Genomic DNA, 72089 nt, shown 5'->3' with positions numbered 1-72089 from the left:
CAGATTGGCATTTCTTATCTTCTGAAGTTGATCATACATTGAAAGATTTGAGAGTGAGTTCACATTATGAGTTTGGTAAGAGATGTATTGTATATGCAAAGAGCTTAAACTAGATGCAGTCTCCAAAGCCCTTTTTTGTAGATCTAACATTCTGCATTTTGGAACAGTTATGTGGCACAGTAGATAGAGAGTGCTGGGCTTGGGATCAGGAATACATGAGTTCAAATCTTGCTTCACACATGCCATTCTAAGAATACTCACTTGGAGGCCTGAAATTCTTTGTTCTAAGATTACTTCCAACTTTAATATTTATGGTCAGAGACTCTTCCCAAGTCTAACATTTTATGCTCTGTGTCCTAACATTGTATATTCTAATACTCTCTGCCCTCCCATCATTCCCTCTCGTGTCCCTGTCTCAGCTTTAATAATCAGTCTGTGTTGTGTGGGTCCTTCCAGTTTGGGCATCTTTTATTCTTTTTTTATTTTAATTTTTCAATTTTTCCATGGCTACGTGATTCTTATTGTCTCCCTTCCCTCTTCCTTCCCCCTTCCCAGAGCTGACAAGCAATTCTACTGAGTTATACATATATTATCACTCAAAATCCATTTCCATATTATTCATTTTTGTAATAGAGTAATCATTTAAAACCCAAACTCCAAATCATATACCCATATAAACAAGTGATAAATCATATGTTTTCTTCTGGATTTCTATTCCTACATTTCTTTTTCTAGATGCAGATAGCATTCTTTTTCATAAGTTCCTCAGAATTGTCCTGGATCATTGCATAGCTTTTAGTAGCAAAGACAATTACGTTTGAGCATCCCACAATGTTTCAGTTACTGTGTATAATGTTCTCCTGGTTCTGCTCATTTCACTCTGCTTCGGTTCATGGAGGTCTTCCCAGTGTTTATAGAAATCAATCATCATTTCTTAGAGCATGATAGTATTCCATTACCACCATATGTCACAATTTGTTCACCTATTCCCCAATTGAGGGACACCCTCTTATTTTTCAATTTTTGGCTACCACAAAAAATGCAGCTATAAATATTTTTGTACAAACATCCTTTCCCATTTTTTTTATTTCTTTGGGATACAAACCTAGTAATGGTATTGCTGGATCGAAAGGCATGCATTATTTTAAAACCCTTTGGGCATAATTCCAAGTTGAACATCCTACATTCTAATGCCATCTAATCTCACAAACATTTATTAACCATCCTATGTGTGAGGTACTGGGAACACAAAGACAAAACAAAAACTCTTTCCCACCCTCAAGAAGTTTAAAATATTTTCCAGTTCAGAATTCTATAGTTTCTTTCTTAATGTCTCTTTGGTAGAGAGACTAAGGTGTACAGAATCACAGAATCTCAGATTTGGAAGGACTCAGTTAATATATATTAAGTTCTATACAAATGTTAATTATTTTAATATTTTTAGCTTGCTTTGATTAGTCAGCTCAGATTTCCTTTAGTTTCCTTTATTCAAAAGACATTAAAAAAAAACTAAACAAGAATCCTTACCTTCTGTCTTGGAATCAATACTGTGTATTGGTTCCAAGGCAAAAGGGTGGTAAGGCCTAGGCAATAGGGGTTAAGTGACTTGCCCAGGGTCACACAGCTAGGAAGTGTCTGAGGCCAGATTTGAACCTAGGATCTTCCATCTCTGGGTCTGACTCTTAATCTACTGAGCCACCTAGTTGCCCCCCAAAAGACATTTTTAAGAGTAAATATTTTACATGAAATGGTTACCTCCTTGAAATTTTCTCTGACTTTTAGCAGTTTCTTTTTCCTTAGAGGAGGTAGCATTGAATAAAGGAATGGGTACTAATCTTGTAGCCAGGGTAACCTAGGTTTAATGCTTGACTTTGCAATTTATTAGCTATGTGACCTTGGGAAAGTCATTCCCACTCTTTGTGTCTCAGTTTCTCTATCTGTAAAATGAAGGGGTCAGTCTTTTCTTTGTCCAAATCCTCTTATTTGATGCACGTCTATAGTTCTTGCTGACTATATTCGTCATTTGGCATGTAACATGACTTGAATTGTGTTTTTTCAACTTTTATGTATGTGTTCTCAACTTTCTTGTGAGCTCCTTGAATGGAAGGATCCTAATATATATTTGTTTCTCTCTGCCTTTTGCCTCCTGGCTTTCCCCACAACACTGAGCACAGCACTCTGCCCATAATAGTTGTTTTGTGGAAATTGATGGTAACCTATATTTTTCATTTAAGCAAATGGCCTTACACATAGTGCATAGCTGGACTACTGCAGGGAAATTGTGATTATGTGACTCCCTTAGTTTGGGCATCATTAGACTTATTTGTGAATTCCAGGTTTTTGTGATAGACTGAGAAACTTAGATCTATATTCTTAAAAGAAGCAATGGATGCTCAAAATCATATTGCCACTAAAAATTCCTGCAGTAACTTTGAGGATGTTAATCCTCAAATCTGAGAAAGCAGACTCTTTAAAAGGTTTGTGGATGGAGCAGTAAGTTGGTGAGTGTGCTGGCAAGGGACTGAAAAATCTTAAGTGAATTTCTGATGATTCAGAGATATTAAAAAATTCCTTTACCAGTGGGGAAATGTTTATGTAATTCCCAAGGACCCAAGAAAAATATATTGGTCTATAGAACCCTTTTGAAAAAGACAAAAAGCAAAAAGCTTCTTTCAGAGTCATTAATTCAAAAAATGTTTATATAAGCTAAGAAATGGAAAAATTCCAAATATGTAGGGTTAAATGCAAGGGTATTATGCTTTGAGAAAGCCCACTGACCATAAACCTTTGATTAGAGCTCTTCACCAACCAGAATTTTCCTGCCTTATTCTTTTTCTTTAATAGACTGACTGAATTATTTTCTTTAATAGACAAGCCACATTTTCAAAGTCCTTTAAGACTGGCAATAAGATAAGCCTTCAAAGAAAGCAGGGAAGTATAATAATACATTAAGGACCTGTGATTTCATCAATGTCAGTAATCACTCCACTTAGCTTGGTCATCTACCCCTTTAACTGTCACTGGAAAATTCACCACTTTTCAGTCAACCTCTTCTAATATGTTCTTTTGGGTCTCAGGCAATATATATTGCAATTAATCTTTATAAAATTAATCCAAAAAGGTTCTTTACTACTCAGCCAGTCAATAAACATTTATTAAGCACCTACTCTATACCAGGTACCTTGCTAAGAGCAGAGGATATATTGAAAGACAAAATACAATCCCTGTTCTCAAAAAATTCACAATTTCATGGGAGAGACAACACACAGACAACCATGTAACAAAAAAAGCTTTCTACAGGATAAATAAGAAATAATTAAGAGAGGGAAGGCCATAGAATTAGCAGGGATCAGGAAAGTCTTTCTATAGAAGATGGGATTTTACCTGAGACCTGAAGGAAGCCGGGGAAGTCAGTAAGCAGAAATAAAAACATTCTAGATGTTGGGGGCACAGCCAAAGAAAATGCTAAAGACAAAATGAGGTATCTTGTGTGTGTGTGTGTGTGTGTGTGTGTGTGTGTGTGTGTGGTTATGAAGGGTTTTGATACTAAATAGAGGATTTTATATTTGATTCCAGAGATAATAGGGAGCCATTGGAGTCCGTTGTATAGGAGGTGACATGGTCAGACTTGTTCACTGTGAAAGGAAAAGGAGTCTAGTGAATTTTTTTAAACAAGTATTGGAGACTTCTTAGGTATATGAAATTCCTGTGTACTTATGCAAATAGACAACCATTTTGTAATTTATAGATTTAGAGAGATACCTGGGACATTGGAAGGTTCAAGGACTTGCTAGGGGTAACAGACTCAGTATGAATCTGAGACAGGACTTGAGCTCAGAGCTCTCTGACCTCAAGGATACTTGGATAATGAAGATGGATATACCAAAAAATATCCATGAGTCACATACAATTCTCATTTCTCCAAATATGACTTATACTGGGCTTAGATCAAACATAAGAATTATTCTTAACTCTAAGTAAAGCAGAAATTTTAATAAACTAATTCAAAAGAATCCATCATAGAACATTCTGATTACACAAGGTCCAGATGAACATATGGATATTTGAGCACACAAAACTGATGCATAAGGAGAGAATAACTCATGTTATAAAAGAAGAATCTACTTTGCAAAAGTGTGAACCACAGAGTTTCTTTAAAATAGCATGCTACCCTGGAGCTTTTAAAATATTATTTCAAATTACAATCATTTTATTTATACCCAACAGTATGCAAATCCCACTTTAAGGCCTGGTGTATTTTCTAACACTGTAGCAGAATGTTTCCTGACTATTACAGCCCACAGAGATTTCATTTTATTCTGTTGGATTTAGATTGAGAAAAGACTTTAAAGATAATCTAATCTAATCCCTTCACTTACAGACATGTAAATTACAAATCATAGATTTAAATGAGTTATTTGAACCAAGAGGGAAGTTTAATATTGATGTGCTTTTAAAAATTCCAAATTTATTTCTGAAATTAATAAGCACAAAATAAAATAACATTTATATATAAGCAGAATAGAAAAAGAAGATTATACATGAAATAGTGAATTTCTGTTATGCATAGTTTGCTTTTCCTTTTAAGTGTGCCACAGATATAATACCTATTTCTTTTTTAAAAATTTAATTTAATTTAATTTTCAAGTTTGCCTTCCCTTCCTCATATTTCCCCCCACTATTCCCACTGAGAAAGAAAAAAATACAAATATTTTGCAAACATATATAGTCAAATAAAACAAAGTTAAAAAAAAGATGCCTAAGCATGCATTCTGAATCTATCAGCTCTCTACCTGGAAGTAGATAACATGTTTCATCATGAGCCATCTAGAATTGTGGATGGTTATTGTGTTGACCAGAGTTTCCAAGTTTTTCAGAGTTATTTGTCTTTATAATATTGTTTCTATTAAATTGTTCTCCTAGTACTACTAACTTCATTTTGCATCAGTTCATAAAAGTCTTTCTTTCCAGTTTTCTCTGAAACCATTCCATTCATCATTTCTTATAGCACAGTAGTACTTCGTAAAATTCACGTAACATAGCTTTCAAAACTATTCTGCTTGATTGTTTCTTTCTACTCTTGCCTGTGTATTCTTTAAAAATACTTCCATGACTCTCTTTTATTTCTTTTTTCTTTCTTTCCTTCCTCCTTTTTTGATAACACTTTAGCTACCTCTCTTTTATTCTATTCCTTCTCCCAAAATTAGAGGAAGAAGAAAAATAAAACCTTTGAAAAAATTGTGATTGGGTACAGGACTCATGAGAAAGGGACATAAACCACTTCAATTATAGATAATGAATATCAAGCAAACTCCTTCTATCCCTTTCTTTTCCTTCTTTGTAAAGGAGGGGGTTGGGGACAAAGAAAGGAAAAAGCATAAAAGGATGGATGGACAAACATACCTAGTCAGAAATTAAAACTTGAAGGTGAATGGAATGAAATCACTCCTAAAATGGAAGAGGATAAAAACATGTATTGGATTTGTAGATTCCAACAATATATTAATTACAAGAGACATACTTTGGAGGTGGAGTCAAGTTGGCAGAGTAGAAGGAAGCAATACAGTTGAGCTCCCATCTACAACTCCTCTACACAGACCTATAGAATGTAGCAGATTGAATCCTTATGGAAAAATGCAGAAAATGTCATAATGAGTCCTTTGGCTCAGGTTGGCATAAGGAGGCAGAGATCTGAAGATACTAATGACAGAGTAGAGGAGAAGCACACAATGTGTGGAGCCCCCCACTGCCCAGGAAGATGTTGTACATTAGCACAAAAGGAGTGCCCACATATGGGACATTGAAATGTGGAAAGGTACCAACTGACAGCTTTGTTGCCCATTACCCAATACTGCGTCATGGTTCTAGGGCAAAAGATAAAATTTAGTAGCTTCTGTTGATTTTCCAGGTAGAAGTCCCTAGGTGGTATACCAAGAAAGGAAAAAGTTCGGATGCCAGCACCATTGGTGGTATGACTCAGACCTCAAGCACAGAGAAGGGTCTCATTTTGAGCACCTAGCCAAAACTATAGATGTATAACTAAGGCAGGAAATGTAGACCAAAGGGAAGCCAATAATTCTGCTACTTTCAACTAACAGAGCTTTCCAGTTGGCTATTAGGGGCAAAGCCTAGCAGCAGTTTACTCTTGCACAGTCCCAAACCCCAGGTTAGAAACCTGGAGAGCTTAGACCAGGGGCCAGCAATCAGACTTTGCCCCAAATTAGACCCTTTTGGGAGTACTAAAAGCTTGCAAAATCCCAGCCTATTCCTGAAATCCTGGTATAACACAATACTTAATACCTCAAGAAAGCAGCAACAATAGAAGCCTAGACCTTCCCTCCAGAGCTAGCTCTAAGATAAGGATATAGGCTGGAAGAATGGTTAAATTAAAAAAAAATCAGAATAATGAGCTATTATGATGGCAGGAATGTATAAGATATAAATGCAGATGAAATAAAGAACTTGAAAAGCAACACCTCAGAGAAAGACAACAGCTTGGATACAAACTAAACTAGAATTTCTGAAAGAAATGAATCAAAAGTTTACAAAATGAGTTATTGAAGGAGAATAATTGAGGAAAAATTTAGGAAAAGAAATGAGAGCTTTAGAAGAAAGAATTAGAAAGAGAATTAATTGCTTGACACAAGAGGTATGAAACTTTGTCCAAACAACAAACTCCTTGAAAACACAAACTAAATAGAAACCAAGGATTTTATGAGCAACAAGAAGTAAGAAAACAGTCAAAAGGCTGAAAAAGAAGGAAGGAAGTGTAAAATATCCATAGCAAAAATAACTGACCTCAAAAACAGACCAAAGGGAAAAAAAACTTTTAAGAATCACTGGACTATTTGAACACCATGTCCAAAAAAAGGACAGCCTTAACATCCTATTTTAAGGAATCCTAAAAGTAAACTGCCCAGATTTCTTAGAACCAGAAAGCAGTGAAAATAGAAAGAATCCACTGTTATCTTCTAAGAAATTCAAAAATGAAAACTCTCAGAAAATATATTCAAAATGCAGAGCTTTTAAGTAAAACCAAATATTGTTAGTAACCAGTAAGAAAACATTCAAGTACCTAGGAGCCATGATTTAGCAGACCCCACTATAAGGTAGCACAGAGTACTTGCAATACAATGTTACAGAAGGCAAAGGATATGTGCTTGCAGCCACAAATAACTTACCCAGAAAAATGGGATATAATATGGCAAAAATGGATCTTTAAGGAAACAAAAAATATCCAACTATTCCTGATAAAAAGATCAAAGTCAAAGAGAAACTTACATTCAACAGAAAAGTGAAGAGAAGCATAAAAAGGTAAACATGAATGAACAATGATAAAGGACACATGCAGTTGGATACAAAAATCCTTTTCACTCAATAGGGAAGTAGAAGGGAAAGGAGAGAAAGGGGTTGTGGAGGAAGAGGGAATTATAAGGATAATAGATTAAAGGGAGGACTGGTCTAAAGCAAAATAAACTCCAAGTATGTGTAAACATATTTATAGCTACTTTTGTGATGATGAAAATGATGATTTGAGGGAATGCCCATAAATGGGGAAGTGACTGAACAAGTTTTCACATATATGGAATATAAATGTGATGGAACACTAATATGCAAAACTCTTATCAGTATAATGGATAAAGTAATTAGGGTTTCAAATGAGACATGTTACCCGCCTAGTGAAAGATTCAGAATGTAGAATGAGTCAAAAAATTTAATAATGATAATGGAAAAACATATAAAAACTTTTGTGATGCAGACAATGTAGTCATAATGAGAAAATTTATACCTCTAAACATAGTTATTAACAGAAGGGAAAAAGAAAAGAAGATTTAAATATGTATAGAAGTAAAATAACTAGAAAAGCAACAAAGAAAGAACATAGCTAAGCACTAAAATATAAATGCTGAAATTAAAGAAGGGATTAATAAAATAATTGAAATACACTCTATCAAATGAAAAATAAAAGTAGGAGTTTGTTCTCTGAAGAAAAAATCCCTAATAATATAGATAAACAACTAGTATGATTTTATGGGTTAATAGCTAGGTGACACAATGGATAGAGCACTGGGCTTAGAATCAGAAAGATTCATTTTAATGAGTTTAAATCTGGCCTCAGACACTAGGTATGAGATCCTGGGAAAGTCACTTAACTCTGCTTCCCTCAATTGCTCATTTGTAAAATGAGCTGAAGAAGGAAATGGCAAACCACATCTTTGCCAAGAAAACCCCAAATCAGGTCATGGAGAGTTGGACACAACTGAACAACAACAAAATTATTTTTAAAAGTGAGAGAAAAACAAAATTGCATCAAAACTGAAAAAATGTAAAATTCCAATAGTTGAAAATGAAATAAAGGAATCTATAATAAATTATTTTGCCCAAGTATATAACAAAATTGATGTTAGACAAAATAGATATTTTCATATTAAGACAAAAAAACTAGCTGTGTGATCCTGGGCAAGCCACTTAACTCCCCATTGCCTAGTCCTTACCATTCTTCTGCCTTGGAACCAATACATAGTATTGGTTCCAAGGCAGAAGGTAAGGGTTTAAAAAAAAAGGCAAAAAGAATTTAAATATTTCAATCTTAATAAAAGAAATGAAAAACAAAACAATACACAAATGAACCTCTAAGACCTCTGGATTAATTTGTAAGTGCATTAAGTGCATTCTATGAAATATTCAAAGAACAGTTAGCTCTAGTATTACATAAATGCTGTTTGCAAAAACAGGAAAAGATGAGACTCTTCTAACCTCTTTCTTTGGTACAGATATTGTTTTCATACCTAAACCACAGAAACAAAACAGAGAAAGAAAGTGTAGACCTTAATGGCAATCAGCATAAACTTATTTAATGAAGTATTAATGAAGAGGTTACAATGACACAAAAATATTATGTATTTTATTTAGATTAGATTTATATCAGGAATGTAGAGTCATAACCTTATGAAAAAAATCATAACATAATAGACTACATCAATAAAAAGATTTTTAAAACATATGGTTATAATAATAGATACTGAAAAACCTTTGATAAAATATAATACTCATTTCTGTAAGCATACTAGAAATCATAAGAATAAGTGGGAATGAATAGAAGCCTGTCCTGTAAGGTTAGAGGCAAAGTAAGGATGTCTCTTATCAACACTATTTTTTAAATATAGTTCCAGAAAGTTAACTATAGCAACACTACAGGAAAAAAACAAGTTGAGGGAATAATCCTAGGAAAAGGATAAATGAAACTATTACTTTTTGACATTATAGTGTATCTAAAGAACCCAAAACATACAGAAGGAAGGAAACATAGTAGCATAGTTTTCAATAAGCTCAAAGATCACTGGGATGAGGAATCACTACGTGATAAAACTCCTGAAAAAACTAAAGCAATCTGGTGGAAATTAGGTATTGACTATTAGGTATCTTAACCTATATACCAAAAATAAGCTCTAATTTGTTACATGACAGATAGAAGAAGGATCACATAAACAAAGGAAAGGAGCAAGGATAGAAAGACCTTTCAAATAAGTTCATGATCAAACAAGTGATAGGATCATAGAAGATAAAACGAACCTTTTAAATACATAAAATGAATAATTTTTGTATAAACATAACCAATGCAATTATATAGCCAGAAAAAACCTATGAAACAAATTTCTTTGATAAAGATTTCATATCCAAAATATATAGAAACTGGTTCAAATTTATAAGAAGAAAAGCTATACCTCAATAGAGTATCAAATGACATGTAGAGGCAGTTTTCAAAAGAAGAATCCAAGCTACTAAAAATACTTCTGGGGCAGCTAATTGGCTCAGTGAATAAAATGGGATATATATATATATATATATATATATATATAGAGAGAGAGAGAGAGAGAGAGAGAGAGAGAGTAAATCTGGCCTAGACACTTCCTTGCTGTATGACTCTGGGCAAATTACTTAACCCCAATTGCTTTGCCTTTATTGCTCTTTTGCCTTGGAACTGATACTTAATGATTCTAAGACAGAAGTTAAGGGTTTAAAAAAATTTATCCAAATCACTACTAATTAGAGAAATACAAATTAAAGCAATGCTGAGGGCCCATTTCACACATATCAGATTTACAAACAAGGAAAATGATAGTGTTGAAAGGACTGAGGGAAAACAGGCTCTTTAATGCTGGTGGAACTCTAAACTGATATAGCCCTTCTGGAAAACAATTTGAAAGTATGGCCCCAAAGATACAAAACTGTGCACCCACNAGAGAGAGAGAGAGAGAGAGAGAGAGAGAGAGAGAGAGAGAGTAAATCTGGCCTAGACACTTCCTTGCTGTATGACTCTGGGCAAATTACTTAACCCCAATTGCTTTGCCTTTATTGCTCTTTTGCCTTGGAACTGATACTTAATGATTCTAAGACAGAAGTTAAGGGTTTAAAAAAATTTATCCAAATCACTACTAATTAGAGAAATACAAATTAAAGCAATGCTGAGGGCCCATTTCACACATATCAGATTTACAAACAAGGAAAATGATAGTGTTGAAAGGACTGAGGGAAAACAGGCTCTTTAATGCTGGTGGAACTCTAAACTGATATAGCCCTTCTGGAAAACAATTTGAAAGTATGGCCCCAAAGATACAAAACTGTGCACCCACTTTTATCTAGGCATACCACTACTAGGTCTATGCCCCAAAGAGTTCAAAGAAAGAGGAAAAGGACCCATGTGTGTGAACATATTTATAGCAGCTATTTTTGTAGTGGCAAAGAACAGGAAACCAAAGGGGAGGGGTATCATCAATTGGGGAACAGATTGTAGTATATGAATGTTGTAGAATATTATTGCACTATAAAAATGATAACAGGGCAGTTTTAAGCAAACTTAGTAATACTTGCTTGCTATGATGAAGGGAAGAGTAAGCAGAATGAGGAAAACAATTTATATAGTATGAGATTTCTTTGAGGAGACTAGTGGACTTTTTCTATTTTCACTTTGTATTTGGGATTCAGACAGTTAATGATTTCTTGAAATAAGGTATCCTGGCCTTTTTTTTTGCTATAATTTCCAAGTTTTCTAATCATTCCTAGATTATTTTTCTTTGGCCTGTTTTCCAGGTTGTTTTTAATTATATAGATATATATATATGCGTATACATGTATGTATGTATTTTCTTAGTATAAAATTTGTATTAAACTTAAATATCTTTTTGGACAATTGTGTTTCTTTGTGATAGAGGCAGACACACACAGAGTACTTCTGGTTTTCCTCAGTTTGTTCAGGACTCTTCACTTTTTAAAAATTAAACTGTTTTTGGCGAAAAAAAAATACATATATATATATATACACACACGCCTTACGTTTTCTTCTTTTTTTTAAATCTTTCTATTTGGTTTTAAATATTTTGCGTTTTCTTATGATCATGTTGCTTTCTGTTTGGTACATTCTAGTTTTCAGGGAGAGCAATTCTTTAAGAAGATTTGCTCTCTTCTGTTCTAAGCTATTAATTCTCCTTGTCATTCTTACTTCCTTAGTTGTCTTTTCATTGATCTTGGTATTCTCTATCTTTTGGTCTATTTCTTCTAATACTCTGATACTCATGGACAGGATTCTTCGTTCCTTTGAGGTTTTATTTGGATCTGTTGTAAAAAGTTACTCTTAGCCGTTTTTACTTCTTGTGTTTTTCTGGATCCGTAGAATTTCTTTATTGTGTTAATTTTCTTCTATTTGCTCAAATCTGTCTCAGACTCTGCATTGGGGATTTATGCTTGGGTCAAATGCTGCTCTTTTCTGTATTCACAGAATAGATGGGGTGGGCACTGCTTGGTTCTGTGTGCAGTTGCTTACCTGGTGGCTCAGTTTAGATTTTGGCCTTGACCCCTTCTCAATTTTCTCTCTGCACAGTGCCAAATCTCTTAATATAACTCTGGAAGGCCTTCGTGGTAACTGTATGCAGTTTATTGCTTTGGCAGTGGGTCTCCTATAAGACTTTGGATGCTGTGTTTATAGGTGTTGCCCTAGTTCACCCGGCACCTCCTCATAGGGACCAGTCCTAGGTTACCTGGGTTCTGCTGTGCTCAGCCATTGGTCTGGCCTTTCCCAGCCCTCCCATAGGTGACACTGTCTACACCCAGTACAGTGTGTTGGTTTGGCCCCACGTCCACCTGTGGCTCAACAGGGCAACCTAGACCCTGTGCTGCTCTGTTACTGTCTGATGTGACTCAGGAGGGCACAAGCTTCCTAGATACTTGGTATTATGTATCTTGCCTTCTACCTTACTTGGCTTATATTTGCTCAGAGCCTCCAAAGGATTCTGGCAGTCTTTTTGTTCAATCCTGGACTGGATGGAGACTTACAATGACTTCTCTTTGATTTTCATTATCATTGTTCCTGATGGTGTATTTTGTGAACTTTATGGAAGTTTGTGGGGATTCTGGGTTCCTCTAGGTCCTAATGCTCTGCCATCTTCCTGTGACTTCCCACTGAGATGTATTTTTAAATCTTTCTGGATAAAAGAGAATTGTTTATGGGTAAAATGGTTCTAATTCTTTTTGGATTCATTGTATGTAACCCATGATGAATAATTTCTTCTATGTTGTCCAATTATCCATACTGCACAAATTATTGCTTTTTAGAATTCTACTTATTAAAGTGTATATGTATACATGTATATGTATATATGGCTGTACAATTTCAGGGGAGTCACTTAATCTCTGTTTGCCTCAATTTCCTCAGCTGTAAAACAGAAATAATAAACTGTACCTACTTCCCAATGTGGTTGTGAAGATCAAATGAGATAATAATTGTAAAGCACTTACACAGAGTGCTTGGCACCTACTAGGTACTTAATAAATGCTTATTCCCTTCCTTCCCCCCTCTTTGTCTCCCTTTAATTAGACTGTCAGCATATTGTGCACAGGAACCACCGCTATCCTTTTGTTGTGTGAAACACCATTCAACATGGTAGGCAGAGCTTTCCACCTAAGGATCTGTGATTTAATCATTTTTATTTTTATTTTTTTAATACTTTCCCATATTTACATGTTTCATGTTCTTTCCCTCTCCCAAATCTCCTACCCCCTTGATCTGTGATTTAATCAGCATGGTGGTCCTCTCTCTTCTGATGCAGAGTTCATCTCCTCCAATTGCATGGCCAGCCTGGTTCTTGGGAGACAGATAATGCCCATTGCTGACCTGCATTACACAATGTACCTGAGGAAAATCTCCCTACAATTAGGCATCTTATCTGTATCTGAAGATGCTGTGTTGTTGAACTCACTGCCTTATGAGGACAGTCTATCGCATTTGGACATCTCTAATTGTAAGGACTTATTTCTTTATGTAGAACTAAAAATGCCTCAGGGCAAATGTTACTGATCACTCCTAGTTTTGTCCTCAGGGACCAGGCAGAATATATCTACCCACTCTTCCACATAACAGCCCTTTGAGTAGTTGAAGAATATGATGGTATTTCCATCTCTTTTCTCTTTTCTACCCTGAACAATCCTTATTCTTTCAACTGAGCCAGCTAGGTGCACAATGGACAGAGCATTGGACCTGGAGTCTGGCTTCAGATATTTCCTAGCCGTATGACACTGGCCAAACCACTTATTTTTGCTTCAGTTTCTTCAACTGTAAAATGGAGATAATAACAGCACCTCCCTTGTAGGGTTGTGAGGAATGAGGAAGATTAAGATTCTCTTTGTAAAAACAGTACTTGGCACATAGTAGTTGCTAGACAAACATGTGTTCCCTTCTCTTTCCCTGACCCTTAGATGACATGGTCTCTAAACATCCTGGTCATCCTCCTCTCTCTACCCTTGAATTTGTCAACATCTTTATATAACATTTCATTCATAGTCTAAGCACAGAATATTATGCGACCATCACCTTCCTTGTTCTGGATACTGTCAATTAATGGAGTCTTAGCTTTTGGAGGAGGTTTGTTTCCTTGTTGGCTGGCGATGAGCTTGTAGCACTCCCTTCTCCAATCTCTGCTCCCAATGCCCCCTACTTCCCCCAGTTTCACAAGGGCACAGTAATAGCCATGCTTTTCTTATTCTGCATCCATGAAGTTGATTTTGTAAGCCCAAGACATTAGTAATAAATGAATTCTGTCTTACTAGATTGAGCTTGTCTGTTGAAATCTTGCTTAGAATTGATGCTTGCTCAATGTGTTAGCTAACTTTCTCAGGTTTTTATTGTCTGACAATTGGATATGCACACTAATTACTAATTCAGGTCTATGCAGCTCTGAAGGGCCTGCCAGAGCTTGTAATCTCCTGGCTTAGATTTTGAATATTTGAAAATCTTGGATCTCTGTAATGGCAGGATAGGGCATCCAGAGTTCAATTTTTGGTGCAGATGTTAGGCTTGCAGTAAGTACTTAATAAATATACCTAACTGAATTTGTAGTTGGACTCATAGTCCTAGAATAGCAGAATTGGAATGAAGCCAAGATCTTATTTAGTCTGACTCCCTTATTTTACATATAGTAAAAATGATGCCCAGAAAGGGACTGGCTCAAGCAATTTGTTCAAGCATAAGTAGGGGAGATGCTGGCAGATCAGATATCGTCTAATCTGATCTCATACGTCACCCAGGACAGGAATTCTTTTTATGGTGGAGGAATAATTACTTTGATCACTGTTTCAAATGCCCTTTCTTCCTCATCTCTGAGGATTGAAAATCTTGCTTATCTTAAGGCCCTGTTCAAATTCCTCCTCCATGAAATTGAAAACTAATCCTCACCTATCTAGGTAATTTACTTATATTTTCGTAGGGGCTTTCCAGGTCTTTAAACCCAAAAGAATGACTCAAATTTTTGAGATTATAAACTAGTGGGGAGATTGTAGGATCAGAGGATTTAGAACTATAAGAGACCCTAGACATGTCAAGTCTAACCATCATTTTATAGATGGGGGAAAATGAGGGTTAGAGGGGCTAAGTAACTTGACTGAAGTCATATGGCTAATAAATGACAAAATCAAGATCTAAACCCAGACTCTTTGTTTTGGGGCAAGTAGGCTTTTGGTGCCCACTAAGATCAGTGTGAAGCATTCATTTATTCTCTCTGTGTATCGGACTGATCTTGTCCTGTATACTTTAACTCTAGATATTTACTTAATTTTGTATGTGTATTATATTTTTATTTTTAATATTTTGTTTTTCCAATTACATGTAAAAACAATTTTTAACCTTTGTTTTTTTACAATTTTGTATTTCAAATTCCCTTCTCCTCCTCCCTCCCCTCCCTTTTGACCAAGAAGGCTAACATTCATTTTGATAAAGGTTGTGCAGTTGTGCAAAACATATTTCCATACTAATCATGTTGTGAAAGGAAACAAAGACAAAAATCAAAAATAAGAAAAATAGAGTAAAAGAAAATCCAGTATGTTTTGATTTATATTCAGATTTCATCAATTGGATAACATTTCATTATAAGTCTCTTGGAATTGAATTGGATCTTTGTATTGCTGAGAATAGCTAAGAAATTCATAGTTGGTCATTGTACAATATTTCTGTTACTGTATACAATGTTCTTCTGGTTCTGCTCACTTCACTATGCATCAGTTCATAGAAAATTTCCCAGATTTTTCCAAAAGTATCCTGTTCATCATTTCTTATAACATAATAGTATTCTATCACAATCATAAAGTACAACTTGTTCAGCCATTCCTCAATTAATGGGCATCCCCTCAATTTCCAATTTTTTTGCCAGCACAAAATTGCTGTTGCAAATATTTTTGTACAAATAGGTCCTTTTCCTTTTTCTTTGATCTCTTTGGATATAGGCCTAATAGTGATATATGTGTGTGTATATATGTGTGTGTGTGTGTGTGTGTGTATGTGTATGTTTTAAATAAGTATAGAGTAGAAAGAGCACTGGAATTGGACTCAGAGACCCTTAGTTCAAAACCTGACTCCATGACCTTGGACTACCTCTATGACCTTGAACAAATAAAGTCACTTCCTTGGGTTTCAGTTTCTTTATCTGTGAAATGAAGGGACTAAGCTAGCTGAATTCTAAAATCTCTTTTAGCTAAGAATTCATGCTCTCATTATTCCATGTCATCTCAACACATCCTTAGCATAGTGAGAAGCTATGTAGCATAGTGGATAGAGTGATAGACTTGGAATCAGCAAGACTTATGCTCTGCTTCTTCCTCTCATGCTTACCAGCTTAGCCTGTTGGAGCTTCAGTTTCATAATTTGTAAAATGGGAAAATAATACTTCACACAATTATTGTAAGGCTTAGATAAGACGATCTAAGTAAAAGACTTTGCAAATTTTAAAGAATTATAAAAATATCACTGTATCATTATAGACCAGGACCATAACTGGTGAGTAAGTGGGACTTTACTCCGAAGAGTCAATATCTGGTGCTTACATAGACTTCCTCTGATTCTTTCCAGGGGTTGCTGACATTTCTGCACTGTGCTTCATGTTCCTTTAGAGCCTTGTCACAGTGGAGACCTTTTCTGGGGACCTCCTCCTTGCCCTTTCCTGGCAATTCCTTCAGCAGTAAAGGCTAGATTCTCTGGGAATTAGATTTCTTCACTCTCAGCATCACCTTGCTTACATGCCCACTGCTGCTATATACTATTACATCTCCTTTCTATCTTCTCTTTCTTTTTCCTATATCTTCTTTCTTCCTGTCCCCCTCTAAATTTGTCCTAGTTATGTTATGACTTTGTTATGCATAGATCTTATGATGCCACTTCCCAACTCAAAATCCATCAGTGGCTTTTTTTTAAAAACAATAGTTCATCAAGTACAATTCATAGCCCTAACTTTGAGATTCAAGGTCTTTCATAGTATAGAACCTCCCTATCATTCCTGCCTTATATGTGTGCTTTTCTTTAGCACAAATTGCACTACTTGTCATCTCCTGTGCATTGCTCATGCTATTCTATTTCTCTGATTTTGCTCATTATGTTCCCTGCACCTGGAATTTTCTCTCTCCCATAGCCTGTATTGCCCATTGCAATCTTCTTTGACCCTTAGGGTCCAGATCAGATGCCATTTCCTTTATAGTCTTCCCCTATCTTTTTGTCACAATCCATCAGTAATGATCTTTCTGTTTTCAGACCCCACAAAATGCTTAGTTAAAAATTTCTTATGCATTTGTGATGCATAATTTTCCATGTTGCTTAATTTTGTGGGTTGTATTACCTTTCTTGATTGTCAGTTTAATCAGGTCTAGGACCACTGATTACTTAATTTTTGTCTCTTGCCCAGTATCTAATACAATGCTATGTTCACAGTAGACATTTGTTGATATCGAATGAATGAACGGAAAAAGTTTTTTATCAGATGCTTGCTATGTGCTCATGTATGTGCTTGGTGCTGGAGATACAAATAGAAAAACAAGAGTCTTTGCTCTCAAGAAAGTAATATTCTAATTGGAGAGATAATACCTAGAGAAGGTTTCAATTTCAAGTCAAATGAAAAAACTCTAGGGTTGTTAGGGAACAAAGGCAAAGCAGATGGTAATATATCTTCCTTAATGTTATTTCCATTAATAAAGTCATATCTTTTGGTAATATTGAGCCAGATGGCAGTACTAAGGGCTTTGGTGAATATAACTCTCATTTTCTCAATCTTCAATAGTTATGGTGCTAAGGAGATGGGAACTGTAACATCTGCAGAGGAAATTGCCAGGTTATATCTCTATAAGGATTGCTTCCCTGGCCTGGGGAATAGAAGAAGCTCTTCCGTTCCTACCATCAGCACCAACTGCCACACACAAGACAGGTAAGCCAGATGAGCTAAGTCAACAAGGTATAACCTCTGAGGGAGAGATAGGAGCCCTCATGTGCCAGGCAGATCAAACCACTTCAAGTACCATCTCTCTTCAGTTGGGCGATAGTTTTGGGTAAGCCCAGTGTTCCAGTGCTGCTGCACTTTTGGGAGGCACAAGCCAGCTAGTTTGGGGTTATGGGGCTCACTTGCTCATCAGTGGCTGTCAGTAGGTTGTTCTTGGTAGAGATTTTGTACCCCTTCTCCATAAGAGTGATTTCTCTTGATGATGGCAACAAGGGCTGAACCAGAAGCAGTAATGGTAGTTGGGGTAGCCCAGTGCTCTTGGGCTCAAAATCTTTATTGTTCCCACTAAGATAACAACAACAACAAAAACTAACATTTATTTAGTGCCTACTGTGTACCAAATACTATGCTAAGGACTTTAGAAATATTATCTCATTTGAGTCTTACAACAATTCTGGAAAATAGCTACTATTATTATTCTCATTTTAGAAATGAGGAAACTGAGCAAGTGACTTGCCCAGGATCACAAAATTAGAAAATGTTTGAAGCTGAATTGGAACTCAGTTCCTCCTGACTCCTAGCCTTCTGACCACTGTATCCCCTTGATAAAGGGAGATGGAGCTTGGGGGGGGGAGGTTTAGTCTGCCCAGCACATCTCTCCCTCAGAATATCTTAGTGACTTTAGCTAATTTGGCTTGCCTGCCCTTGTAGGGGCAGTTGGTATTGACAACAGAAGCAGAGGAGCCTAAAAAGATAGAAAGAGGGGGAAGTTGAGCATAAGAGGCAGCAGAGACTGAAAAATCCAGGAAGAGGTGATGAGAAAAACTACTTGCAGGAGACAGAATATGGCAATCTGACAGAGGAAGAGCTGGCTGAAGCCTGATGGGCTTTGTCCTTGATGGCATGTTGTTGGAAGAGAGTTAGATGTATTCTTTTTGTGGTGGTCAAAATTTAGGATCTAGAGGGCTGTCCTATGATTGAGGATAGTTAAACAAAGTGTGACATATGAAGGCACTGGAATGTTATTACTCCATAAAAAATGATAAAAAGGAAAATTTCAGAGGAAACCGGAAAGACCTTTATGAACCGATACAGAACAAATTAAGCAGGACCAGAAGAACAATTCATACAACAAGAACAACATTATGAAGCGGTACACCTCATGAAGTGAGTCTGGACACCCAGAAGTTAAAATGAACAGAACCAATATTTATTTATTAATCTATTGATTAACAAATGTACCTACTGGCCAGGACAGATTTTCCTAGTGAAAGCTGTATTGGAATGAAGTTACAATGTAGTTTTTATAGGGTGCAAGATACAAAGCAAACAATGTCCATTAATGAGACATAACCTTGATGTAGCAAGTAAGCCTTATTGTCTAGAAGCCAGATTCATCATTTTTGTGGGGTACAGGACATTCCATTGTATATCTTATCCTAGACTGGCTTCTTTGTTAGTAAGGGAGTTACTTTCTCATGGATCTTGACTGTATGTTGTTTTGGTTCTGAGCTGAAAGCTTACAGGAAAGCTCATTTCTGATTTCTACTTTCCCCAAGGAGAAACATTAATCATTTATGATCAATGACTTGGTTTATCTCACTTTAATTATTATGATTTTAAAAAATCCTTGCCTTCCATCTTAGAATCAATACTGTGTGTTGATTCCAAGACAGAAGAGCAATAAGGGCTAGGTAACAGAGATTGAGTAACTTAGGGTCACACAGCTAGGAAGTGTCTGAGGCCAGATTTGAACCCAAGACTTCCCATATCTAGGTCTGATTTTCTACCTACTAGCTGCCTTGAGAACAACATTGTAAAGAAAAACTCTAGAACTCAGATTAATGGAATGAGAAACCAGGAGTCCAAAGGAATGAAGAAGAAACACTTCATTCACTTCCTGAGAGACAAATGATGAACTTAAAATGAGTTGAAATCCATCCTCACATGCTTATTGTAGGCAAGTCACTTAAACTTTGTCTGCCTCACTTTCCTCAACTGTAAAATGGAGATCATAATAACAATCTACAGAGTAATAGTGAAGAAGAACTGAAATATCTGTAGAGCACATAGCACAGTGCCTGGCACATAATAGGTACTTAAGAGATGCTTAATTCCTCGTCCTAAAATGCTAAAAGAGGCAGATTTCAGACATGGCTACTGTGGGAATTTGTTTTGCCAGCCTATGTAGCCATGCTACCTTAAAGTTTATTAAAATACTTATCTAAGCCTGCTGGTTTAAAAAATATATATTTAATTAATTTAGAATATTTTCCCATGGTTACAAGGTTCATATTCTTTCCCTTCCCTCCCTCCCCATAACCAATGGACAATTCCACTGGGTTTTACATGTGTCATTGATCAAGACCCATTTCCATATTATTGATATTTGCACTAGAGTGATTGTTTAGAGTTTACATCCCCAATCATATCCCCATCAACTCGTGATCAAGCAGTTGTTTTTCTTCTACGTTTCTACTCCCACAGTTCTTTCTCTGGATGTGGATAGCATTCTTTCTCATATGTCCCTTAGAAATATCTTGGATCATTGCATTGCTGCTAATAGAGAAGTCCATTACATTTGATTGTGCCATAATGTATCTGTCTCTATGTATAATGTTCTCCTGGTTCTGCTACTTTCACTCTGCATCAATTCCTGGAGGTCATTCCATTTCGCATGGAATTCCTCCAGTTCATTATTCCTTTGAGCATAGTAATATTCAATCACCAATAGATACTACAATTTGTTCAGCCATTCCCCAATTGAAGGGCATCCCCTCATTTTCCATTTTTTTTGCCACCATAAAGAGCACATATGCCTGCTGCTTTTGAGCTGGCAAGATTTTCTTTTTAAAAAAAATTCCATTTATTTATTTATTTAAAAATATTTCCCCATGTTTCAATGATTCATTTTCTTTCCCTTCTTTCTTCCATCCCTCCTCCCAGAGCCAACAAACAATTCCACTGGGTTGTACAAATGTTGTCACTTGATACCTATTTCCATATTATTCATTTTTGCTATAGAGCAATTTTTTAGGCCTAAACCTCAAACCACATACTCATATATACATGGGATATGGGATATTATATGTTTTGCTTTTGCATTTCTACTCCCATAGTTCTTTCTCTCAATGTGGATAGTGGGCAAGAATTTCTTTAGCATCTGTAAGGGATTGATGACTGTGAGAACCAGGAAGGGACTCATGTATGAAATGATGAATTCATAAGAATTACAGGATTCCAGAGCTGAAAGAAACCTTATTGATCATTTTATGTAATACTCATTTTTCAGATGAGGACCTGAGGTCTAGAGAAGTTAAATGACTTAAGAGAATAGAGGTAGCAAGGGGAAGAACTGAGATTTGAACCCAAGTCTTTTGCCTTCAGAAAGTGCTCTTTCTTCTATCCATGACAGAGCTAGCTCCTGCAATGCTCTTTACCATAGTGAAGTTGTTCTGTGCTGTGAGATAATGGAATAGCAGGAATTACTACATATGAACTTCCTATCACAACTCTCTAAAGATGTAGAAAACTGCCAAAATCAAGTCCCGATTGGGAAGTCCAAGAAGAAAAAAATCATGAGTCATATTTCCAGCTCTGGTGGGCATAAAAAGGCAAATGGAGAGGTCTAGAAACAGTGGGAAGGAAATGGAGGAAATGAAAGAAGACTGAGGCTATATACCAGAAGAAGAGGTCCCAGGTGCTAAGACACCCTTATCTTGTGCAAGATACAGGAACCAGTGCCCATTGGAAGTTCTGTTGTTCCCTACCCAAGTTCGAAGTTCTAGGGCAGATTGAAGTCATAGGGGCAAAGGGTGGAATTCATGGATGACTGGTGATTGGGGATTTTAGGCACAAAGCAAGGAATAAGTGCAGCGGCCATACACTGTTTGGCTCTGAACCCAGGAGTAGAGGGATGTATCTCTAGAAGCCTGCTGTAGAATAAACAGAAGAGGAATCTGAAAACAAAGGTGAGGCTAAAGCTCTGTTATTCTGAACCTACATAACTTTCCAGCTGGATGATCACTGGCCAAATTGAGCAGTAGATTACTGGTGTGTCAACCAGGGGCAAACTTACAGGTGTGTTTTTCAGATCCAAATACAGATAAAGAAATTGCAGAGCTCAGACCAGCAAGGAGGGCAGTGAAAAGATTTTATGCCAGGTCAAACTTCTTTGGGAGCATTGAAAGTCTGCAGATTTTTGGTATGAAAAGAAAATAATAATAACTGAAGAACAATGGCTCTAAGTAATTTTATTGACTAGGTAATGAAAAAGCAATCTGGCCTCTGACACTTCCTAGCTACATGACCCTGGGCAAGTCACTTAACCTCAGTTGTCTAGTTCTTACCATTCTTCTGCCTTGGAACAAATACTTAGTGCTGATTTGAAGACAGAAGATAAGAGTTGAAAAAAAAAAGCAACGCTCAATGAACTCCCCAGTTAGTCCAAAGACCTGAAACACAAAGTGAAGCAAATTCTTAAACCCCAAAATCAATCAAATATGTCCAAAAGATCCATCAATTATAGCAAAAACAATTAACCAAGAAATAATTCAGTATACAAAATTAGGTAATCTAATTTCTAGTTGCAAGAAAATTTAGGGGATTTCCAGATTGGGAGGGGAAGAAGTAGGTTTCAGTCCATTTGGGAAGGGAATGAGTAAGTTTCAGACTTCTTTATTCATAAAATGAAAAGATACTGATTCATTATATCGACCTGTACTATGGAACGACAGATGATTTATATGATTTAGTTTCCCACGGATGAATAAAAGAAAAACAACAAAATGGAAGAGAGTACATATGGCAGCACAAGATGGAGTCAGTGCTCTTAAGATAAAATCTAATTGGTCCTTCTGATTCTCAAACTAAATAAACTACATTTTGTACAGAGTCATTATTTTCTTTTAACACTTACCTAATCTGTTTCTGAGACCCTGGAATAACACAATACTCAGTACTGCAAAAAATCCGTAGAAGGATCCAAGAGGACACAAATCCAGCCCAGACATTCCAACCAGAAATCTATTGAGCCTGGCTTGAATATAAATTCCAAAGTAAAAATTGGATTGGAAAAAAGATTGGAAGAAGAGTAAACAAAAAAAGAAACAAAAAGAAAAGAGTGCTATTATAAAAAGCTATTGTGGTGACAAGGGTGCTCAAGATACAAACCTAGAAGAAAATAACGATTCCAAAATATCTTCAAGCAAATCTTCAAGGAAAAATATAGCTTAGATATTAGTTCATTTAGATTTAAAAGAAAAAATGAAGCAAAAGTTTTAAATAAAAGAGCTAAAATGATTTTAGAAATTAAATGAGAATACTAGAGGAAAAAAGAGAAAAGAAATGAGAACTAAGAATTGGAAAGGCATCAGTTAGAATAAGATATACTAAATCTTTTTTCAGAATCAAACTCCCTATAATTAGTAAACTAAATAAAAGTTAGTGACTTGAGAGAAGAAATATTAAAACATTGAAAACCTGAAAAATAGAAGAAAATGTAAGATGTCTCATGGTAAAAATAAGTGACATGCAAAATAGATTGAGGAGAAAAATATTTAAGAAATATTACACTACCTGAAAGCCATGACCCCAAAAGAGCTGAGATATATTTCAAGAATTATAAAATAAAATTATTCAGATATCTTAAAACCAGAGTGCAGAGTGAAAATGTAAAGAACCCACTGGTCAGATCCTAAAAGAAGTTCTCAAAAACACTCTTGGGAACATCATAACCAAAAGTCCAGAGCAAAGAAAAAAATGAAAGCAACTAGAAAGAAAGAATCCAAGTACTAAGAAACCATAGGGCAAGTCATATATAAATTAATCTACCAGGATAAAGTAGTGGAGAGATTGGGCTGTGATGTTTCAAAGATTAAAGGAAACATAGGCTTATAACAAAAAATGACTTACTGATCAAAAACTGAATATAATACTACCAGGGAAATATGGGTCTTTAATGAAATAGAGGATTTCCAAGCATTACTGGTAAAAAGACCAGAGGGATGCAGAAAATATGAAATATAAACACAGGAGTTAAAGATAAAAAATTTAACATTCTTTTCCCAAAATAAAGATAGATGGAAATAATTGGAGAAGTATGAACTACTTGTAGATAGATTAAGCCAATATAACAAAAATGATAATACTTCTTAAACCAATTCACTTATTCAGTTTCATACCAATCGAATGACCAAAGGTTTACTTTATAGAACTAGAAAAATAATAACAGAATTCTTCTGGAAGAATTAAAAATAAATAATAGAAAGGAAATTAATAAAAAAATAGTTCTAAGGAAGGAGACTTAATCAGACCAAAACCAGATCTCAGATTTTACTGCAAAGCAATAATCATCAAAACATTTTGATACTGGATAAGAAATTGAGAAGTTTACCAGCAGAATAAATTAAGTATACAATCTATAGAAGAAAAAAACACAGTAATCTAGTACTTGATAAACACAAGGATCACATCTACTGAGTCAAGAGCCCACTATTTGACAAAAACTGAAAAGCAGTCTGTTAGAAACTCAATGTACCCCAGCATCTTCCATCATATACCAAGACAAGCTCCATATGGGTTTGTGACTTAAACATAAAGAGTAACATCATAAATAAATTAGAGAAGTAAGGAAGAAATTACCTGTCATCTATAGATAGAGGAAGAGTTCATGACCAAATGAGAAAGAGGATCAAAGAAGATAAAATGGATAATTTTAGTTATATAAAATTAAAGTTTTTGTAAAATAAAACCAATGCAACCAAAATTAGAAAAGAAGCGAGCAATTGGGAAAAAAAAATCTTTGCAGCAAACTTCTCTAATAAAGCAAATTTCCCATTTCTATAGTATGTAGGGAATGGATTCAAATTTATAAGAATAGAATTCATAGTCAAATAATAAATGGTCAAAGGATATGAATAGGCACTTTTCAGAGGAAGAAATCTAAACTATCAATAGCCATATGAAAAATGCAATAAATCACTAATAATCATAGAAATTTGAATCAAAGCAACTCTTATGTTCCACCTCATACTTATCAAGTGGCAAAATTGACAAAAATATCTCTTGCACAGAACTCCTTTTATCCTCTCATACCTCTCCTACCCTTGGTGCAAGCCTTTCTCATCTCTGACCTGGAGTATTGCAATAGCTTGCTGGTGGGTCTCTGCCCAAGACGTTCCCTACTCCAGGCCATTCTTCACTCAGCTGTGAAACCCATCTTCCTTAAGATCAGTCTGTGCCTTTTCCTCTCCCCACTCCCAACTCAAGAAACTTCAGTGGCTCCCTTTCAACACCAGAATCAAATGTAAAATCCTGTCATTTTGATCCCTTTGTGATATAATCTCCACTTCTCATTCTCCAACCATTCCAATATTTTTGCATTTTACACCCCCTCCCTACTCTTTGATCCACTGACACTGGCCTCCTGTTGATTCCTCTCACCTGACCCAATCCTGGATATTTTCATGGATACTCTCCCATTTGTGGAATATTCTCCCTCCTCATCTCTGACTTCTGGTTTTCCTAGCTTCCCTGAAGTTCCAACTAAAATTCTACCTTCCCCAGGAAATCTTTGCCAATTGCTCTTAATTCTAGTGCCACCCCTCTGTTGATTATTTCCAATTTATCCTATTTATAATTTGTTTATACATAGTTATTTGCTCCTCCATTAGATGGTGAGTTTCTCCAAGACAGGGACTTTCTTTTGTCTTTTTTTTTTGTATCTCTAACATTTAGTATGTTTTGCATGTAGTAGGCATTTAATAAATGTCTATTGATTGGGGGCAGCTGAATGGCTCAGTTGATTGAGGTCCAGACCCAAAGAAAGGAGGTCCTGGGTTCAAATCTGGCCTCAGATACTTCCTAGTTGGGTGATCCTAGTCACTTAGGCTAGCCCTTACTGTTCTTCTGCCTTGGAACCAATACATGGTATTGGGTCTAAGACAGAAGGTAAGGGTTTAAAAAAAGATACTTATTGGCTGACAAAAAAAAAAAAAAAAAGAAAATGATAAATGATGAAGGAACTGTGGGAAATGTTCAGTTGTTTCCAATTCTCATGACACTATTTGGGGTTTTCTTGGCTTTCACTGGAGTGGTTTGCCATTTCTTTCTCCAGCTCATGTTACAGATGAGGAACTGAGGCCGATAGGGTTAAATGACTCCCCCAGGGTCAGCACAGCTAGTAAGTGTTTAAGGCGAGATATGAAATTAGATCTTCCTGACTCCAGGCCAGCACTCTGTCCGCTGTGCCACCCAGCCACCCATGTGGCCTATGGGAAAGTAGGCACATAAATATTCTTTTAGTGAAGCTGTGAACTGGTTCAGCCATTCCAGAAAACGATTTGGAAAAAAAGTTATTAACTGTACTATTAACCTTTGACATACTACTACATTTGTACTCCCAAAGAGATCAAAGAAAGAGAAGATTCATTTGGAGAAAAATATTTATAGCAACTTTTTTTTTGTAATGGCAAATAATTGGAAAAGGGGGAGTATTAATCAATAGGGGGATGACTGAGTTACAGTATATGAATATGATAGAATTCTACTGTGCTTTGAGAAGTGACGGAGATAATTTCAGAGAAAACTTGCAAGACTTATGAAATGCTGCAGAGACAAGTGAGCAGAACCAGGTAAAAAACTATACAATCAGAATATTGTATAGACAAACAACTTTGAAAGATTTAGGAATTCTAATTAATACATTGACCAACCAGGGTTCCAGAGGACTCATGATGAATCATTCTATCTGCCTCTTTTTTTTTTAAACCCTTACCTTCTGCTTTGAATCAATACTATGTAAGGCAGAAGATTTTATAAGGGCTAGGCAATGGGGGTTAAGTGACTCGTCCAAGGTCACATAGGTAGGAAGTTTCTGAGGCCGAATTTGAACCCAGGACCTCCTGTCTCTAGGCCTTGCTCTCAATCCACTGAGCTACCCAGCTGCTCCAGTCTACCTACCTCTTATAGAGTAATGATGGTCTCAGAGTTCAGACTGACATCTTTTTTAGAGGAGAGGAGAATTTGCTTTGTAGTATACTTGCTTGTAGTAGAGTTTTGGTTTTTTAGTGGGGGTACAATCTTGGTGAGAGAAAGAGAAGGAAGATTTTTATTTTTTAAAAGTAGAATAAAAAGAATAAACTTAGATCTTCTTGACTCAGGCAAGTGTTCTTTCTTTTTTAAATGCTTTATTTTTTCACTATCAAATCCTAATTATTGTTCTCCATGATACTCCTTATTACAAAGAAAAACAGATGAATAAAACTGACAGTACCTATGAAGAACACAGTAAATGCAACTCTCCATATCCATAGCTTATTTACTATTCTACTGAGGGGAGAAAAATATGTTTCATTATCAGTTCTCTAGGACTAAATGTAGGCATTTTTAATAATCTAAATTCTAGTGTCTTTTTGTGTCCCCCTTCATTACTGTAGTTATTGTATATGTTGTTTTTATGACTTTATTTTCTTTAATCTTCATCAATTCATACAAGTCTTCTCATATTTCTCTGAATTACTGATTATTGTTGTTCCTCATCGCTAGAGATATGTTGGAGGCTTCTTGTTCACGATCATGAGAAACAATTGTTAAATTTTCAGTGTGAGCATTTACACCTTAGACATGGTATAAATGGTATAAATGGAAATGGTATAAATCGGGGCTTGATTTATTTCTTTGTGATGTGTTGGAGAAAAATGTAGATAATGCAGATTTTAAACCTAAAAGTATGTTCTGCATATTAATTTTTCTTCTAGAGAATGAGTTGCTGAATATTTATAAATATATCGCTATTTATGGGACAACAGTATTACATTATATATTTACATATTACATTTTGTTCCTCCTTTCTCCAGTTGATAGGTATCCACTGTAGTTCTAATTTTTTTTCTACCACAAAAATAATGCAGTGAATATTTTGGTAATTCTGTCATTAACCTCCAGTAAGTAGGAGTGGGATTCCTGAGTCAAAAGAGAGAAACAATTTAGAAACTCTTCTCTCATAATTCCAAATAGATTTCCAGAATTATTGGGTAAATTCTCAGCTCTTCCAACAATGTATAAGTGCCAGCATTCTTTCTACTCTATTATATTGTCTTTCAAGTCAAGCCAAGTCAACAAGCATTTTTTAAGTGCCTACTATGTGTTAAAAACTATGGTGAATGTTGGGGAAGCAAAGGAAGGCCACAAAGCAGTCTCTGTTCTCAAGGAGCTCATAGCCCCATGGTAGAATGGATATCTTTATGTTCCTCTGTACATTTGTATAGGGGGCAATAGGTGTGGTGTGGTGGATTGAGAGCTGAACCTGAAGTCAGGAAGACTCATCTTCTTAAGTTCAAATCTGACCTTAGACACTTACTAGCAGTGAATAGATCAGATGAACCTTAGACCCTCTCTAGGATAGGAGTAGACCAACAAGGATGCCACGTGTGGGGAAGTACCAGAGAAATGCCACAAGGAAAGGTGGGAAAATCCCATATTTGTTAACTCCCCAACTGTGGTAGGAGAATTCTCCTGAGAGACAGAAAGCCAAAGAAGTGTGTGGACCTGGAGATGTGCCAAAAAAAGCAAAACACTGTAGATGGAGTTTAGGTCTTTGCCTTCCTAGTAAATACTAGGAAACTGGCTGACTGATGAATTGACAAATAACTAGTACTAAACTCTGAAAGCATTTCCTTTTATCCCAGGAGTTCATACCAAGAAGCAGGAATTTTAAGATAACAAAATGAGTCATGAGGATTTCCCTTGTCTCCTTGGCTCATGATAGAAGGGATTAGGATGTCACATGTCCAAGTGTTAGCTAACTTTTAAAAAATCCAAAACCATATGGAATGATTGTGCTGGAATCCTTTGGCCATTTCAGACAAATCTCGTGATTTTCTTAACTTGATTTACCTTCTCTAATTTTGTAGGAAAAGGAGCAATTAGGTAGCTCAGTGGGATAGAGAGCCAGACCTGGAGTTTGGAGGACCTGAGTTCAAATCTGGCCTCAGATGCTTTCTTGTTGTGTTACTCTGGGCAAGTCACTTAGCCCCGATTGCCTAGCTGTTAGTGCTCTTCTTCCTTGGACTGATACTTGTAATAATTATAAGACAGATATTAAGGGATTTTTTTAAAAATTTGGAGGTAAGGATTGGTTGGGGATGGAAGAAAGGATAGTTAGGGGAGACAGTGGTAAAGGAAGGCAGAAATGGGAAATTCATGTGGAATTTCTTGATGGCTTTGGCATTAAAAGGAAAGATTGTAATATATGTAGGAAGCAGTGTGGTGTAGTGGAAAGATGTTGGATTTAGTTAAAAAAGACTCAAGTTTTCATGTTGACACTAGCTGTCTGCATGGGCTTTAACAAAAGATTTAAGGCTTGAAGCATCCTTAGAAATCATTTAATGTCTTTGGCCCTCAGCTTTGTATAATCTCAAAGTTGGAAGGGATCTCAGAGTCCATAGTCCAACCTCTTGCTAAGTACAGTAGGACTGTTATTTTAGTTTTTTGTATCTTTAGTACCTAGTATAGTGTTTTACACTTGGCAGGAAATGGGACTAATGTTTATTAAATAGATCCATCAAGTGTTGAAGACTTCCAGTGATGAGATGCCCTTTACCAAGGCAGCTTATTCTCTCTTTGTACAGTTATATTTTTAAGAAGTTCTTTGTCTCAAACTAAATTTTATCTCTTGGCAACTTTTACCAAGTTTTGTCCTGTTCTTTGGGGCCAAGAAAAAAACAAGTTTAGACTCTTTCCCACAGCTCCTCAAGTACTTGAAGATGACTATCATGTCTCTCCTAAGTTCTTTCTTCAACAGGTTAAACATCCCATTTCCTTGAAGTGATCTTAATATGTCATACTCTTCAGCCCTCTCATCATTCTGGTTGCTTCCCCTCCAAACCACCGTCTTCTCCTCATGTGCACCCTAGAGTTTCATTGGGTTATCCAATCCCAGGGCTGGAAGAAATGTCAAAGTTCAACGATCTTCCTGAAAACCATCCCATAAATTATCATTACAACCGAATTTTCATTCCTTCTTAGTTTCTCTTTAAATTTTGTTTTCTACTCTGACCTTAATAAACCCCAACAGTCATGAACATCCCAGTATATTTCTGCTATATATAGTTTTTAAAGTGTTTATTACATTTTAAATGATAGCAATAGAACTTGTCTGCTTGTGTTTGATCTCTTCTGAACTTCGTTCTGCTACCTTTTGTATTTTAAAAAAATGTTTAATTTGATGTCCTATTCTTCCTTTTTGGCATCATCTACTGTGATAGAAGGAAGGGATTTCAGAGTTCAACCCTGAACTCTGGCTGTCTGCCAGTTGTTCAGTAAACCAGAATTGACATAGTACTCATTCTATTGAAAAGCCCGGGATCCCTTTTCAGCTTGTTGTTGTCCAGTTATTCAGTTAGGTCCCAATTTATGTGACTCCTTGAACTTTGTCCTTTGAGTTTTCTTGGTATTTCAGCTTATTATTACCCTCTAATTCTCATTCTTTCCCAGGAGAAACTCTCTTTTTTAACCAATAAATATAGTTGAGTGAAACAAATCTATACATTAGCTATATCAGTAAATGTATTTTTCTCTAGTCCATCACTTCTCTGCCAACGGGGTGGTGAATGTGCTTAATTATTAGTCCTCTGAAGTCATGGTTGGTCACTTTATTGATTTTCCAGTTTTCCAAAGCTGTTTTCCTTTACATTTTCTCAGTTATCATGTTAATTACTCTCTTGGCTACTTCACTTCTGCTCACTTCACTCTGTACCAGTTCATACAAGTATCATCAAGTTTGTCTGATGGTATTCCATTATAATTGTATAGCACAATTTATTTAGTCATTCCCCCATTGATGAACACCCAATTTGTTTTCAATTCTTTACTACAACAAAAGGTGCTCCTATGAATATTTTTGTGCATTTAGGTCCCTTTCCCATCTGTCCTTGGTCTCGCTGGGGGTATATTCTTAGTAGCAGTATCACTGGGTCAGAGTATGCACAATTTAGTGAGTGACCTTGTGGGTATAGTTCCAAATAGCTTTCAGATTGATTGAACCACTTCATTGTGCCATCAAGAGTGCATCAGTATCCAAGTTCTAAATTTTGGACCCTTTTCCTTGGGGCAATTTTTTTTGTTTTCATAATAAACAGCAACAACAACAACAACAAAAAATAAAGAGTATCAGTAATGATTTCAGAAAAAGCTGGAAAGATCTACGGGTACAGATGCAGAGTGAAATAAGCAGAACTGGAAGAATGTCAGACACAGTACCAGCAATATTAGATGTGGATTATCTGTGAAAACTTGGCTACTCTGAGCAATGCTCTGGTCTGGAATAATCCTGAAAGACTTATGACAGGAAATGCTATCCACCTCCAGAGAAAGAACTGTTGGAGTCATCTTTCAAATAAGTATATTTATGGTTTTATTTTGGAGTCTTGTTATGTATGAGTTTGTTCTTTTAACAATGACCAATATGGAATTGTGTTTTGCATGAAAATAAAAAATGGAAAAAAAAGTGTATCAGTTGGGGAAGTGAGGTGGATCCGTGGTTAGAGAGGCAGGTCTAGAGACGGGAGGTCTTGGGTTCAAATTTGTCCTCAGACATTTCCTTGTTGTGTGACCCTGGGCAAGTCACTTAATCCCCATTGCTTAGCCCTTACTGCTTTTCTGCCTTAGAACTATTACATAGTATTGAGTCTAAGATAGAAGATAAGGGTTTTTATTTTAAAAAGAAAGTGTATCAATGTACCTGCCATCCTACAATTCCCTTGACAAATTGCTTTCCCCTCTCTTTTATCATCTTTTTCAATCTACTAGTTATTAGATAGGAAGTTGGAATTGTTTTAATTTACATTTCTCAAATTATTAATGGTTTAGAGTATTTTAAAAATATGGTTGCTGAAAGCTTGTATCTATTTTTTTTTAAAACTCACTTTATATTCTTTGATATATTCTCTCCCTGGTAAAAGTGAAGAGGAGAGTAGAGTTGACTAGCTGCCGATTCCTAATTATTCTTTCTTATCAGGGTCATTAGTCTAATTCTCTCCATTGCTTCATCTGGGTTAATGTAACTTTTGGTGTTATATAATTAATCTGTTTTAAGACTCAATATCACTGTTGTTAATTTGTTCTTATGGTGCATTAAAACTCCATAGACCGGGGCAGCTGGGTAGCTCAGTGGAGTGAGAGTCAGGCCTAGAGACAGGAGGTCCTAGGTTCAAACCCGGCCTCAGCCACTTCCCAGCTGTGTGACCCTGGGCAAGTCACTTGACCCCCATTGCCCACCCTTACCAATCTTCCACCTATGAGACAATACACCGAAGTACAAGGGTTAAAAAAAACCAAACAAAAACTCCATAGACTAAGGACAGCTGGGTGGCGCAGTGGATAGAGTGCCAGGCTTGGAGTCCCAAGGATCTGAGTTCAAATCTATCCTCAGACACTTCCTAGTTGTGTGACCCTGGGCAAATCCCATAACCCTGTTTGGCTAACCCTTGCCTCTCTTTTCTTATAGGTACTACCAAGACAGAAAGTAAGGGTTTCAAAAACAAAAAAAGAAGAAAGCATTATTAAACAGGAACAGTTCATGAGCTTTAATGCTGTTTTAAAAAATTCCTATCATCCACTAAACATAACAATAAAGCAAAAAATATTACATTTATTTTAATTAGCATTTTACAGTAGTGCACAAAGATATGGAAACAATACCAATGAGGTACAGATCCACAATATATAAAGTGTATTTTACATTGGGTATGTGACGTTTTAACATAAAACAAAAAACCAATGAAAACACATGGAGTTTATTATCAAAATTATCTGATCTCATGTATTACCTTAATCTCTTGCATATTTTATGACAAAAATAGAAATAGCTATATTTTCAATGACTGTAATTAGATAGAAGGTCTAGTGGGAAAATTATTAGGTTAGGAATGAAGAGACTCATGTCTTAGTTTCAGCTCTGCTGTCAACCAGCCAAATTACTTTTGCTCATCCTCTGTTACTTCATCTGCAGGTGGAGTTATGTCAGACAAAGATGATTCCTGAGACCTTTTCCGACTCATACACTTTCAATTCTAAGACCCTTTTTTAGCTCTAGCATTCTATATCACCGAATTCTGTGAGTCTATATCTCAATGTCTCTCCCAAGAGAGACGCTGTAGGAATTTGTGAAGAATCATGTGAAGAAACAAGTATTCCCCATTCTGATCTTGTGGTGTAGAGGGAGGTACATTGGTTGGTTTCTCCTCGGAGAAACATTCTAGGAATCTGAGTAGGGAAGAGATTTTGATTGCTAGATTATACTGTATATTTGAATCCTCGTGAGTCAAAAATTGGTGGAATAACATCTGGGCATCCATAGATCCGTAAGTTTTTCATTTTGTCTTTGTATTTTCAGAACCAGCAAAGTGAGTTGTCCCTCCACCCAAGTAGTCAGAAAATTAACTTTAACTATAATCAAGGCAGGAAGCCTGGAGTAATGGAGAGAGATAGCCTTGCAGTTAGGAAGGCTTAGGTTCAAGTCCTTCTTCTGACTTACACTGGCTGTGTGACCATCAGGTGAGGATGAGTCGCTGATCTCTTTGGGTAAAGGGAGTTTCCTTTATCTGTTGTTGCCATCACATACAAAATTATAGGTCTGAACCAAAGCAGCTGAAGTGTAAGCTTCTAAATACAGTTTGCCATGTATATATGTAAATATATATAAAATGATTTTTGTGACCATATTTGCATATATTTTTCCTGAATATATCTATGTAGCTATAGGTATCTATATGGACATACAGAGAGCTCTGCTCATTAGTGGCAGAGTCAAATTCATTTCCTAAATCCATGCCTTGAGTATATCCCTTTGATTTTTTCTTTTAAGTACATTAAATTTTTTTTTTTGGTAAACTAGTTGCTGACATAGATGTCATCTCTTCCTTATAACTAGAACTTTGTTCTTCCTCATCCCTTTCTCCTGGCTTCCTTCAGGTTTCAGATAAAGTCTCCCCTTCTATAAGAAGTCAACCCCAGGCCTCCTTTATCTTAGTGTCTTCTCTCTGAGATTACCTCTAGTTTATTCTGTGCGTATTTTGGTTTTGTATGGCTACTTTCCTGTTTCCCTGCCTACTAAACTGTGAGCACCTGGAGAATAGACTCCTTTTTTACCTTTCTTTTTGTTCTCATTAGCACAGGGCTTACACGTGGTGGATGCTTAATAAATGTTTGTTGACTTAAATGGAAAGCAAACTAACTTTTGCTCATTTGAAAAAAAATATCCTCCACACTAAAATAGATAGTGGAACATTTAGTGTTATGTGTACATACAACACAGACACATCTATGCACCAATGAATGGATCTTAAGCAGTTATCTGAGTGTTAAACACCTGAGTTAAGCCAGAAGCCAAAAGAGCCACTTGGGGTTCCATCTTTGGATGGGAAGGATGACAAATAACTTAAACAAATAACCTGGACAAAATAAATTAATTTTAGGGATTTTCCAAAGCCTCTAATTTCTTAATGTGTGGTGGGAAAGTCCTATTATTGTAAACATCCATGTCCAGACAAGATATTGTTTTCTTAGCCTGACCCATTCAGTGAAATCTGACATAGAAGAGCAAATGTCTGTAAGGGACTTGATTTGCAGTCTCCTTTTGTGAAGACTTTCTTTCCTTAGGAAGGTCTTTTTAGGCAACCTCCCTTATTTCTTAAATCAAGAGCGAGAGCAGAGAAGTCAGAGGATTAGGGGTTCACAGGATTTAGGGTTGGAAAAAGCCACTAAAATGGTCGAGTCCAGGAGTTTTCTCACACACCTTATTTTGTGTGATGGATCCCTTTGGCCATCTATGAACTTGTTGGAATTATATTTTTAAATAATTGAAGGAAATGCTACAATTTAGTTGGAGGTTAATGATAATCAAAATGCGTTATTTTTTCCATCCAAGTTCATGCACCTCCTGAAATCTTAGGGCCTGGGTTCCAAGTATAGATCTCCTGATCGAGTCTATTTTCATTATTTCATAAAGGCAGGTCCATAGAAGGGATAGCTTTTATGATGCAGGAATGACACTTATGTACTAGCTTCACAAAAAGGAGTCTCAATACACATTTTCCTCTTCAACCAAATCTCGGGATTAAGCTCAGCTGCAGTGGGTTGATATTTGTCTTGCCCATCCCTTCAGCAAATTCCTACTATGTCAGGACTCATTCATGAGAGATGGCCAAGGAGGCATGGTGTACCAGAGCTAACATGATATTAATTAATATGAATATTATTATGGGAAGCTAAAGGGGACACATGTGAAGAAGTACGTTTTCCCCATTCCTGGCTCTGTGGAGTAGGGGAAGATACATGGGCTCTGGACTTGGAAGATCACTTGCTACTTGAGTCATTGCGAATAAGACGCTTTATCTACTTTGCATTTTGGTTTTCCTAACCATAAAATGAAAGGGGTTGACTATAGAATCTCTAAGATTTCCTTCAGCTCTAAATACTTTAATTCTTTTATCTTTATTTCAAGGGAAATTGTTTCATTAACAAGGGGTTCCTGATCATAATATGAAGCCTTGCTGAAGATTATAAACCCCTCTCCCCACAACATAGTCTCCTCCTGCAAAGGAAAAACAGCACCCAGGAAGATGAAGAAATAGGGACACAGAGGGGTAAAGTGACTTACTTGAAGTCATACAAGAAGTATCTGAAGTAGAATTTGAACCTAGATCTTCCGTGAAACATCTTTCGTCCAACTCCCTTATTCTATCAATGAGGAATCTGAGGTTTAGAGAGGGTATAGAAATCAAAATATCTCCTTTTTCTCTTCTGTTCACTAGGCAACTAGATGGCACAGTGAATAGAATACTGGGTTTACAGTCAGGAAGATCTGAGTTCAAATCTATCCTGTAACACTTACTAGCTATGTGATCCTGGACAAGTCGCTTAATCTCTGTTTTCCTGTTTCCTTAATTGTAAAACAGGGATAATAATAACACCTGTTTCCCAGGGTTGTTGTGAGGCTCAAATGACATCTTACTTGCACAATATCTGGAGTGTAATAGATGTAATATAAATGCTTATTTCTTCCCCTGTAACTATTTCACTCAGGGACTATTCAAATAGTAATACTTGTGTGATTTTGAGTAAGTCATTCCCTCCTTTGGACCTCATTTTCTCCACCTAAAATGAACATTTGTGAAATAGCCCCGTCTAGCTCTGATTTGATATGCTCTCACATTTAGTTATCTAAGCCACCTTCTAGCTCTGACATTCTACAAGTTTCCTTTTGACTCTAAGATTCTGTGTTCTAGGGTTTCATTAAATTCTAACATTCTGTATTTTAAGGTTATTCCTAACGTAAATATTCTGTGCCCTGAGATCTTATCTACTTCTGAGCATCTGAATTCCATGATTTTTTTTAATATACCTTGCTTAGAATTCTCATCTTCTAGGCATATTATAAAGTGCTCTTCCTACTTTAGAACTTCCTACCTAAATTACCAACAGTGGAATTTCTCTCCCCTTCTCCATACTAGTTTTCATGAGATTTTCTGAGTTTAAGTATATACAAATGATTAAAATTAGGGATTGGAAATAGTCAATCAAAACAGAAGATCCCTTCACAAGTGATGGCTTCTTTGATCCCTATAACAGGAATGCCCCAAAGAATGTTTTGTCTTCTTTGGTATAATCCACAAGAGAGATGTCACTGACATTTACCATCAGCTTATCCCCCTCTTGCATAGGAAAAACAGCACCCAGGTAAATTGGAATAAACCAATTGCTGCCTATCTCACAGATGGACTTGGTCCCTGTTAAAAGCTGTGTTGGCTCAGGGTATCTGTCAGTGACTCTGGTGATGACCTGAGTTATGTAATCTGGTTTGGTGGATCGATCCTTCTGATTAATTTTACCACATTCTGGTGTGCTGCCTCGAAAAGTGACTTGTGAATACACAAAGTAATCTCCTGACTCTGGAATCACCAGGAACTTGTTGGTGTAGTTCATTTGGTTTTTGACGAAGGCAGAGCCAAGTTTATGTTCCCACTGGAGAGCCGGCCATGAATCTTTCATAGGAGTTATAGGATTCTGTCGAATAGCTAGGGAGAAACACACAAAAATTTAGCTTTGCTCACATGGGATCAATAGATCTCTGTAAAAGAAATAGCAGTCACCAAGAAGGACAAATCTTTCCTTTTTAGGAATATTTATTCTTCTTCTTTTTCATTTTTAGTGTTATCTTTTGGTTTTATGCTATCTTTGTTTTCAGATATATCCATCTGTCCTCCCACAGCTAGTGACTTGTCCCTTGCAACAAAGAATTAAAAAGGAGGGGGAATACAATTAAACAATCCAATCAACACATCCACCACGTCTGAAAGTATATGCAATATGCCATCCTGAGCCAGTCAGCAAGGTGGCACAGTGGATAGAGTGCTAGGCATGGAGTTGGGAGCACCTGGGTTCAAATTTGGCCTCAGACTCTTCCTGGCTGGGTGAACAAGTCATTTAACCCCATTTGCCTAGCCCTTACCATTCTATCTACTAGACCTTACCATTCTATCATAGAGTTGTTACTAAGACAGAAAGCAAGGATTTAAAAAGGAATGTTCTACACCCAGAATCTCCATAAACTACAAAGAAGAGGGGAGGTACATCTTTTCACCTCTTCTTTAGGGCCATACTTAGTTATAATTACACACTATTCAGTTTTCGGAAAACTATTCAATATCATCACCGCCACCATCAATCAGATATGTTAGGTGGCATAGTGGAGAGAGCGATGGGCTTGAAGCCAGGAAGACCTGAATTCAAATATTTTCTCACTTGTGTGACCCTGCCTGAAGCAAGTCACTTAATTTTTGCTTGCCTCTGTTTCCTTAACAGTAAAATGAGAATAATAATAGCAATGACCTCCCGGGATCGTTGTGAGAATCAAATAAGATCATATTTGTAGATGCACCAACTGCCTCATAGGCACTTAATGAATTCTTATTTCCTTCCTTCCTCCATCATCAATAGGAAGAATATATTGAAAGCAATGAACACAGGCAATATCAGTCTTAATGAATGCTTTCAAAGCCATAAAATGGACTATAACTGACTTGAAAAATATGCTAATAAAAGCTTACAAAATATCAACGGAACACAGGGCTCATTAATGTAAGGTAGCTCATCTATGGAATAATGAATGATTCTTACACTAAAGGAAGAAGAGGATGGATAGAGATTCTTAGATCACATGATAAACAGGTCCCAAACCTATAGAAATACTTTCAGAATGGATAGAAAGACATCATTTCATCAAGCAAAGGTAAATGCTGATAACTGGTACATAACATTGGATTTGTTAAATGTAATCAGTAGTTACCTATGGAGATGGTGAAAAAGCTAAAATCTAAGAGTGTCATCAAAATTCCTTCCCCAGGTGACATACCCATGAACTCAGACAAACATATGCTGACAAAGAAGAGAGAAATGAATGACTGAGACATGCAGATATGTTTCTGAAAACAGAATTGTTTGTGATGGTAATTCAGGACTAGATTGTCACTGCCACTTATTACAGAAGAGTTGTCCTTAGGGATCTTGGATTTGGTGGTTAGTGCGGATTATACAAAGGAACAGAAAATTTTGTGCAATACATCCTTGCAGGATACAAAAATTTAACATCTATCAAATAACTTGGTGATAAATGTAAGTATAAATAACAAAAGAATGTGAGCAAGATGTGACCCAGAAGTTAGAACTATAGATCAGCAACTTCCTATCTTTCATGAAGCAACATGAAGACACATCCTCATGTTACAAATACAGATGTTAAAATATTCTTGAGAAGTCAACTGATAATAAGCTTACTGGAAGCAGAGCATCATTACAGATAGACCATTGTCCACTATCAACTGGATATGACATTAGTTCATTCAAAATGAATGATTTTGTTAGATATCATCATATAAATACTTATAATCACATAAATACTCGAAGCCATGTGCAATGAAAATCTTTCAAAATATAGAGATGCAATAGAAAAAAAAATCAGAATCTTGAGGGAAAAGGATAAGGTCCATAACCATACCCTTCATCCCGTCTCCTACTGGACTTGCATTAAGGATGCTTTCTGTGAACCTACATCCTAACATTTTTATTTGTTTACTAAAAAATAGCCATTTTTGCTTCTGCAAGAATCTAGAAATTATTCAATATAAATGAATGTTACCATCAAAGTGATAAATCCTGAGACTTTTTCCATCTGAGTTCCATTGAATAAGATGAAGACAAGATAATGATAATAACATTAACAACAGCAACACCTTTACATAGCACATGGACTTGGTCAACTAAAGTTCTCTTCTGTAGCCCCCATTAATGCAGAGAAGTGATTCTGGCTTCTTGATAATATATCAGGGGAACACAGCCTGGGGCAGGTTTATCAAGTTGTCAGTTGAAGTACAGTCAAAGACTCAAAATTACTTTGGGTTTTGAGGCTTCCAAAACATCTGCTCTAATTAGCAGACTGTTGTTGCTATTGTTTAGTCATTTTTCAGTCACGTCCAACTCTTTGTGACCCCATTTGGGGTTTTCTTGAGAAAGACAATGGAGTGGTTTGACATTTTCTTCTCCAGTTCATTTCACGGATGAGGGATTGAGGCAAATAGGAGTTGTGATTTGCTCAGAGTTATATAACTAGTAAGTGTCTGAGGCCAGATTTGAACTCATGAAGATGAGTCTTCCTGGCTCTGGGCCCAGCACTCTCTCCGTTATGCCACCTAGCTGCCTCATTAGCAGAACATTAACTGTAGGGTTAAACCCTGGATAATCCCCAAACAATAAATTTGAATGTCTTCTTGGCTGAGTTATTGGACATGTTGACTGTGACATTTTTTGGCAACCAGATCTTATAAGCTACTGTGGTGGAAAGGCAAGACTAAGCCAGTCTGGAGTGAGATTTTTTTCTGGAGATATCCATGAAATCAATTAGTGAAGACCTAATGGAGTGAGCCTGTAATTTGAATGCCTCCAGTGGGGACGTGATGAAGTAGAGCATCATCCTTGATTTTGTGGTGGCTTTTGGATGTAACTAGAGAACTTTGTGGGAGAGGGGACATAAATCAATAATTTCTCACAAGAGAGTAGGACTGAATGGGCAGCTCCAGCTACAGATTCTAAAATTTCTGATGTTGAACAGTAGCCTAATAAAAATAATTATCATCTCTGTAGCCTGTTTTTCTCAATTCACTAAGTATTAATTAGAAGACTAGGAGTTAATTGTCTCAAATTTATAGAACAATCCAAGAACAGTTTATTCATTGTAGAGAAAGAAAGGGATTCTTGAGCTTTTGCATTTCCCAGATAATTAAAATTTACCCCACACTCTTTTAGTGCCAAAACTTATTTAAAAGTGGATTTGATATTTATAGCTGTCCTTTTTGTGGTGGCAAAGATTGGAAACTGAGAGGATGCCCCTGTATTGGGGAATGGCTGAACAAATTATGGTATATGATGGTGATGGAATATTATTGTGCTATAAGGAATGATGAAGCAGTTGATTTCTATAAGAACTGGAAAGACCTCCATGAACTGATGCAGAGTGAAATAAGCAGAACCAGGAGAATATTGTACACAGAAACTGAAACACTGTGGGATGATCAAATATAATAGACTTTGCTACTACCAGCAATTCGACAATCCAGGACAATTGTGAGGGACTTATGAAAAGGAATACTATCTACATCTAGAGAAAGAACTGTGGGAGTAGAAATGCAGAAGAAATTATTCACTTACAAAGATGAATAATATGGAAACAGGTTTTGAGTGATATTACATGTATAACCTGGTAGAATTGCTTGTCAACTGTGGAAGGGGGGAGGGAGACAACATGAGTCATTTAATGTTGGAAAACTCATGTATAAATTTGTCACTGGAATAAGATAAAGAAAAAATTTCAAAATACATTTAAATAGATGGAAAAGAGAAGCTTGTGGAGAGCAAAAACAGCGAGAATGTGCAATATAATGGATAAAATGTCAGGTTTGGAGTCAGGGATACCGGAGTTCAAATCCAGCCTCAGACATTTAATAGCTCTGTGACCCAGGACAAGCTGCTTAACCCTATTTGCCTCCATTTCCTCATCTGGAATATGAAGACAATAGCACCTACTTTTTAGGGTTGTTCTGAGGATCAAATGAAATAATAATCATAAAGTGCTTAGTAAAGTGCCTGATACATGGTATTTCATAAATGCTAGTTATTATTATGATCATGATGATTATCATGGTGTTATTATTCTAGAAGAGCTGGGTTTGAATTGTTCTTCTTACACCTTTTAGCTATATCACCACAGGCAAGTTATTGAACCCTTTGGGTCTTAGTTTTCCCAGATAGCCTCTGAGGTCCTTTCTAGCTCCTGAATTGAAAATTGTCGATCAGCTAGCATTTATTAGGTGCCTAGCACTGGAGATACAAAGAAAGATAACTCTCCCCCTTACTAACTTTACCCCTCTATAAATCTTCCTCACCGTAGTCCTACCAGAGAGGTGCCACAAGCTCCATTTTATAGATGAAGAGAATGAGTCTCTGACTTGCTTCTGATCACATAGCTAATAAGAGTCAGAGCTAGGATGTGAGCCCAAGTCTCCTAAGTCCAAGTTCCACGCTCTTTCTGGTGTGTGTCTTCCTTTTAGCAAAGAGACTGTATCTATGATCCACAGATCAGCCTACATAAATTTAGAAACGGTCATCGCCAGAAAGCTGGCTACCAGGTGATCATTGTATTTTATTTCATTTTGGGCCACCTCAACTCACACCAATCCCCTACGGCATAGAAGATGTTGCCATCTCTGTTGGTGGAAGTAATCCCAAACCAATGAGATCTGATATACTTTAAATACTGAATGGAGTATAGAGCTCTTTTATCATGTGATTATAGAATTTGGGGCTGGAGCTGACTTAACATGTCATTTAGTTTACAGATGAGGAAAATGAGGTTCAGAGAGTGACTTGCCCAGTTTCCCCTGGCTGATAAGTACAAATCTGAGGGTTTCAGTTCAGTATGGGTCAACAGTATGACAGATCCCACAGCTACTATTGTGCTTGGAGAGGAAGGAGGTGGTAGTTCTTTTCAGTGGTATACTGGTAAATATTTAACAACTGGCTCTGAAAAAATAAATGTGTCAGGGCAGCTAGCTGGCTCAGTGGACAGAGTACCAGACCGGGAGACGGGAGGATCTGAGTCCAAATGTGATCTCAAACGAAGCTCTTAGCTGTGTGATCCTAGGCAAGCCACTTAACCCATTGCCTAGCTCTTACCACTCTTCTGCCTTGAAATCAATATATAGTATTGATTGTAATATGGAAAGTAAGGGTTAAAAAAAAAGTTGTAGGAGGAAGATTTTGGTTCAGGATGAGGAAAACCATCCTAAAAATTAAAGCTGTCCAAAAAGGAATGGAAAGCCTGAGAAAGTTGTGTTTTTTTCTTATTGTGGGTCTTTCAACAGAAGCTAAATGGCCAGAACCACAGGCTCACCAAGTCTGAGAATTAGAAGTAGAGCCCATCTCCTCTACAGGGGTTATGGAGAAATGCTCTCTATAACATCTGGCCATCGATGTCCAACTGGCCTTCAATGCCCAGGGCAAGCAAAAAGGTTTTAACTTCCCATTAGTATGATTCAGTTTTGTAAAAGGCACCCAGGCTTAGTTGACACCTTCATGTATTGACAACCACAATGAATCTTCCCTTAAGTGGCTGATTATGCTTCAGTGAGAAGTTTAAAGAGAGCACTTATTCATTTGTTTGCTAACTCTCTTTCCTTTGGCAGATATAATCTGATGTTTGATCTTTAGCCATCACACATACATGCAGACACCCCCCCCATCCTCCCCCCCCTACACATGCGCGCACACACACACACACACACACACACACACACACACACACACACACACACAGGAGAGGTCTCTCAAATAAATGATTTACGGATATTTCTCTTGCTTCCAACAAAAAAGGGAACTCATTAGTTACCCTAAGAGCTTCCTTTTCTTTGTTCTTGATATTTTTCATCTGTCTCTCCATTGCTTAGAAAAATTAATGCATAAAAAGTAATCACAAATTGTATTGGAAGGTCAAAGTCCTGAATAAAAAGAGGTGGCTTCTTGAGATTGTCTGTGATTTGGTAGGGTCAATGTGTAACAGCAACTAAGCTGTTTATTCATTAATTCCTACTGGCTGGTGGCAAAGACCACATTTATTCAAATCTGCCTGATTTTTTTTTAAGGAATGCATTCTTTTTTTTTTTTTTCTTTTTTTTCTTTTTTTTTTTTTTTTTAAACCCTTAACTTCTGTGTATTAGTTCCTTGGTGGAAGAGTGGGTAAGGGTAGGCAATGGGGGTCAAGTGACTTGCCCAAGGTCACACAGCTGGGAAGTGTCTGAGGCCAGATTTGAACCTAGGACCTCCCATCTCTAGGCCTGGCTCTCAATCCACTGAGCTACCCAGCTGCCCTCCACTGAGCTACCCAGCTGCCCATGGAATGCATTCTTTTTGATAAAGCATTCAGGCAAGAAAACATATAAAGGTCATGGGGAGGCCTTGGGGGATATATTTTGGTTTCAAAATTTTCTATAGGAAATTGGTTAGTTAAATCTTAAAAAATAAAAACATCCCAAGTGAACAAAATTCATTGAGAGGCAATATAATATAGTGGATAAAAATGCTGCCTCAGGGTCAGAGAAGTTTGAATTTAAGTTTGGCCTCATATAATACAGGCTGTGTGATTTTCAGCAAGGTATTTAACCTCAGACAACTAACTCTATAAGAGGCTGCTAGGTGGCATAGTGGAGATAGCACTGGGGCTCAGAAGACTTGAGTTCAAATCCAGCCTCAGATACTAGCTGTGTAATCTTGGACAAGTTACTTAGCACTGTTTGCCTCAGTTTCCTCATCTGTGAAATGAGCTGGAGAGTGAAATGGAAAACTACTCCAGGATTATTTCCAAAAAAGACCCTAGATGGGCTTATGAAGAGTGAGACACTACTAAAAACAATCAAAGAACAATTTTATAAGTTCTTAGATAACTGTGGATCTGCATCAGTAGAGAAATTTCCCTTCCTGGGAGTTCTCTACACTAGTGAAGTCCAAGTTTGGACCTTCATCCTCCCAAAACAAAGCAAAAAACCCAAATTAATTGTAGAGGAAGTAAATGTTGTTGAATGGATTTCCGCGTATCTTGCTTGGACTCAAAACATTCTCAGGTGTATTTCTGAAGCTGTTTATTATGCTCTGCAGCTCAGGCACTATGAGGATTGTCTGTGGAAGAAAGGCCAATTGGTTTTGAAATAAAGGATTTCCCACTGGGTAACGACGTCTCATTGTGGCATGGAAGGGGTGCTCTTGGAGGCTATACTCATGGTGTCTATTCTATGGTAGATCTCCTGCCCAAGCACTAAAGACATTGAGTATGGAATCTTGATCTGTTGCCAGAAGAATAATCCAGTTTAGTTTAGAGATGCCTTTCACCAGGATGCAGGGTGATCAGTTTATTGACCATAGTAATTCTTGAAGACTTTTGGCTAAATTCAAATGAATTGTAATCTATGTGGGAGGAGGCATTACCCAAGCTTCTGAAATCATAGCTTGCTAACATATTGGGGCAGTTAGAGTCAGGAAGACTCAAGTTCAAATTCAAATAGCTGTGTGACCCTAGACAAGTCACTTAAACTTTGCTTCAATTTCCTCAGTCGTAAAATGAGGATTAATAGTGCCTACCTACTAAAGTTATAGCGAAGATCAAATGATACCATAACTATAATCACTTGACACATAGGAAGCATTATATAAATGCTTGCTATGTTAGCACTATATAAATGTTAGCTATAATAATAATAATTATTATTATTATTATATTGAAAAAAGTGATACTAAGTTGGATCTACTCTCATACCTTAGAAAGAATGAAGGATCTTTGGGGGATACCCTTCTAAACTTGGGATAAAATTTGGAGTCCTGGATTGGAGGACACAATGAGGGACATTGCGCCTCTATACCAATATGTTTAGTGTCTGAGAAAAAGCTGGTTTTGGGGAAGCTCGAGTGCCAGGTCTGAAGACTACAAGTCCTGGGTTCAAATCCATCCTCTGATAATTCTCAGCTGTGTGATCTTGGGCAAGTCACTTAACCCTAATTGCCTAGCCTTTATTGCTCTTCTGCCTTGGAAACAATACTTAGTATTGATTCTTTATCAAAAGTAAGGGTTTAAAAAATAGCTTCCATAAACATCCATACATACACACACACACACTTTATGTGTGTGTGTGTGTGTAGGTATGTTTATGGCAAGGTTGTTTTGAACCCCCCACCTCCCCAAATTCACTAGATGTATATTTTTCTGCTGTTTGCAGGGCACTGTGCTAGTGACAGAGGAAGAGAAGGTATGGTCTTGGTCCTTGTGAGTGGTACTGTCTTGTGCCTGTTGTCTTACCTTTTCCCTAGACTTTTCACTTCTTGCAATTGATTAGGCAAATCATAATTTTTAATCCCTGAGGAATTCTTCCTCGCCTTCCACATTTGGTAATAATAATAATATTCTTTAAATCCCTGGGAGTTTAAATGCTAAGGGGTTTTTCATGTACTTTTGTCCTGCTCATTCACAAGAAAGAAGAATTGGAAATCCCAGGCTTGATTTTTTTTTTCTGAAGAGATATGATTTCCAGTTTGAAGCCAAGAACTTTCAATCCAGGCAATTTGACAAAGCCTCAAAATTGAATATTGGGGCTATTTCAATCCATGAGTATTTCCCCACCCTAATTTATACCATATGTGAGGCAGCTTGGTGAGGTGGTTGGAGAGCCAGCCTTGAAGGCAGGAAATTGGGTCCATGTTCTGCCCCTCACACATTTAGAAGGTTCCTTTGGATCCTTTTGCAAAAAGTTCTGGGAAGAAGTTAAAACATTTTTGCCTGCAGTGGGCATCAAAGGCCAGATATTGTAGAGAAGATTCTTCCCTAAACCTTGTGGAGGGGATGGGTTGGTCTAAACATCCTCTTGGATCCCTTCCAACCTTTCCATGCTAGCTATGTGACCCTGGGCAAATCACTTAACCTCAATGTCCGAGGCAGTTCTCTGAGACTAAGTTGCAGATCTCTATTTATAGAGGGTATATTCTTGCAAAGGAACCCTTCTCGCTGATGATATCATAGTTGTGAAACCTAGCTTTGGCTCCTAAACCCTCTAAGAAGATCGATCATACTGTCTCCATCACTGAGATTATTCAATGCATAGTAGCCCTAAGTTTTCTCTCTCTGACCACGTAGCTCAGTTGATAGTGTTCTAGGGAATGAATTATTCCCAATGAAGAAAAATTACCTGTCAGATGTGCTCTTGGCTTGTCTGAATTAGACCTGTGGGGTATATCTGCAACAGAAGACAAAGCATAATTTATATATGTCCTGGTTTGCCTCAAGCTAACAGTTTTTGTTTGTAGCTCTTCCTGGAAGGTGTGACGATAGGAAGATATTCTATTTTGTATTTTGAAAGGGTATATTGGGCAGCAGTATTGTTGGGTGACCAATCATGAAGAATTTCAGTGCTTCAGAGGAGCTCACTGTTCACCTGTGTTGCTATTCCTATGGTAACTTTAATTCTAGGCATGGTGGCAGGGATGGTCTAGCCCAGTTCTTTACCTCAGGCCTGTGAGTTTTCTAAAAAATCAAAACCAAACAATTTTGATAACATAATAACAATATCATTAATTTCCTTTGTGATCCTGTGTATTTTATTTTATGCAATTAAAAGCATTATTCTGAGAAGGGGTTCCGAGGTTTCTCCAGAATGCCAAGAGTTCCATGACCCAAAAAAGATGAAGAATCCTTAACTTAATAGGTCAAGATACACTCCTTTTACTTTTGGCTTCTTATTTTCTGACTGCATTTGTTTATTTTTTTATTAAAAATTTTTTTAAACCCTTACCTTCTGTGTTGGAGTCAATACTGTGTATTGGCTCCAAGGCAGAAGAGTGGTAAGGGTAGGCAACGGGGGTCAAGTGACTTGCCCAGGGTCACACAGCTGGGAAGTGTCTGAGGCTAGATTTGAACCTAGGACCTCCCGTCTCTAGGCCTGGCTCTCAATCCACTGAGTTACCTAGCTGCCCCCTCTGATTGCATTTAAAAGATGAAAACTCACAAACCTCCACCCTTTTTTTCCAAAAAAGGGCCCTAAAGCAACACTTAAAGATCATAGGACTATAAAGAGCTATAAGGGACTTTAGAGATCATTTGGTGTTTTGGTTCTATAAGAAGGGGGGTAACTGATAGATGGGGCGTGCTCTGGAAACCCCCTTGACTGAAAGGATATGGGTCCAAGCTACTCTCATCACCCCTCCTTACTTGGGAATCCCTTGAGGGTGTAACACATGAGGAGGTTCCCCAAAATGGAAGTGTTGGGGTTGAGGGAAGTGTTGTGAGTTGAATGAGAGCCAAATGGTCCCCTTCAATTACCCAGAGCCTGGTTATTTGAGCAGAAACTTCCCCCTACCCCAAACTGACTGCCCTCCAATATTAAGTGTTATCACTCCTTCTATTCACCACCCTGGAGATGCTGCCTCCCTCCTAGAAGACACTATCCAAAATCCTATCTTAAATAACTCAATAGGGGTTTAATCAAGAACAAGGTATTCAGGGATAAAGGGGAAAGATTTCAGGGAAGAGGGTGAGGGTGAAATTAATATGGTCTAGTCTCTGTCTTTCCCAGGGCTGAGCAGTAACTTAGATTTCTTCTGTAACTTTCAATCTTTTTTAACTATCTCAGGACTCCAGTAAAACTCCTATCCTAAAAGGTTACAAATGGCTAAAGAGGGAATGTAATATCTAAAACCAACCTAGGCTTAGCCCCCCAAGGGCCATCTCCCTCCCACCAGAATCTCTGGCTCCTTAGCCAACAAGGGAAACTGCAATATTTGTCTTCCGAGATGTTCACTGAAGATGCAGAATCAATTAGACTGGCTATAGTAACCGAAGTTCTGGTAAAATCTCAGATTTAGGCTTTTTGAGATATTCAGGGTCCCCCGGAAAACACTGCCTCCCACCTCCCTTCCTCCCCAAAAGTCCAGAGAACAGCAAGTGTCCGTTGGTTTTTCCTTCCCAGAATTCTCAGCTTCAGCCCAAGGGTCACCTCTCCTGGGTCCTCAGAATTCCATCAAAATGCAATCTTGCTTGGCCCCTTGCTTAGTCTGTTACAGTTCTCAAATTTTTTGGTCTTAGGTTCCCTTTATACTCTTAAAAAACATCAAGGACTCCACTGCTCAAGAGCTTTTGTTCAGATGTTATATCTATTGATGTTTTTGAGAAATATTAATCTTTACTATTTTGGAAATTAAAATGTCTTTTTCTTCTTATGAAAACAGTTTTGACCTTGTAGATACCCTGAAAGGATCTCAGGGACCCCTATGGGGTCCCCTGACCAACCTAGGAACTTCTTATCTGTTTAATAGAGTCATAGATTTAAAGCTGGATTGGACCTTGAAGGTTATCTGCCTTAACCTCCTATTATAGATGGAGAGCCTAAGGGCTAGAAAAAAGTTGAACGATTTGTCCAAGGTCAAGCAGGTAGTAAGTGCTAAGATTTGGATTTGAATCCAGGACCTGTGACTCCTAAATTCTATGACACTTTGCATCATCTTGCTTCTTAGGCTAAATTGCCTTATCGATAAAAAGAATGAGGTTCAGAGCTCTAGATTTTCCTGTGATGACTTGATGAATTACAGGGCTGGAAGTCAAACCTAGGTCTTCAGACACCTACTCCAATGAGCTTTCTATTCTGTTAGGCTGTCCTGCAAAGGCCCACCCCTTGCTCCAGCCCTCTATATCCAGCAACACCCTGGCTATGCCCCCTTGCAATAGCTTAGGGCTTTCCTTTGGGTGTAGACCCCCGATGAACCAGAAACAAAGGCAGTTTGAGCATGAAGCCCACCAGAATCCATTCAAGAAACATTTTCACTAATCCGTGGGGTAGGGACTTTGGAGCTAAGTTGTTTCCTCCCTGTGCACACTCCATATTTCAAGAAGAACCTCACATTTTTTTAGCATAAGAAAAAAGAAGATAAATAAACTTACAAGCTCGCTGATATAACCGCTCAGATCCCCAGGCTTTTGGAAACTGTTGGAAAAGACAGACGTAGTTAAAACTTTTCTCTCCTACAAAGAAATGCTACTACTGCTGCTGCTGAGCTCAGATCACAGTGGGGTGGGGGAAATGGCTCCTAAAAGGTTGTTCCTGGGGAGCACCGAGTACCCAGCATCTTCCTCTTCCATGCAGTTATAAATAATGATCAGCTTCCTCTTTAAATGACTTTCCTACCTTTCTTAAGTGCCCGCACTTTCTGACTTTGAAGTCCCATCTGGATGTTGTATAAATCTTAAAAGAAAATGTATGTTTTGTAATCTATAATGTAAAGTTTAAATTCTTTTGAAAATAATTTCAGGATAAGGATCTTGCCATCTCCCCAGAATCCAGATGACGAACCTGTTTGGTGAAGACACCATGAAGATGTCTGAAAAGCCTTCACTGTACCATGAAGACCAAATTTGAACTTTGGGGTGCAGTTGATTGAACTATGGGGAGTGGAAATTGAGTTGAATGCAATTTGTTCTAATTGTACACCGTTATACCAATAGGGGACTGCCCCCAAATTGGTTTTTTGTCAATGCGGCTAGTTTTATCCATTTGTTTATCCATTTCTTTTATCCCCCAAATTCCTAAATTTTAGGAGTTGTCTATTTTTACAGGTCCAGCGAAGAAAAAGGGCTAACCTTTTTTTTGCCGGACCTCAGGGGGAATTGTAAAAGTGAAATTTGAGAAATGCCATCTAAAAGTATATTTATATTTACTATGGACATGTGGGAGACTTTGAAACTACATTTCCCATGATTCCTCATGGTAGACTGGAAGTGGGAGGATGTAAGAGAAGGGATATAGGCTCCTGTAGTGACTTTGAACTTCCTCTTTAGCTACTGGGCCCAGGAGGAGAGGGGAGGTAATTATGGCTAGGCAGCAGTTTTAAATTCTTACAAGCGCGTGGTCTAATGACTTTATCTATCAGTATGGCTTTAATTAAAATACTAATTTATATATTTATATCAGCCCTTATTATTTCTAATTATAATAATGTGCCCTTAGATGTAAGCTTGCCTTTCCTTTTTCTTATTTAGAATGATCATTCCTCTGACTTGTTAAAACACTTATGTACCACGCAGCCTGCAAGGAAGCTACCTTTATTTCCATTTACAGTTGTGTGTGTGTTAGACAGCAAGGTGGTACAGTGGAGAGGGCATGACGCTTGGAGTCAGAAAGACTTGATTTCAAATCCTTCCTTAGTCGTTTATTAGCTTTGTGACCTTGAGCAAGTCACCTGATCTGTCTGCCTCAGTTTCTCATCTACAAAATAATAGCATTTATTTTGTAAATATATATATATATATGTATATATATATATATATGGATAATGAAAGCACAATTAAAAATTCATGTCTTTTTGGTTGCAGGCATGGTGCTTTATCCAATCCATTACCTGACTACTTTATTCCATTCACTTAGATTCAAGAAGTTAGCTGAGTGTTAAGCGAAACTCCCTCTGCTAGATAACCAATATTTATATAAGTACTTTTAGGTTTACAAAATGCTTTACATATTTCTTATTTGATCAGAGAGTTATTAGGTCCATTGGAAATCATTTTGTTTAATCCTCTGCCCTATACATTTCCTCTACGATATTTCCAATAAGTAGTAATCTAGTTTCTGTTTGATTTTTCCAGGGAGGGGGTACTCACTCCATAATGAGCCAGCCCATCCCATTTTTGGACAGTTCTATTTGTTCAGCACTTGGCAATGCTTAGGTCTAAACTATAGCTATATATTTGGGAGTCAAAAATCTCTGAAATTATATTTAGAGTTAGGTTTATCTGTGAGACTTTCTTTTCTTGCTCCAAAGGTACCCATCTATCCAAAATTTATTTAGAATATTTTATACACCTACTATTCGTGTAAGGGGCAGCCAGGTGATAATGGACAGAGCATAGGGTCTGGAATCAGGAAGATTAATCTTCCTGAGTTAATGTCTGTCCTCAGACACATACTAGCTGTATGAACCTAGGTGAGTGACTTAACACTTTTTGCCTCAGTTTCCTTACCTGCAAAATGGACTGGGGAAGGAAATGGCAAACCATTTTAGGATCTTTGCCAAGAAAATAGAATTACAGAGTCAGACACGATTAAAATGACTAATATGTCTAATTAGGGTTTGCCTAATTAGGTCCTGTTTATATGATCCAGAAAAAGAAAAGCCAAACCTTTTTGTCCCACAAAACTACACTGTGGAGCCCAGTGATGTGCAGACTCCTTTGACAATGAAAACACTCTATAGGGTCATCTGTAAAAGTGAAATTTGGGAAATGTATCAAACTACATTTCCCATGGTCCAACGGGTTTCCGTTTCTGGTTTTTGGGCTTGGGAAGGCTTACGTCTTGACGCAGGGAAGGGTTTAAATCTCCTGAGTTAGGAGGAAGTGGTCTTTTTTGCAAGTAGGCTCGCTCTTTGCTAGTAGGGTCTTGGCCAGCAGATTTAAGAGGTAGAGACAGGAAACAAAATGGAGGCGGCAGTTTTGAATGCTTACAAGCGCGTGGTCTAATGATTTTATCTATCAGCATGGCTTTAATTAAAATACTAATTTATATATTTATACCAGCCTTTATCATTTTTCATATTTACACATCCCTCCTTAATTCCTATCACTTTGTCTTCTTTTCTTCCTTCAAGACTTAGCCCAAGAGGCATTTACATTAGGAAGCCTTTTCTGATCCTTCCCCTCACCAACTCAAATGAAAATGTTCTCTTGTTTTACAAATTTTCTTAGAGTTCTTTGTATCACTCTGTGATTCTTATCTGAATCTACCAAATTTCATAGTATTTGCACCCTAGCACCCCCTCTCTGACTCTTAAGCTCTTTGGGAGGAGTCCCTGGGCTGTTTTCATCTTTGCATTTCTTACCTAGAACACAGCATCTTTCACTTACAACAGGCTGTGCTTAGTAAAAAGCTTGTCAAATGGAATTGAACTTTATTGATTGAATTGGACTCCCCAGAATGAATCTGTCTTAGATAAAATAGCAACTTGATAAATTCAATTCTCATGCAAAATTGTAACTAAATACTTCCCACAAGAACCTGGAACAAGCTCTAGAATGAATCTTATTACCAAGTCCCTAAGTCAGCTTAAAAGCTGATTGTCTAGACAATAATGTAGCCAACTCTATTGTGTAGAGCTTTGATATAGATATTTCATAAATTGAAGTCAGTTTCATCAGATCATAATCAGTAAGAATTTATTCAGTATCTTCTGTGATCCAGGTTGGGGCAACTAGGTGACACAGTGGATAGAGCACTAGGCTTGGAATCAGAAAGAGTCATCTTCATCTTCAGGATGACTCAGACACTTTGTAATCCCAGGCAAGTCACTTAACCCTCCTTGCCTGAGTTTCCTGTAATGCCTCTGTAATGTGAGCTGGAAAAGGGGTAGGTAGGTGGCTTAGTGGATTGAAATCCAGGCCTAGAGATGGGAGGTCTTGGGTTTTAATCTGGCCTCAGATACTTCCTAGGTATGTGACCCTGGGCAAGTCACTTGACCCCCATTGCCTAGCGCTTACCACTCTTCTGCCTTGGAAACAATATTAGTATTGATTCTAAGACAGAAGGTAAGGTTTAAAAAAAATTGAGCCAGAAAAGGAAATGGCAAACCACTCTAGGGTCTTTGCTAAGAAAACTCCAAATAGGATCATGAAGCATGGGACATGACTGAAACGGGTAAACAACAAATGAGCCAGGAACTCTGTTATATACTTGGACTAAAAAGACAAAAATAAATAGTAAATGATCAAAATAAATAAAAAGTGGCTAGGGAGGGAGGAACCTAGCATTCGGAGAGCTCACTTTATTCCTGAGTTCTAGAGAATTCTTTGCTACTTTATTTTCTAGAATTTAACATGGGCAAGGATTTTTTACTTTTCTTATCTGCATTCATATACATATATATGTATGTATGAATTTTGTCCTTAAAAACATTAAAAAAAATACCCATACCATGTGGCAAATTGGGGTACTAATGCATTGTTGGTGGAGTTGTGAACTGATGCAACCATTATGGAGGGCAGTTTGGAACTATACCCAAAGGGCTATGCAACTGTGATTCAGTAATACCACTACCGGGTCTATATCTCAAAGAAATAATTAAAAAGGGGGAAAGGACTTACTTACATAAAAATATTTATAGCTGTTCTTTTTTGTGGTGGCAAAGAACTGGAAATTGAGGGGATGCCCATCGATTAGGGAATGACTAAACAAACTGTGGTACATGTTGGTGATGGAATAGTATTGTGCTATAAGAAATGATAAACAGGATGACTTCACAAAAGGCGAGAAAGATCTGTAGGAACTGATGCAGAGTGAAATAAGCAGAACTGGGAGAATATCATACACAATAACAGCAGTACTGGATGATGATTCTCTGTGAAAACTTGGCTACTCTCAGCAATGCAATGATCTGGAGCAATCCTGAAAGACATGATTGCTCTCCACCTCCAGAGAATGACCAATATGAAATTGTGTTTTGCATGAAATACCCTTGCCTTCTGTCTTAGTATCAATTTTAAGGCAGAAAGGCAGCAAGAGCTAGGCAAACAGGGTTATGTGACTTGCCCAGGCTCACACAGCTGGAACATGTTTGAGGTCAAATTTGAACCCAGGACTTCCCACTGTGCTACCTAGCCACCCCTTTCAGTTCTCTTTTACCTCCAAAGTATACTCTTCTCTGCTTTGGTGTATTTGTTCCCAAGTTCAGAGAGTCATTTAGAAGAAAAATAATACAGTTTTACCACTGATCAAAGTTCCACAATTTGGAAAATAAATAAAAAATGTTTCATGCTTTCTGAAAGTTGGAAAAACTTGTGTCTAAACCCTGGGGTGTGAGTAGCATTCTAATGATGTCAATTTCTTGACTAAGTTTTGGTCATTTGATGCTTTTCTCTTCCTTCTTCCCTTCATGACCTAGCACATTCTATAAGCTTCTTGAGAAGGAATTCTTTTTCATTCATCTCAGTATCTAGTACAATACTTTTCACATCCTGGGATTTAATAAGTGCATTGTGGGTTTGGATCGCCTCCTTTTGCTAGTCCTCTTTGTTCTCATCTTGTCCCTCCACCATTATCAGTTCCCCTTTCTTTTCTTCCCTCAGTCTCAAATTCTTATTCTGTTGGCACAAAGATAAAATAAATACTTAAAAAAAAAAGGCCAAGCTCCTGTAACTGTGTCTTCTTCCCTCTTCCTCTGGTCACCTTTTATTTGAAGCGTGTGTGTGTGTGTGTGTGGGGGGGGGCATTTACCTCACCATGTCTATCTTGTAGCTCTCTGGGCTTGAGACATACTATTCCAATAAAAAAGGAGAAGAAAAAAATCAATCAAACTATCTTCTAAAATTTTTTTGTACTAGATAGAAAAACCCAGCATTGTATATCTTCACATTCTACTGTAAATTCCTTGAAGGCAAGAACCTTAACTTCTCTACTGCTTAGCCAAGGCAGCTAGGTGATGCAGTAGATGGAATGCTGGGCTGGGAGTCAGAAAGGCTTGAGTTCAAATTTGAGCTCAGATACTTAATAGCTATGTGATCCTGGACAAGTCACTTAGCCTCTGTTTGCCTCAGTTTCCTTATCTGTAAAATGGAGATAATAATAGCACCTACCTTGCAGGATTTCTATGAGGATCAAGTGATATAATAATTGTAAAGCTCTTAGCACAGTGCCTGTGCTTAATACTAAATACATTTAGTATGTGTTGTTAAGTTATTTTAGTCATATCCAAATCTCTATGACCCCATTGAGGTCTTCTTGGCAAATACACTGCAATGGTTTGTCATTTCCTTTTTCAGCTCATTTTATAGATGAAGAAACTGAGGCAAGCTGGGTGAAGTGACTTACTCAGGGTCACACAGATAGTGTTTACAGTCAGATTTGAACTCAGGTCCTCCTGACTCTAGACCAGTTGTTCTATTTACTGTGCCACCTAGCTGCCTTAGCTGGGCAACAGAGTATTTAGGAAGTACTATGTAAATTTAAAAAATATATTAAAAACTTATATGTCCTTCATTTTTCCCCCAAATTACATTAGTATAATTTTTAATAATAATGTTCTGACATTTTGGGAGCCATAATCTCTCCCTTCTTCTCAACTTTCCTCAAGATGGCAGGTATGTAAATGTAAAAATTATTATTTAATGCTATTGAAGAGTTTTCTATGTGTCAGGACATGACAAAGATGAAAGTAGACATTGTGCCTGCTGCTGATGCTGATACTTGTATAGCATCAGGCGCTCCATTGATCCTGACGTTCTAAAATAATAGCTAATGAGAATATCTAACATTTATTTAGAGCTTACTATTTACAATGATTATCTCATTTGTTTCTCACAGCAACTCTGGGAGGTAGGTAGAAGTGGCTACTATGTACAAGGTCCCTGAGGGAAATATGAAGACAAATAAGAAAGAAGCTGTCTTTGCACCCATGGAATTCATTGTCTACTGAGAGACAGTGTGTAGACAAATATGCACCATATAGGTGAAGAAGAGGAAAATTAAAGTCTCTAGTTTATAAGTAGAATTAAAAGGCCTTAATACTGTAGTGTAGTGGAATGAATGAGGCTATTAAATTAACCACCTGCCTCTTGATCAAGATAAATTGCCTGGTGCCAGTCTTACTGGCTTTCCCACCCCCCCACCTCTCTCTCTTTCTCTTTCTCTCTCTCTCTCTCTCCCTCTTCCCTTCCTCCATTTCTTCCTTCCTTCTTGGAAGCAGAAGAGCAGAAGGGGCTGGGCAGTGGGGGTTAAGTGACTTGCCCAGGGTCACCCACCTAGGATGCATCTGAGGCCAGATTTGACACCAGGACCTCACATCTCCAGGTCTGGCTTTTCTTTCCACCGAACCACTCAGCAGCCACCCCCCTGGCATATACTTCAAGGTGGCAGGAGACAATGATAATCCTTGGGATCTGACCAGATAGAATTAGCCTGTTCTTATAATTTACTATTGTTTGGGATCTCTATGATTTGTAACACCTTTATTACATACTGGAATCCTTGAGGGTATATGTTACTGATTTGTTATGATTTAATACCATAGATATATCATTGCCTTCTTTTCCCTTTCTGTTAGATAAACAATGTTTTTGAGCTGTAATTCATTATGTAAACTTTGTGGTTTGAGGTAATTGGCCAACATTCTCTGAAAGCCACTTGATAGTGTATATAAATCCAAAGTTGCCTCTGTTCAACTAGAATTCTTGTCTTTTCAAGGGATTTAAGACAGATAGCTAATTACTTGATAAATGAAACTAATAAATATGTGTTGTTAATAACCTAGTCCTAAACATTATGCCAAGTGACGTAGTTTACTGATTTTGACACAAGGCATTTTAAGGAGGAGAACCTGACAACCAGAGGGATAAAGGAAGACTTCAAAGAGGAGGTAGCATGGGCAGCTGGGTGGCTCAGTGGATTGAGAGCCAGACTTAGAGATAGGAGGTCTCAGGTTCAAATTTGACCTCAGACAGCTCCTAGCTGTGTGACCCTGGACAAGTCACTCAACCCCCATTGCCTAGCCCTGCATGCTCTTCGGCCTTAGAACCAATACACAGTAGTGATTCTAAGCTAAAAAAAAAGAGGAGATGGCACCTAAGTTCATCCTTGAAGGAAGGCAAGGATTCTGAGAGGTGGAGGGGATAAGGGAGTGACTAAAGCTATGGGGGATAGCTTTTGTGAATGCAGAGAAAGTTAAAGTTGAAGTTAAAAGGCAGCTTTTGGAAATGGCTAGTTTTCTGTGATTATAGGATTCAGAACCAAAAGGGACTGTAGAGGTCACCTAGCCCAATTACTTTTCTTTTGAAGAAACTGTGGCCTAGAGTAAAAATGATTTAGTCCAGTCATACTATTAGTGAGTAACAAAATTGATTCTATGATTCCAAAGTCAATGACATTTCACTTTTTAAAGTATTATAATAGTATTTTATTTGTTCTTTTTGCTTTTAGTCTCTCCTCTCATCTCTCAAATAATTTACTGTTTCATACCTTTGTCTATGTAATCTTTTAAAAATTAATTAGCTTGTTTGTAACATTAAAATATTCACATAACTTCTTTCCTTCCTCCACTCCCCCATAAAAGAAAGCACCATGTAGACAAAAAGATATATGTATATATAAAACTATACACCACACAATTTTTAAAAATTCAAGTTCCCAATTTAACAAGCTAAGAAGAAACTGATTATTCAAACAGAATTGACAGAAAGGTAGGGAAGAATTTATGATAGAAAAAATTTAGAATACATTTCAAAGAGCTCAGAGAAAGAATAGGTAAGATTAAGGTATAATGGTGTAGTGGAATGGTTCTGGAGTCAGAATCTGGGATTAAATTTTGGCTTAGACTTGAATTTAAATTGTGGCTTAGCCACTTGCCATATGACTTTGGAACAAGCCACTTAGTCATTCTAGGGCTCCGAGGGTCCCTTTTAGCTCAAAATCCTATGATTCTGTAATAATGGGAAGCCTTCAAGGAGAATATTTGGACAACTTATGATTCCATTAAAGAAAAAAAAAAGACTAGCCTAAAAAACCAAATGGGGTTATATGCCAAACTCTTTGACTCACACAGATATTTAAAGTATACATGCAGGACGTGTACTTTATAAGGATGATTAACTCAGGTTAAGCACAAAGGTGCAAACTGGCTTTATGAGAATGCCAGAAGCACCAGTTCCCAGAATGTGCTGGGGTTTGCCATCTATTGTCTGCTATTGATTTAGAGGAAAAACTGAGGAAGGAGACAGTGCATATTAGAAAAGATAGGAGTTCCCCAGATTGAAACTGATCTGGCAGTGCTAATGACTAGAGAAAAGATCTTTTTTTTATCTCCTAAATTTCTTTTTCAGTCATTGAGGAATCAAGTTATGAGAAACCAAAAGGGATCATAGTTATTGTTGGAAGAGACTTTGGGGAACATCTAGATCAACCTCCTTGTTTTATAGAACAGAAAAGTGAGATCCAGAGGAAGAAAGATCACACACAAAATAAGATATCTGAGCCAGGACTGGAGCCCAAATCCTTTCACACAAATTTCTACTCTCCATAGTGTACTTTCTCTCTCTCTGTCTCTGGCTGTCTCTCTCTCTCTGTCTCTGGCTGTCTGTGTGTCTCTCTTTCTCTCTCCCCTCCACACCCCTTTACCCCCAAACTACCATGCCCAACAGAAGAAAAGTTTGGAAGATTGAGTACTTGGTTAATATTCAGTGGCCTAGAGGCAGAATATCAACCATGAATTTGCCATTGGTCAGACTCTACTGAGCCAAGATTAATGGTCTAGTTCAGTGATTGGCAAACTAAGCCGACAGGCCAGATGTGGCCCCCTGAAATGTTCTATCCAGCTGCACGACATTATTCCTATCTGGCGAATACAATGAGCAGGACACAATACAATGAAACTTCAAAAGAGTTGCCTTAGAAAAGGACTGACAGATGAGCATTTCCTTTCCTTTGGCCCCTCTTTAAAAAGTTTGACCATCATTGGTCTAGTTCATTCTGACTGCTGCTTAACAATTCAGAATAATCATGCCCTTGATTAGCATTTTCACTGATCACTTCTGTTGATTATCTCAGTGCTTAGCACAATGCCTGGCACATAGGAGATGCTTAGTAAATGTTTATTGATTGATTTTTCAATTGATCTTTGCTTTTTTGGGGGTCAATTATTATCATTAGATTAGCAGTGAAGTTCCGCTGGTCTGAATTTTCTCAAGGAACTTTTTTCATTTTGTTTTAGAGAAGCAATGTACTATGGGAGGTCCTAAGTTCAAATGTGACCTCAGATACTTCCTAATTGTGTGACCTGGACAAGTCACTTAACCCCTGTTGCCTAGTCCTCATTGCTTTTCTGCCTTGAAACCAATATCTAGTGTTGATTCTAAGACAAAAGGTAAGGTTTATATATATATATATATATATATATATATATATATATATATATATATAACAATGTGCTTTATCTTCAGTCTTCTCCATGATTATCACTCACTAAAAGGAAAATAAGTTAATGAATTACTAGACTTGAGTATTTTTCATCTTTAGCTTTATATCCCCAGGGCTAATCACAAAAGCCTTGTATATAGTTGAATAAGCTTAATAAATATTTGGTGAACTGAATTGATAGTATAATCATAGATCAGAACTAGAAAGGACCTTAGATCTAGTCCAGGGATGGCAGACCTCTTAGAGACAGAGTTCCTGACCCCACACCCACCCTACCCCCCCAGACCAAGTGCTATGCCTGTCCACCTCTCCCCCCACCAAGTGCCAGGCACACCCTGACCCTTCCCCCATTTACCCCACACAGAGGAAGGAGGAAGACTCCCATTGGGCCTCTGAGTGGAGAGAGAAGGGGAGGGGAGGGGTCTAAGCTCTCTGCTCCCCTCCAGCTCTGCTGCCTGTGAGCCAGCCACCTTACCCCCTGTGTGCTTCCATTGGCTGCTAAGCAGAGGGGTGGGGGGATGTGAAAAAAATGTCATCAGGCATGGTGCAGAGGGGGAGGGGAACATCTCTGCCAGAGTCCCTCTGCCTTTCTAGTAAGGAACTCTGGGGGGAAGGGAGGAGGGGGGCAACTGTGACCCATAGAGAGTATTTTGTGTACCATCTTTGGGACCTGTGCCATAGGTTTGCCATCACTGTTCTTTTACAGAGAGGGGAAATTACTTGCCCAAAGTCATTCAGTCAACAAATGTCAGAGCCAGAACCCAAATCCTGGGCTTCTGACTGTGTAGTAGAGTGAAATGAAGCTCAGGGATCAGAGGGTCTGGGTTTAAATCTCACTTTTGCTATTTACTACATGTATGGGTAAACTGCAAAAGCTCCTTGGTTCTCACTATATTCATCTATAAAAATTAGGGTTGTTGGACTTGATGACTTCTGGGGTCCCTTCCAGCATTAGACTTATGACCCTATGAAATCCTCTGTTTTTTGCCATACCACAGGATAAAGGGACAAGGACATGAGTTTTTATTACTGTTAATATTCTTCCTCACATTCACAGAGTCTGAATTTGTTATTGTTGTTTTGTTTTTATATTTGTTATTAGAACAAAGACAAGGTAGAAGGCCCTGGTGCTTTGGAATTAGACTTATAACATTCATATTAAAATTATAGTAATCAGGCATTTATAATTTAACTTTCTAAATTCTGATGATCATCCTGTTTACGATTAAGACAAAATTAACTCTTTCAAGGACATAAATTCTTCCTACCACTGGGCATTTAAGTGGTTAAGCAATTGTTCACAGATACTGTGCTCTTTCAGAACACAATTGTGGCCATTCAAATATTGTTTTATTGGATTGTTTGGTCTCATTTTCTAATCATCTGCCCTGTCTTTGTGTAAAGTCATATTCTAAGGAAAAAAACACTCATTTTCTTGTAAACATTGCTGCAATTCTGCCTTCATGTGCAATCTGTGTTGATAGGGTCAATGAACTGATGCATGTCACTTAATAAGATCACCAGTTTTAAGATCTTTAAAGTATGAATGGACTATTCCAAGAGGAAATGCTCAATGACCCTTGGTTTATCCTTTGGTCAAAGGATCTCTCTGTTTCTATATCTGTCTCAGTCTCTCTCCCACCTTTCCTATCCCCCACTTTCTTCTCCTAAGAGCCCCATCTTCAATATCTTCACTTTTTTTTGATTGGTGATAATCTACTTTAACACAGAGATTCTCCTTTCTCCAGGCTGTCTTGAGACTACTTAATCCAGAGCTTTTCAATTTCATTCACAAAACCATTTCTGGAGCTTGCCCGAGTGTTCTTGCAATAAACTACATTAAAGAGATGTAATTAATTATGATATAACTAAATGTAAAATAATGTATTTCCTGCCTAAAGGAATTATAACCTTTTGATGAATGGAAATAAGGTGAAAAACATACTACTGGACAAACTCAAAACTATTCTCAGAAACATACCATTTGATATTTCTTCTTCTCTTTCCCTTCTAAACTTCCCCACCTCCAACATTGATTTCTGTGCCTATTCCTGCTTAGAAATCAGACCTTTGATAAAAAGTTTGGTTCTTCTGGTCACTGTGTTCTTGATTTCCCTCTATAGTATCTTCCCAGAATATGGGAGGAAAGACAGGATGGTATAGGGAGAGAACAAGTGGCCTGTGAGTGAGGAATCCTAGACTAATGTGTGACATCACTTTGGTCAAGTTACTTCCCTCATTTTTATAGTTAAGAGGTTGGATTAAATGATCTCTAAGTTCCTTCCAAATCTATCATTGATATCATAAAGGTTCATGCAGGTCTAATATCTTATATCTTAAGGGCTCTTCAAGTTCTAATGTTTTATTTTCCACCATTCTATGTTATAAGATCCTTATATGTTCTGCTGCAATATAGTATATGTGTGTTTCTGTCCTTGTGTCCATCTCTCCCAGACTAGAAATGTGGGGGGCCCGATAATCGATACAGGACCATTGACTTTCTCTGTTTCCAGTTTGGGCCTGTTCAATCCTCAGACACCTTTATGGGCCAGTGTTTCCAGGGCTCCCTTTATTAAAGTCAAAATTAGTGCAGACACCTGACAGGCTTAGATTGATGAAACTCAGAACACCTGAGCTCAAGAGACCCCCCCCTCCCCATCCCTAAGCTCAGCCTTCCTGAAAGCAGGGATTAGAAGTATGTGCCACACTAGAGGCATGTGCTGTATAGTCTTTGTCTAACATTATATGTTCTTTCCTTTCTCCTGCCCTCTCCTCTCCACCTGATTTCATTGATATAGGGGCTGGGCAACTTAGAATCTTCACAGGGTTCTCTGGGACCTTGTCACATAATCTGTTAGGAGCCAAAGTTGATACTAGACCCCAAGTCTTCCTGAATCCAAGGCCAGGTCTCTACACACTGCTACACTTTCTCTTGGGATCCTCAGGGTGCTAATTACCAATGTTTTGGCATTCAAAGTCATAACCAAGGTGGGCAGATACTAAAATTTAAAGAATACATGGAGTACTTGTTCTCTATCATGTTAGAAAAAAGGAATTTAGTAAAAACAATGACCTAAAATAGGAAAGTCCCCAGATGGTTTGTTTCCCATGCTTTGTCCCCTAAGCAGCTACATCCCAAGAGAATTCCTTTCTGGTCATCTCCACCCTTCTTCCTCCTTTAGCAACAGCACTTCCTTCCTCTCTTCCCCAGGTGGATGGACTCTCTGCATCCTGGGGTCTCTTCCCTACTAAGGTCTTATGTTCTTTTTTTTATCTGAAAATTTTTCAATTAATTAATTAATTAATTTAGAGGTTTTTTTTCCATGGTTACATGATTCATATTCTTTCCCTCCCCTCCCGTAGCCAATAAGCAATTCTCCTGGGTTTTACATGCATCATTGATCATAAGGTCTTATGTTCTAATGTTTTCCCTCACCTTCAGGGGAATTTGTCTTTAAAAAGGTGATTCTAGGTTAACTTTGATCCTATGCTTCCCCCTCAGCTCATCATGCTGTGGTGTTTCCTCTAGATCAGTGATTCCCAAAGTGGGTGCCACTGCCCCCTGCAGTGATCCAGGGGAGTGGTGATGGCCACAGGTGCATTTATCTTTCCTATTAATTGCTATTAAAATTAAAACAAAATTAATTTCCAGTGGGCTAAGTAATATTATTTTGGAAAGGGGGCGGTAGGCCAAAAAAGTTTGGGAACCACTGCTCTAGATGCCGGGATTACTAGTTATAGCTCTTATGACCTATGTTTGAAGGTCCTTTCTAGTCCTAACATTCTCTATTCTAAGGTCCTTCTAGTTCTATCATTCTATAGCCTATGGTTCCTTCTCATTCTTCTTACATTCTTCATTTTGCATTTTAATATTCCGTGATCTGTTTTCCAGCATTTTATGTTCTAAGATCTCTTCTTCTTCTGTTTTAGGCATCTATAAGGTTTGTCATTTTGATTCAGTAAGATGAACCATGAATCCAATTGTATGAAATATAAAGAAGTCCTGGCTAAAATGCATGAATAGATCCAACAGGATGAGTGCTGTCATCTCTTTTAAAAGCCAAATAAGCAGGGTGAAGATATCAAGGACTTCCCCTACCTCCCCATTTTGGTTTCTCCCTGGAATATTGTTGTCTTAATGAGAACATTGCATGTAGGGAGCAGCCTTTGCCCATCAAATTGGGATATCAGACAGTTGGACATTGTTTTTGTCTTATGTGGGTGGCTGACTGAGACAGGATGTTTTAACTCCACTGGACTTACAGGAAAGGCACAATTAATTTGACTTTTTAATGATGGGCCAGGGAATGGGGTCAGGCTCTAGGCAATAAACGTTTGCCAGAAATACAGTCTATTGTTTCTTCCTTGATAGTCATTTGAGTTTCATAAGGTCATTAATCAATTGATCAACAGACTTTTATTAAATACTGTGTCAGGCACTGTGCAGCAAAAATGAAAAAGTCACTGGATATATTCAATTAGAGGGGACTCTAACTGAGGTTAGAGATACAATGAATAGAAAACTTGGCCTGGAGTCAAGAAGTTTCAGAGACTTATTAGCTGTGTGAACCTGGGAAAGTCTCTGACTGCCTTAGTTTCCTCATCTGTAAAGTGGGGATTGCACCGACCTTCCAGTGTTGTGAGGACCTAGTGAGATCAGATTTGTAAAGTGCTTAGCACAGTATCTGGCACAGAGCAGGCACTTAACAAATGTTTCTATGAGTGGGCAGCTAGATGGCTCAGTGTCGATAAAGAGCCAGGTCTGGAGATGGGAAGTCCTGGGTTCAGATCTGACTTCAGATACTATCTTGCCATGTGACCTGGGGCAAGTTACTTAATCTATACTGCCTAGTCCTTAGAACCAATATACAGTATTGATTCTCAGATGAAAGGTAAGGGTTTATAAGAAATGTTTCCAGTAGGTATCCTAACATAAGGTCAAGTGCCTAACACATAGTCATGCTACTCCATGAAGTTATTTTTTTTATTTTTTTTTAAACCCTTGTACTTTGGTGTATTGTTTCATAGGTGGTAGATTGGTAAGGGTGGGCAATGGGGGTCAAGTGACTTGCCCAGGGTCACACAGCTGGGAAGTGGCTGAGGCCGGGTTTGAACCTAGGACCTCCTGTCTCTAGGCCTGACTCTCACTCCACTGAGCTACCCAGCTGCCCCCCGAAGTTATTTTTATTATTCATTACCTGTTAGCAGCCCAGGCAATTTTGCTAAGATATGTAATCACAGGTTAGGTTTAAAAAAAAATCCACCTTACAAATGAAAACAACTTCACTCTTAAGCCTTACCTTTGAGTAATGAGGAGGGATAGAGAAGAAGGAAAGAACAGGAATATTTCTTTCCTGTTCATTCATCTGGACTGAAAATAGAAGTTCCCAACACTGGAAGTGCCCTGAGTTATGAAAAGATGCAATGCCAAGTGCTAGCTGGCTTTCAAAATCTTGGCCCTGGTTTGGAAGTATAGACTACCTTGTTGGATTGCTCACATGCTTGAGTTGGTTGAACCTGAATTAAAAATTAGCTTGGAAAAACAAGTCCAACCCTCATCTGGTAGACATTTATAATTTTTGTCCACTTACTGTCTGTGGCAGCACCTATCTGCTGAAGAGATGGGCAAAGTATGATACAATAGAAAGTGTATGGGACTGGGAATGATGTCATGATTGTTTTAAATCTAGAATAGCAAGCAAAGAGTTACAATCATTTGTTATAGAATCAAAGGGTCATAGATTTAGAGCTGGAAGAGATCTTAAAGGTCATTGACTCCATCATCTTCCATTTACAGATGAGGAAACTGAGGCCAAGAAAAGTTAAGTGACTTGCTCAGTGTCACTGAGATGCTAAGCATCTGAAGTAGGATTCAGACCGAGGTCTTTTGGAGTCCAAGTTAATAGCTTACTTAGGTTTAAAGCAACAACAAATTTTTCTGTAGCTTTTGAATTTGACAAATTATTTTCCTGTCAATAACCTTGTGAGGCCGGAATGCAAAGCATTATTTTCAATTTTCCAATAAGAAAATTGAGACTTAGAGAGACAAGGTAGCTAAAACTTTAATTGAGTAGATGTTACACTTACATAAAGAAATATTTATGTATGGATAAAATGATAATAAAAGTGAGCTTGGCATTCAAATCCTGGTTCTATCACTTTCTAGCTGCAACATTTTGGGCAGGTTGTATAACCTCTATGGGACTCAATTTCCTCTTCAGTAATGTGGGGAAAATCATCTTTGTACTGCTTATCGGCCATGATTATTATAAGAGAGCTCTTTGTAAACCTCCCAGCTTTATGGAAACAGGAGCTGGCATGACTGTGTGCTTCCTTATCAGACTCTCAGGGAAACAAAGGAAAACATATTTTGTCGCTATATAAGTGGTAACACTTGGCTCAGTCTTCAATGAGATATTACTGATAGCTTGTATTTACATAGCAAATTGCATTTGGTCTTTGCAACAATTCAGGGCAGTGTATGGATTAATAATATTCCCACTTTGTGAATGAGGAAACTGAGAGAAATGAATAAAGAGAAATGAAAGTGAGTTGTCCAACTTCACGTAGCAAGGAAGTGAGTAGGATGGATTCCAAACTAGTCCTTTTAACTCTTAGGTTATTCCATTATAAATGGTTTCTTTTGACTGTATTGATTAATTGAAAGCAACCAGGTATCACAAAAGAATGATGGAAGCAGGAAGCAGGAAGCAAGACCTAATTTCAAATCTGGCTAGCTGTGTGACTCTTGGCAAGTCACTTAATTTCTCTCAGTCTCAGTTTCCTCATCTGCAAAATAGGTGTGGATAACAATAGCACCTACCTCACAAATGAGTTAATATTTGTAATGTGTTGGAGAACAAAATGGAAATACACATGGACAAATAGGTTTCAGTTCAAATTCTTTTTGAATGATCTGTATTTGTCAGAGTGCTAGTCTGCCTTGTTTCATTTTCCTGATTCTCTTCTTGCTTTTGAACTTGGGCAATTCCCCTTGCTTTTGAAGGATGCTATTTCCCCACCTGTAAGATGAGAAAGTTAGACTAGGTGATCCCTTCAGTCTTTTTGATTTCCATATTTCAGTTCTGGAACTCTCCTTTTTCTCTCTGAGAGAATCAATCACATTTTCTTACTTTAACCAAAACCTGAAAATTTTTCCTGTACCTTCACTTTCTAGATGCTTGTCTTAACCTCTTCTCAAAGATCCTCCTCTCCAGTTTTCTGAATAAGAGGATTTGATCAAAAGATACATGTATAGGGGTTCACTTTGACAAAGACAAAGAAGTGGAATTTTTGAGTCAAAAATTTATGACCAACTTAGTAATTTTTCCTTTATAGGAACATGGACTTTAAGTTGGGGGGACCAGTTCGATGTGTGTGTGTGTGTGTGTGTGTGTGTGTGTCTGTGTGTGTGTGTAATTAAAGTAGTTATAATGCAGATCTTTAATGGGGCAAGGAGATTATAGTCAATAAACATGGCACAGAACCACCACAGGAGGAGTATATTCCCAGGGAGGAATCCAGGCCTTAAGATCTGAGACTTTCCACCTCACTACAGAAAGTGGGATGCTTATATCGGTTTTTTCAGTGGTGAGATATCATTCTGGTTACATAATTTTACTAAAGTTTGGAAAAGCTGTAATAGAGTCATAGATGCTTAGGTGATTGAGATGTAGTTAAGGGTTTTTATTGTCTAGCTAATCCTGGCTAGGGTGATCTATCTTTTGTTTTAACTCTCTGAGAACATTGTTGTCTGAGAAACTTTAATCTGGAGAATCTTTGGAAAAAATGTTGTCAGTTAGCACAGTGCCTGCCATAAACTAGATGCTTAATAAATGCTTACTGGCTGATTAATGAAAAAAAAAAAAGATCCTCCTCTCTCTGGTTATTGACAACATACATTGGGCACTGCTTTCACTTGTCTTTTCCTTCAAAGCTCTCCACTCAACCATCAATCTCTCTTGTGAAAATCAGGGTATGGATAAAGGACTGGCTGGGATCCCAGCATAAAAATACCTCTATAAATCTCATCAGAGCAATTTTGTGCAGAGCCTAAGAAAAGCTAATAAGCAGAAAGAGCTCTAGAGTGGGAACCAAGAGACTTGGGTCTTACCCTCAACTCTTCCACTAAACACTAACCAACCTCACCCCTTCCCCTTTAAAATACTTTTATCTTCTGCCTTAGAATTGGTACTAAGTATCGGTTCCAAGGCAGAAGAGTGGTAAGCTAGGAAGTGTCTGAAGTCAAATTTGAATTCAGGACTTCTCCCTCCATCTCCAGGCCTGGTTTTCTATTCACTGAGCCACCTAGCTGGCCCAACACTAACTTGATGTTACCTTGACCTCTCTGGCCTCATTTTCTTTCTGTCTGAGAATAAACTAGATGATCCTCAAGATCCCATCATATTTTTTTTTTGTCAAAAGATTTTTTTTCCCCTTGGGGGCAGCTAGGTGGCTAAGTGGGTTGAGGACCAGGCTCAAAGACAGGAGTCCTGGGTTCAAATTTGAGCAAAGACACTTCCTAGCTGTGTGACCCTGGACAAGTCACTTAACCCCTATTGCCTAGCCCTTACAGTTCTTCTGCCTTTGAATTAATACACAGTATTGATTCTAAGATGGAAGATCAGAGTTTAAAAAAAAAAAAAAAGATTTGTTTTTCTTTTCCAGATCAAAATTTCTTCAATACTAATGCTTTTCTGGGCATGGGAAATAATTTCTCTATTTATAAGCCTAAATTTGAAATCATCTCTTCCCTTTCCTCTAGGGTGGGTTTTAGGGAAACCAGAAAGAATTACAGAGTGAGAGAAATGGGCTAGTTTTTGAACCCAAAGAGATAAGCTCACAGAGTATCAAATACAAAAAAAGACACGGAGAACATTTAAAAGGAGTGGATCCCCAAACTGTTGAATGAATTGATATTATTTTTCCCCTTTGGATACAAGGCAAAAGAATTAAAAAAAAAGCGTAACTTTGAAAAGTTTGACAAAACAGACATTCTCCTGTTCCCTGGTTCTTTTCACAAGTTAATAATTAAGCCAGAGGTGGGGGCCACGCTAAGTGCCATCAGTTGGTAATAGTTTGCCTCGACACAATACTGTAACACGATTTCTTGGCCAGGACCATAGCTGGCACACCGGACCTCTCCCTGGCTTTAAACACACCATACCGGAGCCCCGACTCTCCATCTAACCCTCGTGTCAAAGGCATTGATCGCCTTACCTGCCCAGATGCACACATTTTCTGTTGGGATCTGACGTTGTCTACAAGCAGATAGATGATGAGTACAGCGAGAAGGAAAACCAAGAGCATGCAGAAAGTGACAGCAGGGTTCATTTTCCTTTGGTCTCTTCTGCTGCTGTGATTGGTCCTATGGTCACCACCTCCTTCCTGTAGCATTTCCACCCTTGTTTCTGGTTCCAGGGCTGAGCCTTTTCCCTTTGGCATGGCTTTCCCCAACAGCTGGCTTCACTGTGAAACTTCTGGCTTCTCCCTAGGCACAAAACCCCCATTATATACTACCAACTTCTGAAAGTGGATGAATGAATCTCCCTACTCCTCCCCCTTTTCTTCCCTCCCCTTTTCCCACTTCCCTCCTCCCTTTTGACAGCACGCGCGCACACACACACATCCTTAATACACACACATTTACACACACACACACACACACACACACACACACACACACACACACACACACACACACCNACACACACACACACACACACACACACACACACACACACACACACACACACACACACACACACCCTGCTGGGGAATGTACCGCCTACAACAGAAACCAAGGTTTGGTTTAAAAAAAAAAAAGGCTTTCCAAGCATATTTGTTAGTGAGAGACTTACACATGTGTGCTGCTTCCTTAGTTTATAGAAGGAAGTTAGGAAAGTCCCTGAGGGAGGAGAAAGAGGATCAGTGCAGCCTAGGAGGCAGGTCAAGTGAAAAGGCACCATCTTGCATCAGTTCTGGTATTGATTACCCAATTGCTCCAGGTGAGCAAGAGAAGGAAACCTGTCCCTTTTAGAAGTAAAAGTGAGGACAGGAAATTACTCTTCTCACTAGGAAGGTGGAGCTGCCCAGAGAAGGTGAGAGAGACCAAGGAGGGAGAAGAATAGCCCAACCTGCAGACCTAGAAAAGACCTTAGAGATGACCAAATTCACTGAGCCAGAGGACTAAGTAAGCACCTAGATCAGAGGCACAGAACTGGAAGAGAGAATCCCTGGGATTTAAACCCATGTCCTTTAACTAGTCATCCAAAACAGTTGAGGCAGATAATTTCCTGGCACTATTATCTGCCATCTCTATTGAGTGATGGTTTTCATGATAATATATAAATTCCTTAAGGGCAGAGGGATGTTTCTTTTTTGTCTTTTTCAACCCTTAGTGCCAAGAACAGTGTTTGGCACATAGTAGGTATTTAAAAAAAATAACACTTAAGGTCTTAAAATTGATTCTGAGACTTGGTGCCAAGGCAGAAAAGTGTAAGGGCTAGACAAGGAGTGTTAAGTGACTTGCTTGAGGTCACACAACTAGGAAGCGTCTAAGGCCAGATTTGAACCCAGAATAATAATACATACTTAATAAATGCTTGTTAATTGGCTGAGGGGGAGCAAACTTCTGAGTGGAGGAAAGGATTTAATCTCAAATCAAATCCACAAATAATGCTAGCATAACAGTAGTTGAAAAAACCATTAGTACAGACTTTCTACTTATTGTTGGAGATTAATTAACTATGTAAGGGGGTGATCAGACTTAGTGAGGACTCTTCAGTCCTCTTTGAGTTTTTGGAGCCTCTCCAGTTTCTGGGTTTGGCAATTGCTTTAGGGACTTCTGGCTTCCAGCTTATAGAGAGAAGATGGAAAATGCTAACTCCATTTCAGGTTTCAAGGAAAAGATTCTGGGAAGAAGCCAATGTGAGAGGAGCTGGCAGCCTATCGTGTCCCTCTCCATAGTTTTTTACTTTAGAGACTTCAGGGAATTTTTCTTTGGGTGAGATCTAGGACCCTTACTCTGAACTGCCATTGACAACTCCTCCCTTCCCCTCATACAGGTTAGGGGTAATGATCTTTACCAATAAGGAGAGGGTTTGATATCAAGGGTCGTTGAGACTGGGGTTACACTACCCATACAAGTGCATCACATTTAGGTAGCTCTTCATACTCACACAGCACTTGGTGAAGTGTCTGTGGTTTTCTAAGAGAGGTTGTAGAGCCTGATGGGAAAAGCACTGAATTTGGAGACAGATTTCACTGGGGCCTGGCTTTGGACTGTGAAGTAAACTGGGTGAGCATGATCATCCATGTTTCACAGATCATGCAGCTGAGGGTTTAGACAAGTGAAATAATTTGCCCACTAACAAGCAGCAGGACCCAAATGTGAACCTGGGCCTTCGTATCTCAAGCCTATAATTCTTTCTGCTGCCCCCACACTCCCTACCTATGTGCAAGACAGCATGTGTAGGTGGTGCCATAGTAGTAGTAGTAGTGCCATGGTTTTAGAAATACCCAAACTCAACAATTCTGCCTAGCTACTGTATGAGCTTAATATAAATTATACCCCGCTTTCCTTTTAAAAGAAGGAAAGTTTTGAAAACCCATTTTATTCACCACCAGTCTAACCCTTTGGCCACATATGCATAATGTGAGGTGACTCATGGCTCCCTGGCATCTTGGAAGATGCTTGCCTCTTGTTCCCAATGATTCCTGGCATCTGGAACTGGGTCTCTGACCCAGATTGAAGTCAAGTCTGTCCATCCAGGGAGACCCAGAAGGAATGACATCAATGTTTTTATAAGAAAGTGGACTAAGCAAGTGAAGTCTTTTGGGCTTTTCAGCTCTTGGCTTTTTGTTCTTGGTCTTTTCCATTGGGACAGCTCCAGTGTGGGCTTTGGCTAGAAGTAGGCATGGCCAGGTGACCTTTACTATCTAATACTATCTAACCTTTACTATCTAATAAATAATTATAAATTAGCATACAGTCTCCAGAGAATTTTAATCATAACAGTAGAATGACCTCACAAGGGAAAGGAAGGGAAGGAGTAGAAAAAAGCTCATTAAATGCTCACAATATGCCAGCACTTTATAGATATTCTTATTTGATCCTCTCATCAACCAAGAGAGGTAGACACTATTATTACCCCTATTTTACAGTTGAGGAAAATAAGGCAAACTTAATTGCACAGGGTTACATAGTTAGTATGAATCTGAGGCTGAATTCAAACTCAAATCTTCCTGATTCCAAGTGTGGCACTGTATCCATTGATTCCTTTACTGATTTTCTTTGTGCCTTTGAGCAAGTCACTTCATGTCCCTGGGTCTCATTTTCCACATTTCTAAAATGAGAAGTTTAGATGATTAAAAGGGCCTCTGAAGCCCCTTCTGGAATCTCTATCCTACAAAGTTGCATTTAGAAAGCTGGAGTCAAGTCTAAGTTATGAAGTACCTCCTATATGCAAAGAAGATGTTCTTTGAGTTAATAGGCATATAAACATGGACCTGCACACAAGAAGCTCATAATCTATGAAACTCAAGTATGTAAATCAATCACTTAAAGGTTTTAATATTTCTTCTTTTATCATTCTGACTTCCACTAAAGTCCTCCTCTCTCTCCTCTTTCTCTTCCAATGTCTAATCATGGTGGGAAAGTGACCCTGCATTTATGCCAGCAGACAGTCAATAAATATTTATTAATTGCTAAGCAAAAGGAATACAAATAGGAAAGGAAATATAGTTCCTGTCCTCAAATTAGAGTCTAATGGAGGAAGCAACATACAAAAGAAAGCGCTTTCTTTTTGTTTCACTCTCTTCTTTACCCTTTACAATCTGGCTTCCAAGCCCATCATTCCAGTGATACTTCACTTTCCAAAGTTACTGATGATCTCATAGTTGCCAAATTCAATGGCCTTTTCTCTCATTCTCCTGGACTTCTCAGGAGCCTTTGACACTGTTGATCACTTTCCTCCTTGATACTCTCTTCTTTCTAGGTTTTTGGAACTCAACTCTCTCTTGGCACTCCTACCTATATGACTGCTTCTTTGCTGGATCCTCATTTAATCACTTCCTCTAACCATGAGTGTCCCCTAGGATTCTGCCCTTCTTCTCTTCTTTTCTTTCTTTATACTGTTTCATTTAGTGGTCTCATCAGTTCCCATAGGTTTTTTTGTTTGTTTATATAAATCACATCTTTCATATTTACATTTTTCAATTCATTCCTAGGAGGTAACATTCACAAATTATTTTTCAAGAA

The 72089-nt window shown here is 37.8% G+C and overlaps 1 protein-coding gene across 1 annotated transcript; it reads right to left on the bottom strand.

The window, feature by feature from the left end:
* Positions 1-36365: 36365 nt before the first annotated feature.
* TNFSF15 (TNF superfamily member 15) lies at positions 36366-68272 on the bottom strand. The gene is made up of 4 exons (XM_044661515.1): positions 68048-68272; positions 48823-48865; positions 46079-46126; positions 36366-36820 (listed from the first exon to the last, which is right to left on the bottom strand). The coding sequence occupies exons 1-4, from the start codon at positions 68270-68272 to the stop codon at positions 36366-36368; spliced, it is 771 nt and encodes a 256-aa protein (XP_044517450.1).
* Positions 68273-72089: the final 3817 nt, after the last annotated feature.

Source organism: Gracilinanus agilis, chromosome 2, assembly GCF_016433145.1.
Source record: "Gracilinanus agilis isolate LMUSP501 chromosome 2, AgileGrace, whole genome shotgun sequence".
In the NCBI taxonomy this organism is placed as follows: domain Eukaryota; kingdom Metazoa; phylum Chordata; class Mammalia; order Didelphimorphia; family Didelphidae; genus Gracilinanus; species Gracilinanus agilis.
This window is presented reverse-complemented; position numbering and strand designations above follow the sequence as displayed.

What these genes read in the sequence shown, in the direction of transcription:
- TNFSF15 (XM_044661515.1), bottom strand. Translation starts at nt 68,272, where the DNA reads ATGCCAAAGGGAAAAGGCTCAGCCCTGGAACCAGAAACAAGGGTGGAA. An exon ending in AAATGTGTGCATCTGGGCAG is followed by an intron (nt 48,866 to 68,047) that starts GTAAGGCGATCA and finishes CTTTTCCAACAG; the next exon opens with TTTCCAAAAGCCTGGGGATC. An exon ending in GCGGTTATATCAGCGAGCTT is followed by an intron (nt 46,127 to 48,822) that starts GTAAGTTTATTT and finishes CTTCTGTTGCAG; the next exon opens with ATATACCCCACAGGTCTAAT.